At 36.9% G+C, this 62,910-nt stretch overlaps 1 protein-coding gene and 2 pseudogenes across 1 annotated transcript; 1 reads left to right on the top strand and 2 right to left on the bottom strand.

Annotated features, from left to right (window-relative positions):
- Window positions 1–22,418: 22,418 nt before the first annotated feature.
- Window positions 22,419–25,008, top strand: LOC143533579 (uncharacterized). The gene is made up of 5 exons (XM_077028305.1): window positions 22,419–22,464; window positions 22,637–22,711; window positions 23,291–23,454; window positions 23,548–23,775; window positions 24,424–25,008. The coding sequence occupies exons 1-5, from the start codon at window positions 22,419–22,421 to the stop codon at window positions 25,006–25,008; spliced, it is 1,098 nt and encodes a 365-aa protein (XP_076884420.1).
- An 8,670-nt stretch (window positions 25,009–33,678) lies between these two features.
- LOC143533578 (universal stress protein PHOS32 pseudogene) lies at window positions 33,679–34,414 on the bottom strand (annotated as a pseudogene).
- Window positions 34,415–43,018: 8,604 nt separating this feature from the next.
- LOC143533577 (G-type lectin S-receptor-like serine/threonine-protein kinase At2g19130 pseudogene) lies at window positions 43,019–45,468 on the bottom strand (annotated as a pseudogene).
- Between the last annotated feature and the right edge of the window lie 17,442 nt (window positions 45,469–62,910).

Below are 62,910 nucleotides of genomic sequence, written 5' to 3'. Positions count from 1 at the left end.
AAACCTTCATTTACAAATAAAGCAATCTGATAGCTTGAGAGAATGATTGTTTTACATTTTTTATTTTTTAATATTTATTTTTTGGATTTTAATTTTTTTTATTGTAAGAAAGTTAATAATATAATTAGGGTTTTATGATAAAAGGGCTTCATAAATAAATGATATGTTATAACCCGTTTAAAAGCTATCTGGATCCCGCTTATGTTTTTTACTTTTAAAATTGTTTATTAATTATAAATAATATCTTTTTCTTTTTAAATTGAATATTAAATTTTAGTATATTACTATTTTATAAGATTTTCATATCAAATAATTTGTAAGATTAACTTTTAATTTAATGAGATGTTATAACCCGTTTAAGAGCTATTTGATTTTGGTAAGACCATACATATGAATTTGGGTTAAATCAATAAGAGGTCTCCATTTAAAAATCAAGCAATCTGGTTCCTTTCATAAAAGGAGGGAGTGACCACATCGCAACACGTAGGATTTTAGAGGTTTCGTTTATATATATTATCATATATAGTAATTATTGTTTGTTTTCTTAAAATCTTTAGGTTCTTTTAGTGATTGTAGTTTCAACATGACGAAAATTATAATTACAAGTCAACATTTTTTACTATAATATGAAACACAAATTAATAATCTGTAGCATTTTAAAACAGGACGAAATCAATTCTTCATCGGTGAACATAAACCGCCACAAGTCATCTTCAACGGTGTCAAGCTCGGTGAAGAAACTCCGTGACAGGAATAATTCAAGGACAACCGTTGATATTGACTTGAACTTATCGGCTATAGAGTAGCCTGGATGTTTAATTGTATTTTCCGATTCAGTTTTGGAAAATGGATTTGAGTATGTGATATTATTTTTAATTCATTAGATGATATATGTTTTATGTTGTGTATTTAATATTTTAGTTTGCTGATTATATCTAGGGATGACAATGGGTCGGGTTTGGGTCGGGTCTAGCCATTCCCAAACCCATACCCGATTATGAAAGTTTGTCCCAAACCCGTCGGGTTTTAATCGGGTAATTACCCGTCGGGTTTTGGGTTTTTCCATCGCGTTTCGGGTTTACAATCGGGTTTTGTCAAAATACCCACTGGGTATACCCGGCCCAAAACCCATTGGGTTTCTATCGAATTTTGACAAAATATAACTAATCGATTACAAATAATGATTACCATAAAATATGTCTAAAATAATTGCTATAACAAGTTTCAGTAAATAATATATTTAAAATATTTAAAGTATACTATATATAAATATAGAAAAAGTTATGTCGGGTACATCGGGTATATAATCGGGTAAATGGGTTAATGTTACCGACTAATCGGGTCGGGTAATCGGGTAAATTGCAAATCCCAAACCCGTCCCAAATCTACGAAAAATTTTAAAACTAATCCCAAACCCTAATTGGTCAGGTATTACCCGTCCCATTTACATCGGGTTTTCGGGTTTTCCCATCGGGTTCGGGTTTTATTGCCATTCCTAATTATATCTTAAGTTTACTATATATATAGAGTAATTAGCATGCTAGGCCGTGTTTTGTCACGTGAATGGTTATTGTAATGGTCATTTTAAGGCGGGGTGTACGATAGACCAACCGTAGTAGGCGTCTTCTCCACCCATAACCTCCCTCTCAAACCGTCGAGAACCCCCCAGCCTCCTTAGAGGGTTTGGAGGTGGGGGGGGGGGGGTTCCCACAGCGATGGTGTGACTTGATCTTGATTGGTTGGTTAAAATTGCTTCCCCACAATGATGGCGTGACTTGATCTTGATTGCTTGGTCAAAATTGATTGTATGACAACGTTCTTTATAAAAATAACTATTTTTATTTAAAATTTTACTCTATAAAACCCCACCTATCAAACTTTTTAAATCACAACTCCTCCTTCTTTCATAACAAATAATCCAACTCAAAAAAATTTTATAAAAAATGCATCCGTGCAACTGTACGATCCTCGGGTTTGGGCAATACGCATCCACTCAACTCCCAAACACCAACCAACCAATTCAATCGAACACCACCCAACAGACTCATCCAAACTTTTCGGCTGGTAATTTCGACCCCAACAAGTTATCATACATGCAAATTTTAGGGACGCGGAACATCCCGGCCGGTGTTTTTAACCAACATGCTCAAACGAGCTTCCCGGTCGGTTTTGGCTCGTCTATGCCGGCGACACAAAAGGAGACCGTGCGGGAGACGCAAGCCGATCCGTTTACACACGACGAGCTGGTGACAACCCGGTTCGAGCAAGGGTAGACAAACCGGATCGAGCAAGGGCGCTAACACAAAAAATGGGCGCTCACACAAAAAGAAAGACGAGTCCGAACCTCGGTCTCAAAAAATTGTTTAATTTTGGACACCGGAGGAGTATTTGACGCTTTCACGGTCGTGGACCGCGGTCTTGGAACACCCCGAATGTGGCAAGTGGTTAACATATTTTCGATACGATGATACCATACGTTATGACAAATCAATAACTAATGACATAACAATAACATGCGTTAACAATGTAAAGATGAGTAGGGGTGTCCAAAAAAATCCAAATCTGAAACCGTATCCGAATTATCCGAAATTTCGGATATTCAAAAATTCGGATTCGGATAGCAATTTTTAGATTTTTCGGATAGGTCGGATATCCGAACTATTAAATTTTACATATTAATTATATATTATAAATAATAAATATATATTGAAAACCCTATAAACCTTTCTCATATCATGCATTCATTCGTTGTAAATCCATTAGTAGCTTCCATCTTCCTTTTGAGAAACCTTAATAACAGGAGTCAATCTTTGACTACTAGCCAACAAGAGATAAATTAATGGTTCCCTCTTCATATATTGTGAAATCGAGCACATCCAGGGTTGTTGTTTTCGTGTTGATTTATTGTATTTTTATTTTGTTAAAGAAATTCACATCGAGGTTAGTTTTAATTTAGTTATTTTTCAATAAAGAATATTGCATCGAGCTTATGCATCAAATATTTTCCATCCGCAAATTTCTCAATAATAATCCTACTGCCTTGTGATTTTTTGCCCAGATTAAATAAGTGTTTTTGTTTTATTTTATTTTAAGGTTTCGGATATTCGTTTGGATATCCGAATTCGCATTCGAAATTTCAGATATTCGAAGTTTGGATATCCGAAATTCAGATATCCGAATCTTCGGATATCCGACTTTGAATACCCTAACAATGAGACGATAATATACACTGAACACTCAATGATGAAACTATACAATAAAAATTTTAATATGGAAATACCCATGTGAGGCAATAACAGTAGTTCAATCAATATGTACATTAGCTGCAAATTAATGCATCAATGTGTAGAGGGGATGTTGGCAATCACACCTATCCATCTACCAATAACAATGAAATACCAATGATTTCCTATGATCAATCCGTAGCCTTTATAAGAATAATCAATAAGTGCTATAACTCAGCACATGATAACAATAAGTGCAATAACTTAGCACACAATAACAATGTAGAGACACCGTGGATTAATCGCTCCACCACAAATAGGACACACAAACGGTGCCTCAATTGACTCCCTATGTTCCCACAGGTGGATGTGCTTGGGTATTGAGGTTATTGAAACAATATGAACTGTTGGACTATAATTTGTGGGTTATGCTTTGTAACTAGTTTTCGGTGGACTTAGGAAGTTATGGGATTGGCTATTGGGCTAGTATTTACCCTACATAAGTTAATATTTCGCATGACAGGGTTGGTTGTTCAATTGGTTTTTACAATCAGTTTCTCTTATTGAGAGCTTATGTACCAAACGGTTGTGTCTAATAAAATCATGTGCATTGAAGCTTTGTTGGTTGTGTTTCTTCTCATCATTTAAGTGTTCTTGAATCATCATTACCAATTGTTTCCGCTAATTGGTTGTGTTTAAAAAATCACAATGTTTGGATCCTATCTCGGGACTTACACATGGTATCAGAGCCTATAGACCTATTCCAGGCTCGCTTTGTGATATCAACAATTCAAGAAATTAGTAGTTGGTGCTGGATTTGATTGTTTGTTGCTGGAATTTTCAAAGATCTTCAAGAACACTATAAATAACCTTCACAGGTATTCTAGAGATTAGTTGGTTAGAAGATTTGGAGATATCTTTAAAAATTTGAAGGACAATAAATCCCTTAATCTAGTGTTTTTGAGGAAATCTAGGGTTTTTGGTCACTTGTTTACGTTCTCGGTGTAGGGGTTCTCGGTGAACAGTTTCTTGGAGAAAGGGTTCTTGGTAACTGGGGTTCTCGGTTAGAAAGGGTTCTTGGTGTTGCAGGAGGTTCTCAGTATAGTTAAAGGTTCTTGGTTAGAAACTATGATCTCGGTGACTCTTGTGTTCTCGGCAGCTAGTTGGATTTGTAATTTCTGTGTTGCATAGGGTTCTCGGTAAAAATTCTCAATGGATTCCAACAACACCACTTCCATGAGTTACTTATATTAGGAACTAGACTTCGTCATGGGAACCACCACTCGTATTCTCCGTCAATTAATTGCTGACAGGTTTGACGAGTGGAAGTTTAGGTTTGAGAAGAACCTGAAGATGAAGGATACAAAGGCATGGATAAGCATCCTTAGGGGTCTCACTATCATCACCTATGAGTTGGATGTTGAGGACAAAACTGTGGCTCCTAAACCAGTTGAGCTGTATACTGATGCTGACTTAGACCGGGTAAAAGAAGATGAAAAGGCTCTCTCTACACTTACCATGGCTCTGTCACCCGACATTGATCGGGGTTGTAGAGAGGTAAAATCTGCTAAAGCTCTATGGGAGGCACTTATTATGGTCCATGAAGGGAATAAGGACATGAAGCAGAGCAGATAAGACCTGCTTCGTCAAAAGTTTAATATGTTTAATCATATCCTTGGCGAGTCATTGGAAGCTCAACTTCAGAGATTTGTCACGCTTGTCACTCAAATGCGTGTTACAAAAATTGATCTGACTCTCATAGAGGTTAATAAGAAGTTGTTGAACTCATTCCCTTAGGGTTGGGATATGAATGTAGCTGTGATCAAGAAGACAAAGGATCTATCAAGACTATCCTTTCTAAAGTTATGGTTGTTATAAAGTCACGTGACATGGATGACAAGCAGCGATCAATCATGCTAGCTCCTACAATACAACTGATTTTGGTACTTCAAATAACAATGCCTTTGTTGCTTAATATGGTTTCACCATGTTCAGATCCTCTCTTAATCAATCTGCTCCACCACCCTTTCATAGCAATTTAAACCAAAACCATCACATGTTACTCCATCTAAATCATCTTCAAGCCTCCAACTTAGATTCCCTCCATATCCAAAGAAACTAAAGAAAATATTGCTTTGATGGCTGGCTTTATGAGTTGTTGCAATGCCTCCTTGATGGAGACATAGTCCCACCGGTCATGATAGCATAACTTGATTAGATTCATCCTGGGGATGTGGAAGAGATGGATATCTCTTGGCATATTGTGATGGTCGTATTCAGAGCAAATAATTTCACAAGACGACAGGGAAGAACAGTTGGAGTTCTCTGCTGATAAGAAGTGGGATTCAACAATGGTAATCTGAGATGCTACAATTTTCATGAGGCGGGTCACTTCGCTCGTGAATGTACAAACCCAGGTAAGGAAGTTAACAAGGAAAGATAAATTGTACCTGTTGGGAATGTAAGAGCAGTTGGATCTAAAAGTTAAAGGGCGATGGTGGCTCAACCATTTGGTTAGGAAGATGCAGGCTTTGAACTTGGCGAATGAGACTGCCAACTAGGCTCAAGTTAATGACGCGGAACAGGAGAATGAGGCTGAAGACTTGTTGAAGGAACTCTAGATTTCTTTCATGGTCTCTTCCACTCCTAGCTCAAAAGAAGCAAGTTCTAAATTATGTACTCAAGCATGTGTTGAAAAAGTAGGATTTTATAGAATACATAATAGCAACCTAGTTAGGTAGATAGAGGATACTAAATGGGAAAACCTCACCCTTAACAAAGAGAATGTAAATGCTCAGCTAAAAGAAATAGCTAAGCTAAAAATTGACCTAAGTGAAAATTTTTGTGCTTTTCTAGATGCTAAAAACAAAGTTGCTAAATTAACTACCGAACTAGATACGTTAAAAACCAAATTTGAAACTGTTGATTTTAATTTTAAGAAATTTGACGTGTCCAGTGAGGTAGTTGAAACCATGATAGAAAAACAACTCAAATGAAAAGAGAAGAAGGGTGATGGTATTGGGTTTAATAAAGCTCCTCAGTCTTTCAATGATTGACTAAAGAGGAAGAGGAGAGGAAACTACATTTTATAGTATGGTAATAAACCTGTAAATGGAACTATGGGAAAGGGCTCAGTCAAATCCATTGAGCCTACCTTTAAAAGGGTAGGCGATACTAACGCTTCTAATTCATGTGCAGATGAAGTAATAGTTGAGGACTGGACAGAGGATGAAGTTGATATTTCGGTTATAAACAATCATAAATTAAAAACTATTTCTTTTTCTGGTGTTCCTAATGTTTGTGTGGGCTCTGTTCTTAAGAGCAATAACAATTGTGTGGTTGAACCTTTAATTCATGTTGCTAATAATGATGTGTATTCTGTTAAAAATGTTAAACCAGCAAAAACTGGTAAATATGTGCCACCTAAATTTGTTAAAGAAGACAAATAATGTGTTTGCTCTCGTGGTGCTTTTAATGAATAGGTTAATAGGAAACAAGCGAGCTCATGCAAGCTATCAGGACCAGGGGTCGACCATAATGGATTTTATCTAAAGAAACAAATGTGTTTCAATTGTGGCACTCTTGATCATATAGCCGAAAACTGTCCTTACCGTCCATATGCTCCCTATATGGACTGGGTCGGAGAAGTATACCTCGGAATGTGTTCCCCAAACAAAACACAAGAAAACTTTCCAAGGCAAACACCTTTGCGGGTGACTGGAATGCTAATAAAGCTACTAGTCAGATCTTGAAAAAGGAAAAGCCATTTTCAATAGACAAACCTGATAAGAGGTAGACTTCAACCTCCATGCCGAAATCAGGTTTGAAGTCAGCTAAGGAACCGAAATCAAAGCTGATCTCAGTGACTAAGGCCAAAGTCAAAGCACCCATCCGTGTTAGTCATAAAGTTCTTAAACCAGACTATATGTGGTTCCCAGCCCGTAGGCGCTCAGTCATCCACACCTCCTAATAAATCTTAATGACATAGAAACAAGTGTCATTTGTAGATGAATAAGGTTTACCCAGCACGACTATGGACTGTGTACCTTAAATTAATTAATCCCACACATTGTGCAGAAACAACTACAGAGGAATATCATCAGACTTTGGTATGTTGATAGTGGTTGTTTCAAGCACATGATAGGAGACATCTCTCATTTGCGTGACATTCAAAATTTTAATGGAGGGTATGTTTCCTTTGTGGGAGGAGAAAAATGAAAGATCACTCAAAAGGGTACAGTAAGTAATGGTGTTTTAAAATTTGATAAAGTAAACTATGTTCGCGAGTTGAAACACAGTCTGTTGAGTGTCTCTCAGATATGTGACAAAGGTTTTTCAACTCATTTCACTAAAAAAGAATGCCTTATTTTAAAATTTGGTGTTGTCATACCAAACAACTAGATTTTAGTCAAATCACAATGAAAGATAATGCATATGTGATTAACATGAATTAAAATGTTCCTGAACAAATTACATGCTTATTTTCAAATGTTTCGGAGCATAATTCTATGCTTTGGCATCATCGTCTTAGTCATGCAAATGTTGTGAATTTAAACCATATTTCTAAAAATAACATTGTTTGTGGCTTACGAATAAAAGATTTTATGAATATTGATAAGTTTGATGCTTGTGCGCAAGGAAAACATCATCGTAAACCTCACAAGCCTAAGTTAGTTTACACAATAAACTCTTTTTTTCAACTACTTCATATGGACTTTTTTGGTCCTGTTAATGTACTTAACATTTCTCACAACTTTTTTTTTAGTTATTACTAACGATTACTCACGTTATACTTGGGGTTTTCTTTTTGTCTAATAAGAGTGAGACTGCAGAGTCGATCAAAAGGTTTATTTTTTGATGGAGAATCAAACGAATTTGAAGGTGAAGGGTATACGATGTGACAATGGTACAGAGTTCAATAATGCAATATTGAACCACTTTTGTGCTACAAAGGGAGTGCAACGACAGTAAAGTGATGCTAGAACACCACAACAAAACAGGGTGGTTGAAAGAAGAAACATAACACTTATCGAAGCTGCCCAAACCTTGTTGTGTGACTCAAAATTACCTCAGTTCTTCTGTGCTGAGGCAATCAATACAGTGTGCTATGTCCAGAATATGTTAATTATCAACAAACAACACAAGAAGACACCCTATGAGTTGCTCCATGGACGCAAACCGACTATTACTCACTTTCACACTTTCGGTTGTCTGTGAACACTTTTGCATTTGGAATTTACACTAAAATTTGATTCCAATGATGGCGACTGCTACTTCCTTAGATCTAATGGATGTGCAGCTTACAAAGTTTACAACAACGTTACAAACACAAATTATGGAGTAATATGATGTGTGTTGTCTGAAAAAAAAAGACGGATGCATGAGTCAACCCTAATTAGTTATCTGATTATTGTGAATTGTTTAAACCATTTAAAGTGTTTCTAGATGTTGTTGCAGATTCTGTAGTGACATCATGCGATGTTAAGGAAGAAGATGAAGTTACAATTGGTACATACAAACCAATGGTGTTGAGTATCGATCCCCCTAGGATGTGTGATGAGAAACCTATATCTTCAACACCAGTTTAGAAGCCGGTTCCTGAAACAGATACTTTAGCAATTATTTCTGAAAAGTTTGAGACACCTACAGTTGATGCTGAAGCAGCAGCTTATGTAAATGTTATTCGTCAGATTTTTGAAAACTCTCTTTTCCTAGATCCAATTCCAAATAAGTATGTTGTAATTACTTCTTACTTGGAAAACTTGTCAGGACCGAGAATTTGGTGCAAACCTTAATAAGGTTGACAAGAAGACACAGACTCAATAACCCAAAGGCCTATTGAATATCCCGGCGGAATCAGGATATCCAACGGATGTGAGTGAAGGCGTGATTTAATAACAAACGAAACAGTAAATGATAATCAGTAAACAGAAACAAAGACAAAGATTCACTGTATAATACATCATTCAATGAAACAATGAAAGGAATGTCTAGGGTTTCGTAAAGCGGCGGCGGCTGTACGAGGAGACAAAATGAATATTCGTTATAATGTTTCTCGTATTCCATGCCCTAAATGGAAACCTAGGATCCTATTTATAGACCCTGACATTCCTTATAGAATCCCTAATTATTACATAATGAAAGACAAAAAACAAATACAAGTGTAAGAGTCTTCGAGCATGATAAGCATCTTGCTCGAGCAGACTCACTATGCTAGGTATGCTTGATGAGTGTCTTCGAGCATACTTTACTTAGAATATTTTCAGAGGAAATATTCTCCTCTAGCAGACTTCATTCTTCTTGACTAATCATTGCTTTACTCGAACTAGTCCATTGAGCAAGCCCATTCTTCTTGATGCCTTCAATCCTGTCTTAGAGACTTATTGAACAATCTTTAGCATGCTCGGATGTAAATCTTGCTCGGGGGACTGAACCATGCTCGAAGTCCTTGCTTTGAACATATGACATCTTCTTATTGCATTCATGCTTGTCACCATGTGCTCGGACATCCTGTGCTCGGATCACTTGGTTAAAGCTTGAATGATCAAGTTGTTTGCTCGATTAGCAATCCATACTCGATGAAAGAACGCTCTTGCTCGTTGAAGTGTAGCTTTCTCGAAACCATAACACTAAGAAGAATTAACCACAAATTGATCTGAGGACCTTGCTCGAGGTAGTAAACCATGCTCGATCGTCCAAGCTTGCTCGAAGTCCATACTTAGCCAATTTCCAGAGGAGGTTGAGAAGATTCCAATCTTCCTAAGCAAATATCCGACTCAAAAAAACTCTTCATTGGGATTGGTAACATCGACCTTGGGCACGGAAGAAAATTTCACAAATCAACCTGTCAATACTCTTGTACCAGTTCACCAAATTCCTACCAGTATTCAAAAAGATCATTCAATTGACAACATTATCGATCCTCTTGGAGCAGGAGTCACAACTAGAAGTCAAAGTGGAGAAATCAATTCATGTCTCTACTCCTGCGTCATATCACAAATCGAACCGAAAAATGTTAACATGGCTCTACAAGAACTATCACAACTCAACCTACGGCGGAACATGCCGGGGCGTGACAATATTTATATCATAGTTCAAAGACACTAAAACAAAATAAAGCGTCAATATCTAAATTTATTAATTAATAACTAAAGTATACAATGAATTCAAAGAAAATACAACAATTGTTCTATCTTTATTCTTTATCCTAAAGTCCAAACTAAATTCTCCACTTCGACTCACTTGATATAACAACCTGTATTATGCGCAAAAATAATTTGTCAACAACACATGTTGAGCAAATTATAATAATAATGAGAAATAAACAATTCCTTGAGTTAGTGAATAACATCAATTAGCATAAACAAATAGATATGTCTTTTCAACATGCCACTAGATTTCAGACATGTTTACTCAGATAGATGCGCAACCAATAAGTGTGTCTTTTTAAACAGGCCATTAGATTCGGACATGTCTACTCGGACGGCGTATGATCATACTATGAGGATGAGAATGAGATACCAACCAACCAAAAAAGCAGTAAACACATAAATCATATAGTAATCAACAATTAATTAAGCAACATCACTACAACATAATTAATGGAATTGTGTTTGAGTGAAAAAAGATAGTAATAGTAGTTTCTAGTACACATATGCCCCCAAAACAAAATAGAGAACAATGGGTAACGAGAAGACGGTAACGGGAGGCTAAATATCATTTCATTACATAACGGAATTCAATATGCCTGAGTAACGAGAAGACGGTAACGGTTAAGGCAAACAAGTTAGATGCACCAAAACACACATGCATATAGTTACACATGTATCAGCCTTCTAAAGATAATCAGTTTAGGCTAAATATCATTTCATTACATAACGGAATTCTGCCACGTGGGATTACATATCAAATTTTTACATTTCAAAATACAAATAAAATAAAATTACAAAGATAACACAGAATTAAAATGATCATCATTAAGTCTTCATTCTGCTAGCTCCTCTTTCTGCCCTTGTGTCAGATTTTTCTTTTTTGAGTTTAACAAGGGCAGCCTTCTGTTTAATCATATCCAGCTCCACTACATCTTGAGAGTCAAGAGGAAACTCAGCATCTACTATGTCTTAAAGGTCTTGAGGATGTATAAATCGAAGATCTTCATCATACATAATCACTGCAATTGTTCTTCCTGATGCTTCCCTCAATGATATTGAATCATTATGTCTGTTATAAGTGAGAAGGGAAATCCTTCCATTTTTTTGTACAAGAGAGTTTGGCTCAAGCATTTCCCTTATCATGGCTAAGCACTCCCTCAACGTTCTTCTTTTACCAGTGGAGCTGCTTGCCTGTTGAGTCTTCCTCTTCTTAGAATCAAAATGAGAGAGTTCAAGAGTGTGCACTTCATTTATTTTCTTTCGTCTTCTCTCTCTCTCTCTCTGCTTGGCAATGAATTTCTCTTTTCTTCTGTTTGAGAAATGGAAACCCCTTCTCATATTTTTCTTTGATAAACTTTGAGAGGTTATTTCTCTGTTGTCCGGAAAGTTGGCTTCTTATTTGATTGTCATACAAATCCAGTTCAGCCAATTTCGTCAATTGTTCTTCTGAAAAATTTTTCAAATCATCTCTAAATATAATAAGAGTTTCTTCACCGTCTTAAGTGATCACCCTCAAGGTCTTGGATCTTTTATTATAGTAGAGATGTGTGGGAAAATTTAAATCTCTTGAAGGTTCGGGCCTCACAATCTCAGACCTTAGAGGGGTTCTGCTTGTGCTTGCTTGTTTCTTCTTCTTTGCTTCTTCAAGTTCAGACTCTTCAAACCATCTTTTGATTGTATCATCAGTTTGCACCATCAGTCTTCCCATGTTAGCACCCCTTTTATGTAGGGCATTCATCATTTCAGCCCTTACTACCTCCTCCATTCTCCTTTTGTCCTCCATTATCTTTCTTTGAGTCTCCATAAACAATCTCTGCTCTCTGTGATAAATGTCTAGAAGTTGAGTGTGAGGCATATTGTCAAATTCAATTTCAGTCATGCCCTTGTTTATCAGCAGATTTTTTAAAGTTTGGACCCTTTGTGGATCTTCAAACCACTCCTTTGTTTCAGCTTCTTTCTTTTTTGCTTCCTCCTTTTCTCTTTCTATTTGCAACTTTAATTTCTTTTCTCTCTCACTGTCAGCTGTGTTCCTTTGATCTTTATGTGACTCTTTGACCATTTTCACTTTCTTTTTCAGATCATCCAGAGAAAGCTTGATTAAGGAATTGTATTCAAAGCCATGTACTTGCAGAAATTGAATGTCTTTGTGTTTTGCTTTGACTAACTCATACTTTGCATCATCACTTATCCTCTTCTTCTTGTTTACCTTTTCAACAAAGTTTCCAATGTCATCTACAAGAGCATTCTTGTAGATTTTGTCAACTAAGTCAAACGACTGGAGATTCAAGAAGGCAGGCTTGTGTCCAGCCTTTATCAGAAATTGTCTCTTAGATTCCCTCTTTCTCCATTCTTCAGCTTCTTTTGCAATTGCTTCTTTTGACAACCTTTGAAGGTACTTCAAGTCATAGTCAAGGCTTATGAGGTATGCTTTGTCTTCATTTTCTTTATCATCATTTGTCTTTGATCCTTCTTCCTCCTCATCACTTTCCATATTTTCATCCAAGTTGTGAAGAGCTCCTATCATTGGTTCTTCATTCTGAGGTTTAGGAGTCTTAAACACAAACTTGGATTTTAGTCCTCTTCTATAAACAGATATTTGCCTTTTGGCTTTTGGGAGCTCTACCTCAGATGTTTCTTTTCTTTTTAGGGACTCTCTTACTTCAGCTTCTGTTTCTGTTGGTTCAGTGACAGTTGATTTGGCTTTATCTGCTTGTTCTTTGTCATCAACAACTTTCTTTATTACAGGTTCAGTGGCTTGTGTTATAGGTTATTCATTAAAGATTTCTTCGACAATTGGTTCTTTGACAGGAGTGTCTTCATCAACTTCTTGAATGATAGGTTCAGTAGTTTCCACCACCTCTTCAACTCTTGGTTCTGGACCAGTGCTGAGATTGATAAAGTCTATTTGTGCTTTTCTTGCAGCTGACACAATTTCAGGATGATGTCCTTCTGGTCTATTCAAGATGTCTGTAAGATCTTTCATTATAACCAACTTCACCATTGAGCTAGCAGATATTTCAATTGTTTCTCCTTCTTCTTCATCTTGGTTGACTGGACCCAGACCAAGCTCAGTTACAGGCTCAGACATTACTGGCTCAGATTGTAAGGGCTCAGTTTCATTATCATTCTGTGCATTTGGAGTTTGTTCTTCAGTCTGTGTTGCTTTTAGTGACTCCAATGCTGCCCTTATAGCATCATCTGCCTCCTACCTCATTCTTTCTTCCTCTTCTTCCTTTCTCCTCATTTCCATGAGTGCTTCAAGCACTTCTTGGTCAAATTCTTCTTCTTTCTCCTCAACCAACTCCCTTCCTTTTTCTTGATATATCATTTCTATCACTTTTTGAACTGATTTAACTTCTACAATATCAGGATCTTTCACATTATCCTTCTCCAATATCTCATCACCAGATGTTTCTTTATGAGTTACCTTTGGATGAAGTTCTTCATCAGTCAGAGCCACCCTTTGCCTTTTAATTGTCTTTTGGCAATTTGATCCGAGATCTCTACTTCATCTTCAGTCTCTTTCTCTCCTGACTCCTGCTCATCTCCAGCATCTCCCTCGTACTCTTGATTTATCATGTTTAGAGCATTTGAGGGTCCGGCTTCCTCAGTCTCCTCATCTGAACTGTCATATAGATTTTCAATCATTCTCAAGCCTTCTGTAACTACAATATTCTCCCCCTATTTTGGTGCATCTGAGGTCTTCTCAACCTCAGAGTGCTCCAGGGTTCGAATTTTTAGCAAAGCTTGTTGCAGTGTAGTTTCAAGTGCTTTGTATCTGATTTCTAGGACTGCATTTCTCTCCTTTAACATGATGTTCTCAAACTCTAGATTTGCATTTTCAACAACGATGTCATAGATATTTGGGCTGGATGGTGGGGTTTCTTGAGTGGGTTTAAAGTCAGGTTCAGAGAATGGCTCTGGTGAAGAGGTTTCTGGGGAGGGTAGTTTGTAGCTTTCAGGTTCATTAGGGATTGGTTGGGAAGTTTGAATAGGTTCAGTAGGAATAGTTTCTTTGAGAGGTGAGGTTGGGGGTGTTGCAATATGTGTTTCTTGAACAGGAGAGATGGGTGGAGTTGGAATATGGAATTCTTGGGTAGTTTCAACTAGTGGGGTCAAGGGTGGGGATGTAATGATTGGTTCTTGGATAGGAGAAGTAGGTGGTGTAAGAACTGTTGTCTTATGAGCTTGTTCAGGTTCCGAATTAATGGGATCAGTTGTGACAGGAGAGGAAGGGATGTCATCATTGACAGGCTCAGAGTCAATGGAATCAGTATCTTAATTGTTGTCTATTGCAGGATTGGTGAATAAGGTGGGGTGATTTTGTTGATAGTGTCAGTCACATGGGCAACTCATCCGTAATAAAGTCATCATCATCCATAGGCTCTGTTGCTATGTGTCACACCCCGTTAAGCGATTTGCAGGAAGCGTAAAACGGAAATGTAACAGACACCTCTGATATCAACCACATTGTTTATAAAGAACAGTATAAAATACTTTACAATATATTACATTGATCTAACTCCATTTACAACTAGATGTTACAAACTAAATCCAGCCCGTTAAGCGGCTTTACTTTTTATTAGCACAGATGCATCAATTCACCCAACATTGATCGCAAGTCAAACACGTAGCACATTGACTTTCTAGTCCAAGTCTGGTATACCAGAAAAACATGTTAAAACGGGTCAACTATAAATAGTTGGCGAGTTTCAAGAAAATCATTTGTGCGTACAACAATCACAGTTTGCATATACACAAGTACGTATGTATGTATGTACGTTCACCACTATGTTGGTTTGTATGTTTATGATGTAATTATGCTAAGCTACAGTGAAGCCTTGACTGTTTGTTCGTGCTGCGTACATCCATTTCCCACGCTCAATCAATCACTGTGGCCCCCTTTCCGCCCACAACATGACCCGAGTGACTATGTCTAACACTACATAGCGTGTTTGTATAATTATGGTCATTTGCAAACGGTTATATGTCTCGGCAAACCGTGCCGGCTCCGTTTGGGTTTGTCAAACCAATAGTACTATTCACAAGCCACCGGCTCGAAGTTAATCACTGTGATTATGGGGACTTTCGTGTGTTAGCACTTACATAATTCCCATCATCAAACAATTCAGAGTATATAGATACGTATCGATATGTTTTTCACCCCAAAAGTTCATAAAAACAGTTTAAAAGTGGGGTCATGAAACTCACGGTTTAATCGGGATTCAGTATAGCGTCGGCTCGCAGTTCGTTTGACTCGTATCACTAGGCCCTATAATGAATATTATAAAAATATTAATATTTTAATATTATTATAATCATAATACTAGACTGGGCTGTATAGCTAATCTTGGTATAGCTGTTACACCCAGAAAGTGTCAGTAGGCTTAGATTGTGAAGTTGTTCAATGTTTAATATTTAAAACTAAATTTGGCTAAATTTTCCTATTTTCCCTACTGGGCCAAATTGTTCATGTATGCGTTCAAAAAACAATTATAGGAATGTAAGATTGGGTAAACGTGTTGATCGATAAAATGATTAAGTTATAAAGAAAGATCACACATTGGGGGTCTGGATTCGTTACAGGGCTCGCTTCCGTTTATTCAGTTTGATTTGCGAAGAAACAAGCACAATTTATCCAAATTGTTCGGGTTTCTCATCAAAAGTTCGTTTTTACTTAATTAACCTAAAATTATGATTTTTGACCACTCTTGGTGTTCTGATATTCCAACAGGTTCGTTAATCACGAACTTGGTGGTTTTTATCATAATTGAATTTGTTTAATTTTCAAATTAGCATAATTAATAATCCGTTGATCATTAAATTATGAAAATTTAGTCACTTATCAATTAAAATATGTAGTTTTTATAAAAATATTTCTGGATTTATTTACTGATTTAATAATTTATAAAAAATCATTTTATGTGCTATATTTAACCCGAAAATCATCCGTTTATATCAAACGCTTTCCGAAAAATCCGCCAAAATTCCTGAGTAACCAGAATACATTCCAAAACAACCTGGAAAATTTCCAGAATTTAACAACCTTGCCAAATATCCTTTTCGAGCCAAAAACGACTGCGAAAACTCAATTAAACGCGAATACACGAAACACATTTAGACTTTTCAAAATGATCACAAATTTCACAGGTGATTATAATATATCAAATCTGAGTTCCCCATAAATTTTCATAATTTTTCAAGTATTTTAACTATTTTTCCCAAATAAACGCCCCAAATCGGTAATAAATTCGCCAAATATTCTCGGATGGTCGAAAAATAACCAAATTTGGATAGGACTCAATAATATTGTCCCCGATCTCCCTGCAAAATTTTATAACCTAACAATATGCACATCACAACCTTTACCTAAAAAGCCCGTATTCTAGTAAATCGGTATTACCTTTGCGGTTTTGGTTCGTTTTCGCTTTCTTAATCGAGTTTCCGAGTTCTTGTGCTTCTATATAAGCGAATTACAGGTCCTACATCACAAACCAAGCAAGTTTCATCAACATGGCAGCCCCTTAACCTAGGGTTTTGACTAGGGTATAAAACCGAACTTTTGAACCGTAAAAACGCCGTTTAAACCCTTTAATCCGTTTTATGGCCAAAAAGGAGTATGATTCTGATTTTCCAACATGTTTATCATCAAAGTATATTTTTGTATCATTTCGAAGAGTTTTTCATAGTTAACTATGATTTTTCTTAATCAAACATTAATCCTTTATTTAAAAACATGTATAAAACACGTCAAAATCACTTTGTTTACCTCTTGTTTTGGCTGAATTTACTATGAAGACGCTGGTCCAGCTTTGATTTGATGAGAACAAATCTAATGTTGGTTTTTTGGTTGCTTAAAAACAAAGAAATCATGGGTGGGGATTCCACCCCTTTTGTTCCGATCGGAACTAGGGGTGGGTCCCTAACCCCCCCTTTTTTCTTTTCTTTTTTTTTTTGCTATTACGATCAATTACAAGTCCATTTTAAGCGTGGGTTCGGTTTTTGGCTAGAAAAATATATCGGGTACGACAAACAGCGCGAAAACGAGTGTTTTTCGGCCATTTTTGTATAAATTTATAAAAACATACTATACGTTTGTAAAAATCCAAAATATTTTCACGGATCGCTTAAAATATTCGCAAGAAGTGTTTGGTAGATCTTTTTCGGTTTAACGGATGATACAATGCTTGGTTTGTAACTATCTTTCGCGTTTAAATCTATAGCGGGTAGTTACACAAGCATGTTTTTGGTTAACTTGTTTGCTATCGAACCAAGGCCATAAAACTAATATATTCGCTTATATTAAATTTATATCACTTATTGATGGCCCCCCGAGATATCTGGGTCATAACCATACCCGTTCGATTATTCGTTCGTTCGTTGCGTAATAAGCGTTTAATTTCTTAATCGATAAATACGCACTGAGGTGTACCTAGTTTTGTCTCAAATGTCACATTCTCCCCCTGTTAAGAAATTCCGTCCCCGAAATTCAATATGCCAGTTAAAAGTTTCTTGTGAACAAACAAGAAAATTTGATTTCGTTTTCAGATGTATATAATTCCCCGTTATAAGGCATTTTACCGAACGTTGACCATTGAAATTCTATTGAGTTGTAACTGTTTGACTTTCCTGCCTGATATTTATAAGGGTTCTTTACAAAGTTTAGTTATGTGTGAGTTTCCATGTGGTACTATCTTCGCCACGTCAATAAGGCATTTGTTCGTTTCGCTATATACGAAAATTTTCAGTCAGTAGAACTAAAATCGAGAGTGAACTCAATTCTAGAGATAGATTATTCATTATGTTACGTTTAATTTTCGAGACAACCTTGTACAGTTTTATGTATGTTTATGTCAACGTAACACTTTTATCAACTCGAATAACACTTTTCAAAGGTCAACAATTCATTACGTAAATCGGTATAGTTCTCTTGTTAGTCTTATACGGCTTTTAGTTTGTTTTTGAATCTTACGAGCCTAGTCGGTGGTTTTCGGAATCAAATCAAATTTTGCATTTTAAGTGTTGCCAATTTTTAAATTAATAAAGTATCAATTCATGTTCTTGTTCGCATCGTACCGGTTACAGTGCCGCTCGTATAATATTATGATAACTATTAACATTCGAGGATTAGACCAGTGGAAACGTTGGTCTTAAATTTCTCTAAGGTTCGGTAACTCTTTCAGTGTCTGCATAGTTTGTCCAATTAAATCGTTTGTTTGGGAACGACAGGTCATGGTTAAACCGATTTGGTTTCTTAAGTTTGTCAGAACGTAAGAGGCGAAATGACTATCTCAGTCAGAAGTAATCGTTATAGGCATACCATGTCGAGGTATGATTTTGTTGACATAATTGTAGGCGTGACTTTCAGTCGTGTAGTTGTTATGGATCGGAAGAGAATATGCAAATTAAGTTAGTGGGTAAAATTGTACCCGGACTATACTGCGTTCTAGGGATGATTTATGAAAGGGTGTTACGATGCTCATAGTAATCTGTTCCCCCTTCCACCAGGTGTTTCCGGTTGTTGTAACCTTACTGAGGGTTTTTGATACTCTGCTTCAATTCTTGCACTAGTCAGGTATTTACCGATATGTGTAGTTACATCTTTCTTCATACCGGCCACCATTAACATTCTTTTAATTCCTTGTACTTCTTATCAGTTCCTGAATGATTGGAATATCTGGACTTATGTGCTTTGCTCACGATCAAGCCTCATAAGTTACCAAGAGTTGGAATTTAAACTTGGTTTTTTGGAGGTATAGGATTTCATCGGTTTTCCTTTCCTAGGTTATTATCGTTCCCGTACAAGATTTTGTTTTTAAAATGTTATACTCTTAGGGCTTTCTTTTGGGTGATATGAATATGCCCGATAATGTTTGTCTAAACGATCGTTTCAAATACCCATACTTTCCAATGTTTAACTTTATCCTTCATCTTAAGGCATCGTTTCTTTTTCTTTTTATTTATTTATTTATTTATTTATTTTAATTTATTTAATTATTTATTTATTTTTTGTTACAATTTTTCCATATTCCGAGTCAAGGAAAGTGTAATTTTCTCGTGTATTTTTGATTGTTAGGAAGTGTATGTTATAACCTTGTTTCTCTGCATTAGTACACATTCTAATTCTTCTCGGATGTATCTCAATAGATTACAAGATCATCAGTCCCTTCTAGGAGATTTAGCATAGGGGTTTGACAAAGTTTATGTTTTAACAAAAAAGCCATTTCTTGTTCTCTTTCCCAATCATAAATTCAGTTTTCTTGAGTTGAAATGGTTAAAGGTTGGGGCTAAACTGGAAAGTGTACAATGAAGTGCCGATAATACTCGGCTAGTTCCAAAATTTGGCGAATTCCTTTTGTTGACTCTGACATTTATCAGTTTTGCTCGGGTGTATGTAAATTCCGTGTCAACTAATAATGTTTCGAAAAAAATCATATTCCTTGTAGCTAGAATTCATACTTGGACAATTCCTCCTGTTTCGACGCCCCCAAGATTGATCATAATTGTTGTTCATGTTCCTTTTCAGTTTTCGAATACATCAAGAGATAACGTTATAATGATTTTCTCTTGGTACGGTTTACAACTCGGTTCAGGTGATCCATGAAAACTGCGGGTGCATTAGTCAGCCCAAAAGGCATAACTAAGAATTCATAGTGACCATAAAGAGTTCGAAACGCTGTTTTAGACACATCTTCCTCTTGGATTTTGACTTGATGGTAACTGGATCGGAGGTCGATTTTCGAGAAGTAATTCGCTCCTTGGAGTTGATTGAATAATTAGTCTAATTGTGGGAGGAAATATATATATATATATATATATATATATGGCAATTTTGTGTATTTCCTAGTAATCAACACACATCCTAAAGCTTCCATCCTTCTTTACAAACAACACCAGTTCTTCCCAATGAGGATAGCTAGGTCTTATGAAATCTTTATCTAATAATTCTTGTAGCTGGCCAAATAAATTTTACATTTCGGAGAGTGTCAGACCATAAGGTGTCTTGGCAATAGGAGTTACCCCTAAGGTTAAGTCAGTCGGAGTTCAACTTGTCGGATAGTGGTATTCCAGGTAGTTCATCAGGAAGATACTAAAGTATTTGAGTACTACGAGGACATCTCCTATATGCTTCGTTGAGGTTTTCATGGTTACATTTTCCAAGAATGGCATATACCCTTGGCGAAAGCGTTTTAATACTTTAAGATAAGACACGAGAGGTGATATTGCACCAGACTTCTCCCCCTGTACCATAATCGTTTCACCATCCGATAGGGGAATTTTTTTAACTATCTTGACATTACACACAATCTCCGCTTTATACTTGGTTAACCAGTTCATGCCGACAATTACATCGAAACTTCCTAACTCTACTGGGAGTAGATCAATAAGGAATGGGTGGTTATTTAGAATAACGGAACAGTTTTGAACCATTTGGTTGACAGTTATAAAGTTACTATTAATGAGTTCTATAGTACAGGGATTTGTTAGCTCACTAGCTGGCATATTTCCCAAGGATACAAAGCTAGTGGAAACGAAACTTCTATTGGCACCTATGTCAAATAATACAAAGGCATATTGATCAAAAACTACGAATGTATTTGTCACCACGTTCGGGTTTTGTCGTGCTTCTCCTGACCCGATAACAAACGCGTGTCCTTTAGGCGCACCAAACATCGATGCTTATTTTTGGTTTAACAAGGGTCAAATCTTTTTGGAGCGTTTCGTACTTCCATACTCATGGTAAACATGAGGGTTTATCATAGCTTGTGATCGAATTGGTTACGATTGGAATAACTGTAAGTGATGAGGTTAGAATGGTTGGTTTACAGTGTTCATAATGATATCACACTACAGGCTTAGTATCTAATTTTTACGCTTTTATGACATGCCTTTATTCGGTATACCCTTTAGTAAAGGTTCATTGTATACGTTTAATTCTGAACTAGAGTTGTTTGTCGTATTATTTTGAGTTGTAGGGTCCGTACGTTTAAATTGTGGTTGCTCTTGTACTCCTTTCTTGATTAGCTTGTTTTGTACTAGGTGTTTTCCCTGTACTCTTAACACACCTTTACTGACCGAATTCAAAGTTACCACCCCGGCTTGTGTCCCAGCGTTCTCAAAAGTTAAATGACTAACTGGATTAACTGAGGTCTCTCCTTCCGGATTACTAACCATAGTATTAATTGAATCAGATCATCAGAACGGTTTGTGCATTTCTGTTGACCCGCCCTTTCATTTTAGGTTTCATTCCTTGGACAAATATTTCAATATAAGGGTTTTAAGTCTTGCCCAGGTCATGCGGATAATTGCTTTCTACCACACAAGGGTGTGGCTAAGTATGTAATAGCAACATAATTAACGATACAATTTAATGGGAGCTACTGGTACAGATAACAGACTTTATCGTTTCGATCTATTTACTAAATCATTTGATTCTTTAGTACCACTAAACTTTACATGTTTGCACGACTAAAATCGTTTAAACGAGTATTCCCATCGTGAAGGATCACGGTTGTTACGACTAGCATTCATATTCAGTAAAAAAAATTTTATTGCCAACGACATTTAGTGGGGGGAATTATTGTTATTGGCAGTATCGCCGGTGTCCCTTGGGAGAGTATTATTCATGACAATGTTCGTATTTATCGAGAAAATAACATTTATAACTATATAAGTATTGAGCGGCGAAATAATATTAGCGGTCGTATTAATGTTTGGCATTTGATTTGTATTCATTATCGTATTATTGCCGGCAGCGAATCCGCGCTGCGATTGTCAGAGTTACCATTTCTAACTTGTCTTTGGAACAGGAATCTGCTTTGCTGAATGTGCTGGTTGCGAATAAGGAGGCGATTGGGTGGACCATCGCGAATCTGAAAGGGATTAGTCCCTCGATAGTTATGTACAAAATTTTGACAGATCTGGATGTGAAACCAGCGCATGATGCACAAAGACGGTTGAACCCGAACATGCGATAGGTTGTGAAGAAAGAGGTGCTGAAGTGGCTCGATGCTGGAATTATTTTTGCCATTTCAGACAGCACATGGGTGAGCCCGACTCAGACAGTCCCAAAGAAGGCGGGCATCCAAGTCGTTAAGGACGACTCAGGTAACGAGGTTGCCACCCGACCGGTAACCGGGTGGCGTATTTGCATTGATTATCGAAAACTGAATGCGGAAACATCGAAAGATCACTTTCCGCTTCCATTTATCGATCAGATTGTGGAAAAGCTATCAGGTCAAAAATTCTATTGTTTTTTAGACGGTTATTCGGGTTATAACCCGATAGCTATTCATCCTGAAGATCAGGAAAAGACTACGTTTACATGCCCGTATGGTACTTTCGTATTTAGGCGAATGCCATTCGGACTGTGTAACGCCCCCGCCACCTTTCAAAGGTGCATGATGAGTATTTTTCCGATATGGTGGGGGAGTCCTTGGAAATCTTCATGGATGATTTCTCAATTTTTGGCACATCTTTTGAATCTTGTTTACATCAGCTCGAAAGAGTTTTAGAAAAATGTGTTGAAACAAATTTGGTTCTTAGCTGGGAAAAGAGCCATTTTATGGTCCAGGAAAGGATTGTATTGGGCCATGTTGTGTCGAGTCGTGGGATCGAGGTGGACAGAGATAAGGTTCAAGTTATTTCCACCCTACCTCATCCCACAAATGTCAAAGGTATTAATTAGGTCATTCCTGGGGCACGCCGGGTTTTATAAGAGGTTTGTTAAAGGTTTTAGTGACATCGCCAAACCCTTATGTAACCTATTGTTAAAGGATGCCCCATTTGATTTTAATGAGGAATGTGCTAAGGCCTTCAACATTCGGAAACAGAAGTTAGTGGAAGCCCCAATTTTGCAATCACCCGACTGGAAATTGCCTTTTGAAATTATGTGTGACGCGAGTGATTATGCAGTCGGGGCTGTTTTGGGTCAATGGGTTGAGAAGAAACCCGTTGCTATATACTATGCGAGCAAGACCCTCTCAGACGCTCAGTTGAATTATACCACAACTGAAAAGAAGTTGCTCGCGGTAGTGTATGCTTTGAACAAATTCCGTTCTTACATATGGGGTAGCAAAGTAATTGTTTATTTTTATTATGCTGCAGTTAGGTATCTCATGGACAAGAAAGACGCAAAACCCCGGTTAATCAGATGGGTTTTATTGTTGCAGGAATTTGATTTGGAAATCCGGGACAAAAAGGGAACAGAAAATGTCGTAGCAGATCATTTGTCCCGGATTATGTTAGAGGGTGGAGACCGGGACGGGCCCGTTAATGAGTCCTTTCCCGACGAACAGATTTTGGCGGTTTCCCAAAACCCTTGGTTTGCTCATATTGTCAATTTTAAAGTTGCAGGTGATTTACCCGAACACTGTCTAAGGAGGAAGAAGAAACATTTGGTGTCACAGGCGAAGTAGTATATTTGGGACGACCCAGATCTGTTCAAGATTGGAGCTAATCAGATGATTAGGCGATGCATACCTGAGGAGGATGTTAGATCAGTGTCGGAGCACGCGCATTCGTCTGCGTGTGGTGGTCACTTTAGCGGACAGAAAACTGCGAGAAAAGTGTTAACTAGTGAATTTTATTGGCCAACGCTATTTTGGGATGCTCACGAGTTCGCGACACGTTGTTTGAAGTGTCAACAACTCGGGAGTATCTCCAAGAAGGATGAGATGTCCTTGAAACCGATCCTAGTAATTGATATCTTTGATGTGTGGGTGATTGATTTCATGGGACCATTCCCGAACTCGTACGGTAATTTATACATCCTAGCGGCCGTTGACTATGTTTCTAAATGGGTCGAAATAATAGCCACTAGGACAAATGATCACTCTGTAGTTTGTAATTTCGTGCAAAGCAACATTTTTTCACGGTTTGGAATCCCCCGAACTATTATTAATGACGGGGATTCTCATTTTAAAAATTTTAAATTTGGAAAGTTGCTTAAAATATATGGGGTGGATCATAAAATATCAACCCCTTACCATCCACAAACGAGTGGACAAGTTTAGGTTTCAAACCGGCAGATTAAACAGATTTTACAGAAAACCGTTCGGACGGACCAAGAGGATTGGTCAACTAACTTGACCGACGCTTTTTGGGCTTACCGAACCGCTTTTATAACGCCGATTGGAACCACACCATATAGACTTGTGTATGGAAAGGATTGCCATTTACCGGTTGAGATTGCACAACGTGCTTATTGGGCTACTAAGGAGGTTAATACTAGCTATGATGATGCAGGTAAAGCTAGGAAATTAGCATTGTGCGAGATCGAGGAGTTGCGGGATGAAGCGTATGAATGTGCATCGGCTTACAAGGAGAAAATGAAGAAGGTTCATGACGCTAAGATTCGGTTGAAAAGATATGAATTTGGCCAAAAGGTGTGGTTATACAACACGAGGATGAAGCTTTTCCTGGGTAAGTTGAAAAGTAAGTGGCCGGGCCCGTTTGTGATTGTTGGAGTTGGTAATCACGGGCAATTCAAGATTGAGGATTTTGATTACCACATTCGACAAGTGGTAAATGGCTATAGGTTGAAACCATATTTGGAGATGGAGGATATTCACAAGATGGACAAGGCATCAGTGAGTTTCATTGTGACCTCATCGGTTTATGAAGACAATTGACACATTCGAGGCATTGTCGAGCTGTAGACATGCAATTTAACGCTGACCGGGAGGCAACCCGGGATTTGTAAGTATGTTCCATTTTATTTTCTTTTTGTTGAGTCGTTGTTTAACCTTTGTCTCAAGTTTTGTGTAGCAAATCCCAAGTGTGTGGAGGTTTTGGTGAAGTGCAAGTCATGGAAGTTCGGTAAGTATTTGGTTAATTTCACGTCAATCCAGGTACGCATTGCAAATTCCGACTTCGGAAACGTGTTCAGAGTGATGTCGGGATGTCGAAACTGACCGGGTCGAAAAATGCCCAACCCAAAAAAAAATTGAAAAAACTTTCTGTTCACTGGGGACCATCGCGCTACGCGATGGTTCTGGAAGGCTAACCATCGCGCTATGCGATGGTTCTGGAAGGCTAACCATCACGCTACGCGATGGTCACCTTGGCATCCCAGACGTCTGACGTCATCGCATAGCGCGATGACGCTAGACCAGCCACCATCGCGCTACGCGATGGTGGCGAACCCCTAATTTGGCCACAATTGGGTCGCGTATCGCGATCATCGCTTATCCGACCCATCGCGCTACGCGATGGGTCCTGGATTATCCGGAAAAAAAGTTTATTTAAAATTAAATAAACAATAATAAATAATTATAATAATATATATTTATATATTTATATATATATATATATAACCACCGCCCTTCCACCTCCCACTTCACTTCATCTTTCCCTCTCTCTCTCTCTCCACTCTCGCCGCCGGCCACCTACCACCACCACCGTTCATCATCATCACAGCCTCCGTTCCATCCATCATCCATCCTACCACAGTCACCATCATCACCGTCCATCACCTCACCACCACCATCAATCACCGCCACTACGCCGTCAACCACCGCCATAGCAGCCGGCCATCATCATCATCCATCACAGTCATTCCATCTTCACTACAATCACCGTCACCATACCACCGCCGTTCACCGCTGTTCACCGCCTGTCCTTATTCATCACTGATCACCGCCATCACTGCCTCACGTATCACCGCCGCTCATCGTCTCGTGTTTTATTCCTCTGTTCCTGACATCCAGGTTAGTTAGATAATGTGTTATTATTATAGGTTTTCGGATGTCCAATTGTATTGGCGTGTCGTTTCGGTTGCCGTGATATTTGATTCGTGCATATGTCTAATTTTATCATTAGTGTGATTGTAATCCGAGTTTGGGATGTGATTTGTCGATTGGTTGTAGTTTGTGAAACGTAGGTTCGAGAGATTGTTTTGTGTTATTTAGGTTGCCGGGTTTTGATTCTTGGCAGGAATTATTTTTTCGGGTAGAGGTTTTAAATACGGTGTCGGGTCGGGATTCGTAGTTCGAAAATAATAATAATAATACAATTAAAATAATTAATGAATAATAAAATTTTTAAAACGTTCAAATTATTTTAATACATTTTAATATTATAATGTTATCTTAATATAAGAATTATAAAAACTTAATTTTAATATTTTAATTATAGTAATAATAATATTTTCTAATATATTAATATAAATTAATTTTGTAATAATACTAATATTTTCTAATATATTAATATAATCTAATATAACACCATTTTAAAATTTTAACTACTACTACTACTAATAATAATAATATCTATTAAATTAACTTAATATTTTAATAACAATATATTAATATGAACTAATCCATATTTTTAATAACATTTTAATATAACATTTAATTTAATTTAATAATAATATAATAAAATAAATGAATTTTAAGGCCCGAACCGCCCGATTTTTGAGTTCCGATGAGTGTTCGTTGTGTTGCACGTTTTTCGAGACAGTAGTCAGTCGTGTCTTGTCGTGTCGTGTTTCGGGATTTTTGAGCGTTAATTGTATTTAGGTTATCCGCGCATACTCAATCTCCATTCGGGCGGAGATACCTGTGTTTAGTTTAGATGTATATAGGATATCCCGATTTTTTCGCGTTTTTCGTGTCTTAAATTGATATTCTATCTCTGTCATGCAGTATGTCAGACGTCCCAAGTTCTTCATCAGGCGCCGCCAGGCGCAAGAGACAGAGGCTAGCAGGCACGGGACGACGTGGTCCCGTTGCGCGTCCGAGGGGAGCTCCGGATCCACGAGTTATCAGGTATGACGGGGATAAGATCCCGAGCACTCCCAATACGGTTCGGGAGTCGATCATGGGGGACGGCCACCAGATCCCGCATATCATTCTTCGATTTGCTCCCTTGTCGGTTGGGCAGGCCTCGTATCGCCGTTTCGCGTCGATGCAGCTCATCCGACATAGGACGATTGACTGGACCCTGCTCCGTGCAGTGAGCCAGGAGGTGGACGTCTGGGCTATGCTGAGAGCTCGGTGGGTTCAGGTCCTCACGGTTGACTCGGCACAGTACGTCGAGCTCACCTGTGAGTTCTTTTCCACATTCAGACATATGCCCACCGAGTTCTTCGAGCCCCATGCGGTATCATACTCCCTTGGGCGGCGAACATACAAGATGTTCGTGACTCAGTTCGCCGTGGCCACCGGCTACTACACCGCCGAGGAGGTGCTGACCCCGGCATTCCTTACGAGCGTCCGGGGTTATACTCTCCGATCGCAGACCGATCGAGAGTTTTGGCTGACGGAAGCCCGGTTGGGCCAGTTTTGGGCCACGATAGCGGACGGGGTCCACTCGAGCTCTGTTCTCGAGTCATCCATTCGGGACCCCGTCCACCGTTACCTTCATCGCATTGTTGTCTGCTCTATCGTGGGCCGTCATTCGGGCCACGAGAAGTGCAGCAACATCGATTTTTTTGTTTGCTATCGATGATCACCGGCCGGGAGGCCAACATAGCGACGCTGCTTCTTGCGTCGTTCTCCCGGAGCCGTGGGTGGCAGGGCCTGTCAGCCCAGTTATCTATGAGGTCGTATATTACTCATATTGCAGAGAGCCTGGGGTATTTGACCGCTATCCCCGTGACTATTTTACCCTAGGTCCTGCTTCGACCCCATATGATTTGGAGGACGCCGAGAAGGCCGGTTTCTGTGAGCTTCACGATCCACCTACGCTCGTCTCGGTCCGACGAGGTCCTCAGCACCACCACCTCCAGGGACAGACGCGGTTGTCGCTCTCCAGATGGGCATTCCTACGCGCCGACAGCCCGTCTATGTCCCCCATATTATGAGACCCCAGCAGTAGCATCCGCTCCGCCAGCCACAGCAGCCGCAGCAGCCAGTCACATTAGAGATTCTTCATCAGCAGCAGCTGGCTTTGTAGACAGAGATGCGGGCCCACATGGCCCGTCAGGACGACTGTTTCCGCATTTTATTCTCTCATCTGCAGGTACCAATCCCACCATCTTTACAGATACATCAGCAGGCTGGAGATCAGGCGGAGGCATCAGGGTTGGGTCAGGCAGCTGATCAGCCTGACCCAGCAGGAGGTGATTAACCAGGAGTTCAGTAGACGCCGGTTACCGTTTTTGGTTGTTTTTCCATTTATTTTGTTTTTATTCACTTGGTCTATATAATATTATATTTTATTTGGGAAAATATGTATGAGTAACCAGTTGGGTAATAGTTGTATATACATCTTGTGATGTTTGTCTGCTGTGTGTGATTTGTATATTTGTATATATGAATGTGTTGCTTTTGGAACTTTGTGGCTGTGTTCACTATAAACCCTCACGAGACCTCACTCGTCTACCCGGGCTACCGGGGGGTTTAAAGGGCTTGTTACATACGCTAAATGCAACCGTGATTCCTACGAAAGTAAGTTAGGTCTTTTATTATTTTTAATTGGTTAACAAAATTTTTTATGAAATTGACTAACTCGACTCGGTAATGATTTTTATAATATAATAATATTAACTCTCGAAAGACCTAAGTCTTATACTTCCGAGTGGTTGCTTATACATGTCTCGAGATTTGTGCAGATGTGGTGAGTCGGTATTGGTCAGTAGTGGAGACGTGTGTCACGAGTATGTTGAGAGTCGTGGGCCAAGTTTGCATTGCATTATCATTATTATTAGGTGATTTCGGTTTCATAAACTATTTTGTTATTTGTATGTTAGTTTTTAGAAATGTAATTGTATAATTCGCTTAAGTTTATCACATTTATTCCCCGAGTTTTAAGTAGTCAAACTGTCAGTTCAACCATGTCCCCCAAATGATTATTGATTGTTTTATTATTTTAACATTGAGGACAATGTCAACCTCAAGTGTGGGGATGGGGGGAAAATTGAAAATTTTAGTCCGATAGTACCTCGAACAGTTTTCAAAAACTTAAGTTATTAATTGTCATTTGTTGCTATTAATGCCATTTTAGAGGTTTTTGGTCATGCTTGGTTTTTCAGCTTCTCGATAGTTTTCCCGACAAATGTTTTTAACGAGTCAAAGGGACGGGTATACATGTTTCATATCGGCAGCCTTTATTTCCAGACATATTGTGATATTAGCCTCTATACTTAATATACATATTATATAATAGATATAAAACATGTCTTGTCATTGATTGAGGGAAACCGGTATGTTTTACAGAATTAGAACTTGCTTGTCAAATGCTTTCGAGATCTTAATACCACCACCTGTATGGAGATTAGGACTTTAGAAAACCCGTTCCGTACATATTTCCACACTAAATAAACTCCTTACCCGACATTATCCCCTGGAAGCCCGTTTGGACCATATTCCTTTTTCATTTACTAAACTGAACATTACACACCATTTCAGCCTTGGCCTTTATTTTATTTTAAACCCGTGTGATGAAATCCAGTTCGTTATCGAGTCGTATATATTTCGAGTTGTATTTAGTTAGACGAGTTGTAAAGTTCTGAGTTGTAATTGTTAGTTATGATGTTTAGTAAAAAAATAATAATAAAATAAAATAAAGTAAAATAAAATAAAATAAAATTGAAAAATCAGCAAAAAGACAAAAAGAATTTATCTGTTTAGTTTGTTCAGTTGTAAATAGCAGTGATTTTGTAATTAGTTCGTTTGTATTCGTGAGTCTGTATATTAGTTTGTTTAACTGGGTTTCATCCACCTGAGTCACTAAATAAGCCTGATCCGCACCCAAACCTAAACCTCAGCAAAACCTTAGTCCGAGTCTTTATGCAACTGGTGTGGTAATGGGTGGAGATAAGACTGACCTGCAAGCGTATTAAGTTGTAACTCATATTAGGTATTTTGAGGGCAGAGACATATACTAGCACATCTTTTGCTAGTCCAGATATTAAACCGAGAGGAGTGTTAATAGTGTAAGAGGTGTGAACATGTATGCTCTAACCGGAAACAAAGTACACTTGTCTGGGCGATTCTAGGGTTTTGTTGTAGCATTAACTTTATTTGTGGGTTGTCAATCTAGAAAGTGTCAGTTTGGAAAATTGGGTATGGCCTTAAACCTTACTATTATTAATGGTGATAATTGGTTGACCTATAATGGTGGTTAATGCTTACTTTAGAGTTTTACTCGAGGGCAAGCAAAAGATAAGTGTGGGGATGTGATGTTCGGTTTATTTGTACATATTTTAGTATGTTAACTTAGTCATTTTATTTGTTTAGTTTAGGAACTTTGGTACTTCATACGTGTTTATTGTGTTTCCGGTCACAGGTACTTAACGCGCTTAATTTGGACATGTACGAGCACGTAATGAAGACCCAAGATGTCCAGCACACGAAACGAGGCAATTATTTGGACCGGCTGAGTGAAGAGGCCCATCGCGTAACGCGATGGGTATTGAAGGTGGGCCTGTATTTGATTAGGCGTTGACTTTGGTCCATTGCGTAGCGCGATGGACCAGGACAGGAGACCATCGTGCTACGCGATGGTTCCCAGAATCGTGAAAGTTAGGGTTTTATTTTATATGATATGGGGACGACCCTAGATGCCAGCATTCACTTTGCAAGCGATTTTCAGAGCAGAAAAGAGGAGAACCATCACTTCCAATCATCTCAAGGTCTCATATATGTTCTATAACATCATAATCGAAGCCCGAGAGATGCCGAGACGCGGTTAGATCCTTCGAGTCATGCCCGGGATGTGGAGTATTATATTTAATAGTTTTTCTCATGTATTAAGAACGAATTATTTGTAACCATCTTTGATTAATCTATGAGTATTAATGTCTAGTATTATTGTGCACTCAGTTAGTTTAGGTTTATTTCGATCAGAACGATTATTGTGCCAGTTGCTATGATAATTGCTTATAGGATTGTTTTGACTAGTTGAATATGATGAAGCATACGTTTTCCTTTAGTTGAGTCACACTGGCAGGGACCGTTTGATAACCATTGCCGTGTGTTAGTGAGTGTGGATGCCTAAGGTTTATCTAGTTAGTCAATCTATGTTGATCATTGATCGTTAATCTGTTAAGTTGCATGAGATAGCTGTGTGTTTACTTGCTTGAATCCCCAGGTGTGACTTGCCTTTGTTAATTGCTTGAAAGTTGTTTACTTGTTTGATCAATATTAAAACTAAATCGTTTGCTAGTGTGATCAGTACTTTAGTTGAACTACTTCATAAAGTTAGGAATTGATTTCACTTCACACTGACCACATACTCCTCGTGTTCGACACCCTACTTACCCTAGCTTGCTTAGGTGATTAGGAACACTGATTTAATAGTTTTTGACTAGATAGCGACAGTCTAGCATCATACGGCAGATTGCAGCAGTAGCACCACCACCACCAGCAACGATCAAAATGTGATAGTTTAGATAATTTAAAACCAATATACCTAAAATAACCCATAGGTTTAAAGTGGACATTCATGGCCAAGGAAAGTTGGGGGAAACTTTCAAGTACAAGACACAACTTGTTGTAAGGGGTTTCGTGAAAAATTTGGGATTGAATTGAAGATGTTTTTATATTGGTAGAAAGACTTGATATAAGTTGATCTATTAATCCACTCGCAGATCAAAGAAACTAGGATATGCATCATTTAAACACGCAAAGTTCTTGTTTCAAAATGGTGAGCTAAGTGAATAGGTATATGTATCATAACCCGAGGGCTTTGCTGTTAAAGGAGAGGAACACAATATCTACAAACTGTCTTAAGCACAAATGGCATGGAATATCTGTTTGGATATAAGTTGAACTTTGGATTGAAAAATGTTCGCATGATTAAGTTGTATGCATTCGAAATGATGGATGTTTACTGACTATTGGAGGTCATGTATACGGGCCTCTTTATTACATCGTTCTTTTGAATGGAGAATCAAAGAGTTCAAGGAACATATACGGAAGGAATTTGATCTTGTATTACTATTTGAAAAACAAAGGGTCACAAGAAAGGAAGGTGTCACTTAACAAACAAGTTATGCAAAAATAAATTTGAAGGAATACGGTAGGGTTGACTGCCACTAGACAACTTCTCCTATGGGGCTGAATCTTCAACTCAAGAAAGATGAACAGGAAAACGAATCGCTCAAATAATTTTTAGACGGATAATGGAACTTACTGTACATAACTCTCAACCGACCTGATTTGCCATTTTGTTCATTAGTCATCATATGCAAAAATCAACAAAGCATTGAACAAGTTCTTCGGTACATAAATGCTACAATTGATTATGGAATTATTTGTCGACAGGATAAGGAACCAAAGACTTATCGAATTCTCCGATAGTGATCTAGATGGTGACTATGGATTATAGAAGCGCTAGTGGTATAATCTTCTATCTTTGGAAGAAGGTTATCACTTGGCAGTACCAAAAGCAGCATACCATAGGATTATTGTCATTCAACATTCTCCTATTGAACGTACATTCTCTCTCGAATGTGTCGGTTCCATTCTACCAACACTCATATAAGTAACACTTTAAACTAGAAAAATTCATCCAAATTGGGACTTTTAAGAAGAAAGATGATGTGAGGACTTCTGTAATTGTTACTCATCTAATGACCCTTTAAATAGATAACAGGGATTCTCATCTTCCACTTTCTATAGAAGCAACACTCCTACTCTGACTATGAATTCCATAATAAATATGGTGGTTCATAGCATGGCCGGCTCAACAAATATGGAGGTCTAAATCGAAACAAGATTCTGGGGCCTTTTCATGACAATTGTTAAGAAAAAAATTTTGAACTCATAACTTATACTTTGGTAGCAGCCAAGCCTATCACAACACCAATACATTACTTTGAGTTTGCTTTACCCAATATAATATATCTATATATAATGTTATTTTGGACTTGAGAGCCTTAATTAAGTGTGGACCTAAAGCCCTACATTGTTTTCGCCGTGTCACGAGCCACCCCTGATTCATAGCACGTATATAATATACAATTAAATTACTTCAAGAAGTTCTGTGACCCGATAAGCACATCTTCACATTCCACATGGAATGGATGAACATGTCTGCATATAGTGACATGTTCAAACATGTGTCATGATAATTTATCAAATCATACAAATCAGATATATTTTTATTTGTGATTCAAATGTAGTACATCGAAACCAATACGTAGGTAGCATCACCACATTAAACTTCTATAAAATCACAAATATAACACCATGGAGAATTGCAACTTATCTAAACAATTTAGAGAAACATATATGAAAAGATTACTCAAACGCGCCCTTTCTTGGCCCTTGCATGAGAATTTGTGGCTACTTGTTGGTTACAGATGCATGTCAACTCCTTGATTTGCCCATATGATCAAAGCATGGGGAAACATTCTACTTGTTAGAGAGTTCTGCAAACAATAACACCATATATGCATTAATCAGCTATTAATATATTTCTCTATCTAACAAGCATCAATTTACCTTTCGGATCACGATCATCCGCATCGTGAAACTCTTCCTCTGACGCCTTCTTTGTGCTATCTTCCCCATCAACGTCTTCATCAGAATATCGAACAACAACAACTGGACAAACACAATGACGAACACAGTAATCGCTTACACTCCCAAGCCTACCATTACCCTTTCTTTTAGAGGCTCCAAACCCTCGGCTACCCATGATCATAACACACAACCCAAGCCTCTCGACCTCCAAACAAAGGCGTTCTTTCAAATCATGATCCTTCACAATATGAATCTTAAACGGAATGTTAGCTTCCACCAATGGTTGTGACAATGTGTTGGCCTTCGTGGTGGTGAAATTATCGAAATCATCCTCGAGTTTTTGTCGTGTTTCTTTTGACGGGTTCTCTACGTCCATTGCATGGCCCCAATCAGCCCCGTAGAGGACGGAGGTGAGCTGGATATGGAGGAGGATGACCGCGTCCCCAGGACGAAGGTAGTTTTGAACAGCCCATTGTACGGCAAAGGCGCTCTCGTCGCTGAGGTCAACCGCGATGGCGATACGGCGTTGGGCACCGGTGGTGGGAGTGGTGACGGGGGGAGGGTACCGTGGGGAGGATGGTGGATCTGCGCGAACCGTGGACAATGGAGGAACCGGACGTTTCATTGAAAGAATGAATGAATTCTTTTGGTGCTTGTTTTGGAGATTGATTAAGATGGAGAGGGATGAACAAACTTTAATTTAGAGGAATATTTGGACGAATTCGTTGGTTTAAGGGAGTAAATAACACCGATTTTTGAGGGGTGTATATGTGTGTGAGAGAGAGTGGGGTGCACGACTCACGCTCGGTTGTGGTGGAGGTGCTATTTCACAAATAAAAATTCTTACCGTTATTTCATCAATGTTATTATGATAGGTACTGTGTTGTAGAAGGCCATGACATCTTCCAGGGTGTTAAAGACGTTGAACACCAGTGCGTAGGGGCACTGGCGGACCTTTTAATGGGTCAAAGCAGGTTGCGGCCCCATCACGTTTTTCGTTTGATAATGTATTTTTCTCAAAAAAATCAAAAATATATATACATGTATTGAGTTTGGCCCATCCAAGTTATTTGAGTTTGGCCCATCCATATTATTTGAGTCCAGGCCAACCTTGAATCTTTTTAAAAAAATAAAGTTTGTCTAAAGTCGATAAACACAAAGAAAAAAAAGATTAAGAAATAAAGCTCCATAAAATCAAGACCAAGCCCAAATAAATTTTAAACCAAAAAACCGAACATTAAGCCTAAAACTAACCCTACCACCTGGTTGATGTTCAAGCACAACAACAAACGAAGTATCCATTGTGCACTGGCCACTGTGTGACCTACTGACTTGTGAGGTTTGGCACATAAGTCGGAACAGAAGCTAAGAAACAAGCAGGTGAATTGGTGAAATAGTTTGGGTGTGAAATCGGTTAATTGATTGATTGGGCGCTGCCACTGTTTGTTGATGCCTGAGGTTCGGAACTGACTCGTGTGGATGTGAAATCGATTACTTAAAACAGTCAACAGAAGCATGTAGAGTCCAGGTTCGGCAATTCACATTTCACCATTTTGTATTAGTTTTTCAATTTAGTAGGTTAGGGTTTGGAAATATTGTTTGACCTGACCGAACTGGACCGCCAACCCGAAACTTAGAAGCAAGAAAAGAAATTTTGAGTCTCTTGACTTTCGGCCCATTTATACTGGATGTTCAAGATCCATCACTGCGTAGAGGCGCCAAGGGTGCCAATGGGGTAGGCGCTAGTAGGTTGTCGGGCGCTATAGAAGTGGAGAAGCTAAGACCAATAAAAAGAAGCCATATAACCATGGGTGGCGCCCCAATGGCCACCCACAATACTTAGTCTAAGTAAAGAATGTTATGATAGGCATTAGAGCGATATACCTTGATAACTGTTTTAAGTTTATTATTTTAAGAACAATAGACTAAGCGGAAAGCCATTCTTCAGGGTGCGGAACACCACGCCAGTTTGGCTTGGATTACGTGATTGGATGAATAGCACCGAGGTCTCCACCACGCAATCTTGGGTGTAAAAAGGATTTTTCTTTTTTGTATATTTGATTTTAATAATCCTAACTTTGACTCATTGGTCGATATTAATCACAGAAATTCCGTATGAATGTCTCAACTTGCAAATTATTTTTCTCCCCTGAGCCTTTTCTAAATATGGTCTAACCCAATTAGTTTTTTATTGACATAGACGCTGACATGGTACAAACATTTATTATGTAAAGAAGTGGTTGCTTATGTGGCACTCACATCACAACCTCACATTATAAAAACCTTAAGGGGGTGTTTGGTAGAGAGATTTGAGGGTGGAGAATTAGGTTTCTCTTGTTTGGGAGAATTAGGCGGAGAATTGGGTGTAGGCAAAAAGTAGAGAAATCCAATTCTCTCCATTTGGAAGAGAAATGGAATTCTCTCTGCTTCTAAATCGCGTCTCTGCTCTACTTCGTTCGCGTATGATGATGATGATGCTCCGACCGGCGATGGTGATGATGATGCCGACGTCCGGCACGGCGGCCGACGCCGCAGCCACGTCCGTTCGCGTCTCTGAGCCAAAACGAAACCCCAAATCGCGAGGCGGTGTTGCGAGGCGGAACCCTAAATCGCAATGATGATGACGCTCTACTCCGTTCGCGGTGTTGCGACGCGTCTCTGAGCCACCATTTCTCCACCATGATGATGCCGAGGCGGAACCCTAATCACGTCTCTGCTCTCGTTTCTCCACCCATTTCTCTATTGTACCAAACAAAGGAAATGAGTGTCAATTCTCCACCCATTTCTATTTCTCTCCAATTCCATTTCTCTCCCATTTCTATTTCCATTTCTTCCCATTCTTTTTCTCTGTACCAAACACCCCCTAAAGTTTTCCCAAATTCCCTCACCATATATTGACCATTAACATGACCATATATCTTTCTTTTTTTATTTTCTTGATTATTTGGAGTGATTTATGTAACATAGTGGCTATTAAAAGGCATGTACATTATTTGTATTTCATGTATCATCGATAATATAAATCTCTTATTACCAAAGTTTTATGGTATCACAGCAGGCAAGAAACAAAACCTAAACCCAAAAAAATTCTCTTCACCCTATCTGCCATGACTAAAAAACCAAGAAAGACGCCACCCTTGTTACCCTAGATCTTAACTCGCCTTATTATATTCATCCCTCCGATTACACCTGACAAATGCACGTGAGTGAAACCCTAACCGACAGCAACTATATTGACAGGCCTTAAGAGATGATCAATTTTCTATTTGCTAAGAACAAAACCGGTTTCATTGACGGGAGCATTAAAAAGACAGAAGCCACCGCTGCGGAATACATGGGATGGATAAGGTGCGATGCAATGATTAAAGGTTGGTTGAACACGGCCATGGAGAAGGAGATAAAAAATAGCGTTAAATACGCTAGCACGGCGTAGGAGATTTGGAAGGACATGAAAGAGAGATTTGGAAAACAAAGTGCCCTGAGGGCGTATGAAATAAAGCAGATGCTTACCACAACATGGCAAGACGGAGCCTCGATCTCGACATATTTACGAAGCGGTGTGTCCTATCGGAAGAATTGCAATCTTTATTACCTACACAACGATGCTCCTGCAACGGCTGCTCTTGTGGCCTTGGTAAGGAGATGGTGGATTTAGAGAATAAAGAAAACTTTATGATATTTTTATTGGATTGGATGTTTATTTCTCTATAATCATAACACAAATCCTAGCAATGAACCCCACACCAACTCTCAGTAAGGCTTTTTAACTAGTATCAACAGATGAACAACAAAGAAATGTAGCAGTTGGGAAGAGACCTGTAACACCCCGGCTTAAGCGGAAACGCCTAAGTGTGACGTACAGATTGCTCAAAACACATGTGACACTATTAAGTGATAATATTATAATTAATTAATTTAAACATCAAGTACACAAGTTGGTAACAAAAAATACAAGAAAATTGTAAAAACCATTAAACAACTTGTCCATTTATTGATATAACAAAGTTCTATGTCTTCTTCAAGCATCATCCTCTAATAACTATCAATGTAGCATACATATAAAATTCAACTAAATGAATAGTTTGTGAGCTCACACAAGTTTTGATATATATAATATAAAAACCATACAATTCCATGAGACATGTATAAGTCATGCAAATCAGGTCATTTCCGGTTGTTAACAACCAACGTACTCGGATAATCGAGCAAGTGAGGTCCTTTCCAGTTGGTAACAACCAACGTACTCGGATAATTGCGCAAGTAAGGTCATTTTCAGTTGATAACAACCAAGATACTCGGATCGAGGGTCCTTTTTCCACTCATAACAAAATGGTCCTTAGTGCAAAGGGAGGCGTATGATCATACTTATTGAGGATACCAAATGCAAATAAATTTTTAGAAAGTAATCAAGTAAATACACAAGTCCATGATATGAATTGTAGTTTTGTAAATGAATAAATAAGCAATCGTTTTGGATAGGATATATATGCTACTCCCAAAATATAAAGAAAAAAAACATTAAAAAGGGGGTGTGAGAAATTCACCTTGAAATTGATGATAAACTTGAAAATACAACCGAAAGCGCGTTAAGGAAATTGAAACGATCGAACCTCATGAACTATAATTAAATATATAAAATTAAAGACTAACTAACGGGATTAAAAAGGTTAAGTAATTTAATTTTAGAGATTATGCATTAATTTATTATAGACAAAATGGCAAAAGACGTCCTTTACGTTTGATCGTTTTTTCAGTAGACGTCCTTTAGCAAAAAAAAAAAAGCAGAAAACATACTTATGTATCAAATCCTATTCACGTTAAGTCCTTTGGCTCTAACCCAGTTAATTTTTCTCGTTAAATATGATCATGTGCAAGGCACATAAGGGTATTTTTGTAATTTTATATAATTATTTAATAATTAAAACTTAAAAAGAAAAAGATAGACTCTCTCTCTCTTTCTCTCTCTCTCTCTCTCTTCACCATCTTCTTTCTTCTCTCTATAACATCCACCACCACAATAAAAAACCAAACAACCATAACCATTTGCCGACCACCACCACCAACCACTTGCCGTCGTTACCACCGACTTAGCCGCTGCCACCACCTATTTCCATCATTGCTGGAGCAATCAACCCCCAATCTCCGGTTCACTCCACCACCGTCAGCCTCCAAAACACCCCGTCGCCACCACCACCTGTAACCAGCCACCCGTCGCCACCACTTGCCGCCAACACCCCATCACCACCACTCGCTGCCAACACCCCGTTGCCCAATTTCAGTCGTCGTCGAAGGGGTTGTCGAAGAAGATGATATCGAACCCCCCAATTTCAGGTTCGATTTTGGATCTTTTATACCTGGTTCATCAAATAAACTTTGATTTGTTTTGATTTAGGTATAATTTGTCTTCGATTTAGGCCAGATATGGTCCTATTCATTCCTTTAGATCTAGGGTTTTTATGGTCCGATTCAACCGCCGGTGTTTGGGTTTGGTGTGGTGGCCAACGGTGGTGGCAGTGAGAGTTGATAGGAGATAGTGTGAGAGAGAGAAAGGGGGGGATGAATCAGTGGTGGTTGAGTCGTGGTGGATGGTGGTGATGAATCAGTGTGAGAGAGAGAGGGAGGAGAAAGTGTGAGAGAGAGGGAGGATAGAGAATATGAGAAAGAAATATATATTTAAAATCTTTATTAATTTTTATTTTTTTCCCAAACTATAAGCAATCTACACAAATAATCTCTTAAGGAGTAGAAAGACAAATTTACCCTTGTGTGCCTTGCACATGACTATATTTAACGAAAAAAATTAACTTGGTTAGTACCAAAGAACGCAACATGAAAGGAATTTGAAACATGATGTATGTCTTTTGCTATTTCTTTCATCAAAGGACGTCTAACAAAAATCAGGTCAAACATAAAGGACGTCCTTGGCCATTTTGTCTTTATTATATCTTCTATTATTTTATGGCATTTTATATTATAATATTATTTTAAGCTTTAACGGAATTTTAACGATTTTATATTATTTTAATCTTATTTAATTAAGGGCTTATTACTAAAATGAGAATTATATATTTACCGGAACGTTGATTTTAACGGTATAATTTCTATCTTGTTACGTTTACAATTGTCTTAGCGTTTTATAAAGTTAACGAAATGGAAGAAAAAATAAAATAATAATATTCGGGTTTCACGAACTTAACGGAAAAAGTGGGTTTTTAGGTGAAAAATGATAAAAATTAATTTGTAATTAATTTTATTTAACTTAAAATAATTTTATTTTTAATACAATTTTTAATAAGATATCATAGAAATGATCAAATCAACTAACATGACAAAACCCACTGATGAAATAAGTACCAGTTTCGTTGTTCGGTCAATATCGGTTTGATACGTAACTAATAGTTGGTAAAAACTTTTCATCGTCATGGAAATACTAACCCCTCATTGCCTTTCACTCAACATTCTTTTATATTTTTAAACACAAATAATATTAAAATTTATAAAGCAATCACTTATCGTCGTCGAATAATTGAAATGAATAATTATATTCAACCGAAGTCGAAGTTACCAATCCAAACACATGTGGAAACCATTTACGGTGTGCGAAAGTTTTATGATACTAAAAAAATATTTTGAGATAGGAATATTAATATTCATTTCATTTTTATAGGTTGATCAAATAAGACAAATGAATAGTAATGATTCATTTCTACTTCTTTTTCTATTCCATTAGCTCCAACCAAACATATCCTAAGAGCATTTTCAATCCGTTCATCAAATTATGTGAGTGAATTTTTTATATTATAGGGGGTGATTTAGGATATTGTGAGTGAAGTAGAGAGAAAATGTTATGATTTTTCTATATATTTAAAAAGTTTCTATAGTACCCTAATTTTTTTTACTATTTTTGAAAGTGTTTGTAAGTATAAGAGAGATAAAAAGTAATGATAAATATATTTAAAAGTATTATTTAATTAAATAAGAGGAAAAAAATAGTAATTTTTAGTATACATTTGAATTTGAAGATAGACATGAGAAATAATAACAAGATGCGCCCGTAGCTGTATTGTTGTAAGGCTGAGGGGTGCGGAGCGCTAGTCAGGGCGCGAGAGGACGTTCGCTCGCGCCCCGGGGCGCGAGAGCCACACCACCGGGGCGCGAGAGGGGCGCGAGAGGGGCGCGAGAGCGGAAAACGAGGCAGGCGCCAGGAGGCTCGCGCGCGTGAATGGACTGTGGGAAATGGGAAAGAGCCGTTGGAGGCTTTAATAATGAATAAAAAAATTTCTGATGGATTAATAAACAACTTTCGAAAGGATTAAAACCCTAACCAACTTTCTGATGGATTAATAAACAACTTGGTAAAGGGAGAAAAGAAAACCTGAATTATTGGTCGCCATGGCAGTTAAGGGAGAGATGATTCCGGTGAAGAAACAAACCCCACCACCAGATTATTATTAAGATATAAAAGGTTAGGTTCGGAGGCTGCTTTGAAAATATTATTATTAAAATCCTGGTTATCATGTAACAATTATTGATGTTCAAAGTTCGTTTGAAATCTTGAAAACGTTTAAACCAATCGCCACTTTTGATTAGCTGGTTTATGAATGTTCAAACCATAGAAAACAGTTCGGTTTATGGTTTATATCAAAAATAGGCCATATAAAACCGGACCGGACTGTAAACTTATTATTGAAACTCAATGCGTGAAACCAAACCATTAATTTTTTTTTATATATTAATGTGTTTTTTTAATTAATGTGTGTTTGTTTAAATAATTACTTGTTTTTTTAATAATACGTTTTTTAATACATTTATAAAAAAATAAAAAAATAAACCGCTCGCGCCCCCTCTCGCGCCCCTCCACACCATGCCCCGGGGCGCTATCACCACTACCAATACCCATCTTATCAAGTTTCTCTCTCTGCCACACGTCACAATATTATTGGATGGCGCCCCCACTCACGCCCCCTCTCGCGCCCCCCACACCCCTCAGCCTAATATGAGGATTGAGTGGGCTGGAAACGTGTGAGTTTGTGCCCTGATGATGGTCTGCTTGTGACGTGAGCCTATAGTGAATAATTCAATCGAAAGGAAAAAAAAAGTGAAATGAAGAGAAAAATGTGTGTGGGCTTGAGTTAGAGGTGGATAAAACCGGTTTCAGGCCTAAACCGGATAGGTTTGGAAACTAGAGCCACCAGTATACAATCGATCTTTGTGGTCTAAATCTATTTATATTATTAAAGCAACACAATGTTTTATCTGTCATTCAATTAGATCTTTCACATACACTACCAAATGTACAAGTTTCTATTTTTACAATTTCCCCTAAATGAATGATAAAATGAAAAATATGTTGTTGGTTGGAATCAAACACACTAACTTACTTTTAAAATGCTTATGGCTTACCAACTCAATTAGAATGAATTGATGTTAGCATTTTCTTTTACTTAATTGTTATAGATTCACAACATTTCATTTCATTTTATTTTTTTAACTACCCGTGTTTACACGAGCTTTATCCTAGTTATATATTGAAGCGGTTTTAAGAAAAACCATCACAAAAAACCTATTTGAAAACAAGAGATAAAAACATAAACCGCTTTAAAAAAAGTAGGATTTTACAGCGGTTTTGAGATATCGCCTCAAAAAATACAACTTTTAAAGAGATTTTCAAAATTCACCTAAAAAATAAATCTTTTGAATCGGTCTTTTAACAACCGCTCTAGAAAAATACATCTTTTAAAGGAGTTTTTTAAATGGGTTTCCCCAAACTAGTTCGGTTGAGAAACAACTTTCCAAGTAGAATAAGATCATATCAGTTTTGTTTGAAACCAGTTTGAAACTGGATATATAGGATCGGATTGGTTTAAACGGTTTCAACGAATTATTTCTCAAACCGATTACAAACCACCTACTCAGGGGTGCACCTCTAGTTATTATATAACATGTCCTCTTGTTTAACATACGTGAACTTATAACCACAGTCCACAGAGCAAAGACTATAAACATTATTCATACGATTACCATTTCTCAACTAGTAAGCGTTATTGTATCATGTTTCGACACTTACAAAATGAGACTCATCACTCAACCTACATAACAATGTAACACCAAGGCTAGCAACCAACTATAACAAGTGCGTATGTGTACCTTAACTACCTCATGAAAGATATATAATGACAATTACACATATACATATATCCTTATTTCTGCAATTAACGTACAACTCTCCTCAATGGGATGCGGCACTCTTCGCTTGAGAAACATGGCTCGAAGGGTTGCTATGAGCTTGCGAACTTTGGCTTGTCGATGACTCGGTGAAGAAAACAACATCATCACCGTTATCAACAAACAACTGAAGGGAACGCGGCTTTGGAGGCATGTTAACCTCTAAAACCCCATCGAGAATTTGTTCTACTTGACTCATCGCAGGTCGGTTTTCCTCATCGTCTTGTATACACCAACACGCAACCTTACATAGCTTTGTCAGTTCCTCTATACTTGCTTTGCCGTTTAATCTCGGGTCTAACAAGGTGATAATATCCTCACCACCGATAAGAGCGTTCGCGACTCGCATTGGGAAAAACTTATTTTTCCCATCTTCCGAATGCTCTGAATTACGTGCACCACTTATGAACTCAAAAACCATCATCCCGTAGCTGTAAACATCGGCTTTAGTCATGATTGCGACTCCAGATAACCATTCGGGTGCTAGATACCCTCTCGTCCCCCTCATCGTGGTCAAAACTCTACTAAAATCGCGCCCAACAAGCTTCGCAAGACCAAAATCCGCTACTTTAGGACATAAGTCACCGTCCAAAAGTACGTTTTCGGGCTTTATATCGCAATGAATAATACGATCACGACATTTCTCGTGAAGATAAACCAACCCCCGAGCAGTTCCCAATGCAATATTATACCGCGTTTTCCAGTCTAGAAGCTTGTCCCTACTGAAAAGATGCGCGTCTAGAGACCCGTTCGGCATGTAATCATACACTAAAAGCTTACTGTTACCTTCTGAACAAAACCCGCGAAGGCGTACAAGATTTACATGTTGAATAGTCCCAATTGTGCTTACTTCTGTTCTAAACTGCTTTTCACCTTGACTAACACTTTCAAGTTTTTTAACCGCTACGACACTCGAATCAGGCAATGTACCTTTGAACACAGACCCGAACCCCCCACCCCCTAATTTCTCTGAGAAATTCTTGGTTGCGCTTTGCAGATCTCTATAAACAAACGAAACCAACGAGCCTTCGACTGATGTTTTCCTAGTAAATTTCCGGTTTCGATATATCAAAAACCATATCAACCCCACAAGTACCACCATACCAACGACTGAACCAACAACCGTGCCAATTATAACCCCGTTGTTCTTGGTTTCACTTGGTAGATCTCTTGAAGCAACTTTGACATTAATTGTTATCTCATTGCTATTATCTTCTGAAAGATTCAAGAGGTCCCCATCCCAAATAGAACAACCACTGTTATCATAAGAGTAAGCACTACAATTACAATTATTCGAACAAGAACTTTCACATTCGCCCGAGCTTCCAACATCCAAAGAAGTCGAATTCTGAGTCTTGTTCCTTGTAGATGAAATCTTGAGAAACCCATATCTTTCAGAAGTCCTCCTGCATTGCAAACCGGTTATTCTCACACACCCGCCCGAGAAATCATTCACATCCCAATCGCGTTGCGATCTAGGTCGAAAACCAATTAAGCAATTGCAAAATGGTAACCTACTTTCTCTACATGACCCAAAAGCCCCACAATAATCATAAACCTCACATTGTTTTCTAGGTTGGGACCAAAACAAGTTCCATTGTCGTGTGGCGTCTAACCACGACAACTGCTTAACTTGACCCGAAACATCCATTATAAATCTAGATATGATGGACGGATTATACAACGAATAAGTAAAATAACTTTCGTTTTCGTTCGATACATAGCTAAAGTTATAAATATAATTCAACCGCATTTCCGGAACCAAACTAAACAGTTTATTCTTCTCATCCCAAGATCCACTAGTCCAATAATCAGTAGTTCTATTCCATTTAATTTTATATTGTTTCCCTAATGGATCAAGCTCTAAAGAAAACAACCCTTCTGCAGGATCATCCAAGCTTTTCCAAGAAGTAAGAAGCTTCTTACTCTTGGTAATATTATCATAAGCAAGCCTAGCACCAGGCAACCAAGTATGCGCAGGATAATCAAAACTTTGCCAAATATTTTCGCTCGAATTCAACCCGGTTTTCAACACTAAGTTACCATCATCAAGAAGAACAGCAATCACAGAAGTTAAAGCAGATGAATTCACTCTAGTTGACCAGATTTCAGATTTTGATTCATTTAACAGCACTAAGTTGCTACCATTGATTTTCAATTCTGATTTGGATGGATGTAAAACAGGAATTTGTCTATTTGCCACCCAAGCAACTGTTGGTGGGTTGGTGGAGACTTTGTTATACCATATACCTATGTAATAGTTTGATGAGTTACCTGCTTTGAAGAATCCCAGTTTGAAGTTGCTATCTTTGGATATGATTGTTTGATCTCCAGATATGGATCGGTTGGCGGTGATGGTGTCAGCTCCGGATGAGAGAGAAATGATGAGAGAGAAGGAGATCAGTAACCGCAGGAAGGCCATTAAAGTGTCGGTGAGGCACATGAATTGAGAGAATTTGGCATATAAAAGAAAGATGTGGGGATTGCAAAAAGATATTTAAGGTTGTGATGTGTTTCAGAGATAAGTTTTTGTCTGGTTTTTGAGTTGTGTCTGTGTGTGGTGGGTTGGTTTGAAAAGTCTGAAAAGAAAATTGGGTTGACTTGTGGAAAGAATTGATCGACCCATCCAGATGATGCATGATTGGAGTGATTCACGGTTCAAAAACATATATACTATTTTATATATGGAAAATTGCATAAACTATTATTTGTAGAAATTTCAATAATCGTAAAAACGTGTATTTTTTCTTATGAGCGTTTGAAACCAGTTTAATATCTGATCGAATCTATCTGATCGATGGGAAGTCAAGCATTGACATTTTAGGTCTGACCCACACAGGAACACGTACCATCAAAGAAACCTACAATTTTAAAAAAATCCTTTTGAATCATGTTTTGAAATGGACAATAAGATCTTAATTTTTGTCACACCCCAACCGACGGCGGAATACGTCGAGGTGAGACGGTGATTGTTCATAGCACATGATACTACGTCTTACAATAGTCGTTAAATTTAATTTAATATCAAGCAATACAGAGATACAATGAATTGTTTTATAGTCATCTAGGTCCAATCATGCAATCTTATATCTTGCATCAAGTAATCTTCAACAAACAAATTTCCCATACCTGAAAAACATGCGAGAGTGTCAACTAAAAATAGTTTGTGAGAACATAGGTTTTAATAAAATAAGTTTTAAGTTGAAAGCAATCCATATGTGTTACGTTACTTTGTATACTTTGTGATTACAACCAAACCTCTGACACGTTTAGCGAGTCGTCTAATCAACGATTAGACTATTATGTTTAATATTTAACGATCGTCGGATTCTGAACACACAAGCCTCTACCTAAGGCCTGCATGGGCGGGTCGGGCCAATAGATCTATCATCATACTACCAAGGGCTTTAACAAGTTAATGGTTGTACATGCGATTAAGTATACACTTGTAATAATCACACAATGAATATCATGAATATAGCTTGAATCAAATAACATGTAAAACAAATTGATTATGCATGTTTCCACCCCGAAGTATAAAACGTTTAAAGCATGTAAAAGGGGCTATGAACTCACCTTCGTTGATGAATTGAGACTTGTAACGCTTTTGTTTAGAGCCCTAATGATCAAGAAAGTTGTTAGAATGTGACCCTATTTCGGTGGAATAGAATCTCCGACCTCAGGTTCCCAGGAAAAGGTAAGTGGGTCCATTCACGCCCAGACACGCCACTTGGTTTTTCCTTAGGCCGGTGTTTGTTTGGAAGTACAATTGGATTTTAGGGTTTCAAGTGATACTTTATGGTTTAGGGTTTTAGATTATCTTTTCCAGAAAAGAATAGGTTGTTTACTATTCAAGACACGAATTTTTAAAAATAGTAAACCTTTGAGTTAGATTACGAAAATTTTATATCTTGTAACCGTATGAGTTTTTTAACATATATATTTTTTATAAGATTTAAGTGTTTATAAAAAAATATATAAAATTAATAGACTACCAAGGGGTCTGATTCTGAGTCAGTTTAGTAGAAAAATCACTAAAAATCGATACTTTAACAAATTGAGGAGATTCCAGTTGGATAATTTTTATAATTAGAAGGTCTACAATATATCCAAAAATTGGGTCATAATTCGTAAACATGAGTGAGTTATGACATTCGTTTTGAGGCTAAAGTTATCTGTTAGGATTTTCAGCAAGACCCTTTGTTAAAGAAAAATAATAAAAACGTTTTTAAAATTTATAAAATTTTACACCAAAAATTACAGAGATACTAGACACATAAAGAACCAATTTAGGCTTTTGAAATTCGTGATTTGGATATATTATGATCGAGATCTAAGCGTTGAAATAAAAGGTTTTTCTGCAGAATGAAAGAACAAAACATTATACGGAAATTAGAACTTACTAGGAAGGAAACGAGTTGTGAATCTTTGAGAGGATGATGATCACGAATTTTTAACCTTGGGGCTTTGGAATATGCAGGTTTGGAATGAATTTTAGGGGTGCTAGAGAGTTCTATTTATAAGGGTGTTTAGAGAAGAGATTATGATGAATTAGAGATATAATTTGACTAGGACTTGAATTCAAATTTGGATAAGGCTAATCTTGGAGATCAAGAATAGAATATTCTAGAAGGTTATTCTTAATTTGAATTTAAGGATATAAATAAAATTACTTTAGGATAAAATTGACAATGACAAATATTAAATCTAGGCATTCCTGATTAAACGTGTCACGTTAACGATTAACCATGTATAACTAAATGTACATAGAAACATGTAATTGTGCATATGAAAATAATATTAATAACTAGAAATAAATAATATATGATTCCATAATAATATAGATGGTGAATTAATACATGGACCTTATTAAATACGAGTATAAAAGACTAGTGATTTCATGCATGAAAATGCATAGGTGTTACAATTTTTAACCATCACCCCCATATCATTGAGTCCGAATGCCAATTACGTAAAACCATGATTTGCATCTACTTTAATATATACTTTGTTAGTTTGTGAAAAGTTACTCGTAAAATTTCTTGATAAAATACTTACTTTCCTAATTTTATATAGATGTATTGCATAGTGAAACTGCAAATATAGAAAATGGATCGATTAATTATTTTATTACTTAAGAAAAAAATAATAGTATATGTGTGTTGCAGGTAATTTGGGTTGTATTACCTAAAACCATATCCATTACATATTGAAAATTTTAATGCTAATTTCATTCTCAAATATTTGTCCCATTTTCTGTTGAGAGAATATTTAAGGTTTCGTGCTCGGGTTCATATGCCATCTCTAGTTATGTGCTGGTTCAAACTCAAAAACTTAGCACTTAATACGAATTAACATAAGTGAAAGCTAATTATTAAAAATGCATAGAAAACGGGCTCGGATTGAAGTTTATGAACAAGTGAAACCTTAAGTGTATAGTTCCGCTATGATGAATACTATCCGATACAAAAATTTCACGTAATGACAATATCATAAATAGGTGACACAACTAGGAAGGAGAGTGTTGGGTCGTTTTCAATAGCATGTTCTCACATTAAATGTATTTGTTTAATTGCATATTAAGTATAATTAATGACAACTAATATTTTTTTTTTATTTTTTTACACCCAACAAAAACAAAATTGGCTAGGTACTTCGTACAGGGTAAAGTTAAAATGCAAATTGAAACCAAAATGAGAAGTGTGAGAAGGATTTGTGACTGTACAAAAAACTCTTTAAAAATAATTTAAAAAAAATCATAACTCAAAATATAAATAAAAAACAAAAAAATTTAAAAAATTAAAATATTTCCCCCACCATTCTCGTTCAAAAAAAATTGATGAAAAAACACAATGCCGAGATCAAAGACACAATAACGAAAATAAACAAAATACACAATAGGTCGCAAAATATAACACAATGCCGAATAAAATATAACACAATGTTGAAGTAACATAACATAATATTAAGAAAAAAGACACAATATCAAGAAAAAAAGATACAATCAATGAAGAAAATAAACACATAATACAATAATAAACAAAAAGACACGCTGATCTTTTTCAATCAACATAGTTTTTTTTTGTTTTTAGAACGAGAAAGATGGTGTAAATATATTTGTATTTTTACTCTTTTTTCCTTTTTTTTATTAAATTTTGAGATATGATTTTTTTATTAATTTTTGGTTTTAGATATATTACACTTAATATCTTGAAGCATTAATGTTATTTTAAGTTTTTAACGGATTGTAAATGGTTTATATTATTTTAATGTGAAAGTTACAATGATTTACAAGGTAGGGGTTTTATCTCAAAAGAAATTATGTTTTTAAATTCAAGTTAGCTAATTAAACTATAATGAGCTTAAAGTTAACGGATTGAGATTAACGAATTATGAGCTGACAACGGATTACGTTTAACGAATGATAAGTTAATAAATTTGAACAAAACAATTAAATTTAACTAAGTATAAGCTAACGAATTAAGGTTTACGAATTATAAGCTAACGGTTTGAAGTTTAACTCATTCAAGTTCAACGACTTAAAATTATCTAATTAGCGTTTAACGGATTAAAAGTTAATAAATTAGAGTAACGAGAATTTAACTGATTTTAATGAAATTGGAAGTTAGGTTTTAGTTGAAAATGATTAATTATAATTTACAAAATTTTATTTAGTTTTAAAAATAAATTTATTTGGTTTATTATGATTTTTAAATAATTTAATTGATTTTTAATATATTTATCTTGAATTATAATATAAAAGGAGGGGTTTAAAAATAAAGTATCAAAAGAAATAAAGGCTGACCGGGGTTCGAACTCGGGTATATACCCTCAGAATCAAGTGACCTAACCAACTGCTCCAGTTTACACGCTAGTTTTCATAACAAACAGATTAAATAAATGTAATGGTTCAATTCCTCATCTTCCTCTTTAACAATAAACCCTAGAGATCTAATATGGTCAATTGATTTCATGTTTACTTAATTAAGGTTAGGGGTTTCAGTTGTCGGTCAAAAATAAATGAAAACCATATAAAGTTTGCCCGGAAAGATGACGATTGGATGATGAACACGAGCTCGCCGGAAACAAACTATAACGGAGAATTTAAGTATCTTAGAGAGTATTTTAGTGGATTTGGAGGGTGTGAACAAGTTTATATGAACGAGAGGATCCTATTTATACTAATAACTAAAACGTGTTTCGTTAAATCATTGATAATTGCTTTGACTGTTTTCCCGGTCAATTCGCGAGTTGATTACGGCTTAATTGGGACGTTTTAACACAATTATACTAAGGTTATTGTTTATTATCGAAGCCAAAAAGTCGTTACAACAAATTAATGGGTCAAAAAAGGATTTTAGGGGTGTTTTGGAGCTTACCGGCGGTGTTTTCCAGTCGCTGGATTTGTTGCCGGTAAAACATGGAACGAAGATGGTAGGCTGAAGGGTTTTATATTTTAATAATAGAATTTGAATATATTTACATATTGCATCCCTCATGTTTTAAGATGATTTAAAAATAAAATTAGAACATAACTTAAATATTTACAATATAAACCTAGAACTTTGAAATGCTTTAATAATTAAAAGAAAGTTTAATTACTTGAATATTTTTCATATTATACCCGAACAGTTTGCGGATTGATTAAACTTTAAAACCCAGAGTTTTGATTTTTTTAGCAAAATCAAAGAAAGAAACGAACGAACATAATTCCTTGTGAATATTATATTAATAATAAATGATGAACAAAATGCATTGCAACGAAACTTGAGAATATATATATATATATATATATATATATAAATTTAAAAACTCCTAAAAACTCCTAAAGAATTATTTTTAATTAAAAATAAAAAAAATATTTTCAAAATTCTGTTTTAGCCATTATTCTTATATTTCATTCAAAAAAAATAAAAAAAACAAAAAAAACCGTTGTAATGCACATACGTATTACTGTGCGATACCGTTGTATTGCACATGTGTATTACTATGTATTTTTGAGTTTAACAGTGTTTTATTGCATATATTCAATATTTGTGTATTTTATATGTGTAGCAGTGTTGTATTATATGAAAAAAAATAATAATAAAATAAAAGTCGATGTGGTGCACGTGTGCATTAATGTTGTATTACACATACGTACTAATATGTATTCGATGTGTGTATTAGTCTTATATTGCATATATACAATAGTGTGTATCAAATATGTGCAATGGTGTTGTATTCTATGCAATACAAACACTTTTGCATATATGCAATGCACACTATTACACATGCGCACTATACCGACGAGGTTATCGACAAGTTTTTTTTTTGAACTAATAACAACATATAAGAATAATGGGAAAAATAAAAGAAACTTCAAAAAAAAAAAATTTTTAAGTTAAAAAATAGTTTTTTAGAAGTTTTTAAGAGTTTTTAAGTTTTCTTTTTAAGAGGAGCTTTCACTAGAACCAACCCCTATATATATATATTTATATATGTATGTATATTCTCTATAAACAAAAACCAAAATTTTGAAATGGATCGTGTTTTCAGGTTTGAAAAGTAACGAATGTTACAAAAATATATCATAGTTCAAGGGCCAAGTCATAACTTATATTTTATTTTGTTTTTAATATAACTTTAAAAGATGAGTTAAGTGCCATTTTAGTACCTGTGGTTTGTCCAATTACGCAACTTTAGTACCGGTTTTGAATTTATTGTAAATGGCTACCTCACTTTTCTAAAACTTGCAATTTTAGTACTTTTTTCTAACCCCGCCTATTTTCTCCGTTAAGTCAGGGACAAATTAGTAATTTCGATTATTTTATTTATTTTCTCTCTAGAGCTAAGTGCTATTTTCATACCTGTAGTTTATTCAATTATGCAACTTTAGGACTTTTTTCTTAAATTTATTACAACTAGATACTTTTATTAGTTTTGAATAGATAGACAAATCAAAAGAGACATTACATATTACAATTAAAAAGGTAACTAAAGGACATGATAAAATATAATGTATAACATATTTTTTAGCCTTTTTTTATTGATTGCCAATTTACTTCTAGTAGCTCAAGATCCGAGTTCATGTTAGCCATTTTTCTTGCATTTTCTTTATATGCATGATTTTTTTTTCAAAAGTTCGGGTATGATAGCAGTAGCTCTTTAACACATCGGAGGATCAAGCAAATAGCAATCACACAACTTCGCACCTCTTAGTATAATATCAATTGAACTTGTAGATGAACGACGGTGACGAATCACATGGGCAAAATACCATATCTTAATTCATTGAACTTGAATATGAACAATTGTCAGGGTTTGAAGGATCAATGAGCACGGGGAGAAGGTTGATCTGTTCATTTAGAGTTAGAGGTGATCTTTTAATTGTAATATGTAATGTCTCTTTTGATTTGTCTTTCTATCCAAAACTAATAAAAGTATCTAGTTGTAATAAATTTAAAATAAGGTACTAAAGTTGCATAATTGAACAAACCACAGGTATGAAAATAACACTTAGCTCTAGAGAGAAAATAAATAAAATAATTGAAATTACTAATTTGCCCCTGACTTAACGGACATAATAGACATGGTTAGAAAAAAGTACTAAAACTGCAAGTTTTAGAAAGTTGAGGTAGCCATTTGCAATAAATTCAAAACCGGTATTAAAGTTGCGTAATTGGACAAACCACGGGTACTAAAATGGAACTTAACTCTTAAAAGATTTATGAAATATGAGGAACAAAAGTGTAATTATAATTTAATTTATGTTTTAATGTATCTCAAAAGTTCAGGGACCAAAACTGTAAATTTCTTTTAAATCACTTCAATCCAGCCATGTCCATCGTTTTTCCAGCATGGAGGTCGGCCGGCAATGAAAGTTTCTTTTCTGACGACGCAAGTTTATTTTCCGGCCATATCATAACCCAATCATGATGTGATTAAACACAAGTAATGATCTGGTACACCATACTCTAATAAGAGTATAACCCAGCCACCCTCGTCAGCCCCTTCCTTTCATCATTTTTCTAGCGATGGAGGAATCCGGCACCGGTGTTCATATAAAGCCCGTTAAACATTATTTTTTAACTCAATTAATTCTTCGTAACGGCCATAGCCCCTAATCATCGACCATAATCATCGTCTTTAACTCATTATAACTCATTAAATAAAACTAATTATAAATTAATTTTAGCATTTTCATCCAAAACCAAACCTTTTTTTCATATTCGTTAAACTCTGTTAAACCGTTAATATAAATTAATTCCGTCTTTAACTATAATTCAATAACTTTATAATACAGTAAAACTATTGTAAACGAGATAAAATCATATCGTTAAAATCCCGGATTCGTAAATAACATATTGCTTAATTGTGTTAAATTATTCTTCAAATGCTAGTTAAAATAATATTTAATTATTATAAAACGTTAATATTATTCCTTTTCGTTAATTTTACAATTCTTTTCGTAAAATTTATAACACGATAAATTGATGATTCCCAAGATAAAATTTCCGATAAAATTCGTGCTTTGTATTCTCCCATATTATATAGTTGAAATAATATTTAAATAATATATTTCGTTAAACCGTTAAATATAGTTTAATTTACTTTAAATTAATACATTAAGCTTTTAATACGTTGAATATTTAAACTTTAATTCGTTAACTTTAATTGTTTTTCAAGGCATAACCCGCAAATGCTATAACTTTCATATTAGCATTTAGTTGTAATGTCAAGTGATACAAATCATTAAATTCCCCTAGAACTTAAATATAATATTATGATATAAGAAACCATAAAATGCTAATAAAATATATTAAAGTGATGCTTAACACCTAAACCAAATAATTTAACGTCTTCAATCCCGTTAGATAGATTTTGTTTTTGTTTTAATTATAGTTCAAGGAGTTCAAACGTTTTGGGTTCTTTAACGCACTTTTGGTTGCTTTGGTTTTGTTATCGTGCTTTCGGTTTTCATTGAGATGTTTATCTTCAATTTCAAGGTAATTTTCCCACACCCCCTTTTTAACGCTTTTACATTTTTGGCGGTAACATGTATATCGTATTCAAATACTTACTTAATTTTTCATTTACAAAACTACAATTCGTATTATAGACTTGTGTGTTTATTTGCTTACTTGCGTTGTGCTATTATCCTAGTACGTTAGTCGTTACCAACTGGAAAGGACCTTGCGTGTGCTGTGCTATTATCCGAGTATGTTGATTTTCCATAACTAGAAAGGACCATGCTCGCGTTGTGCGATTAGCCAATTACATTGGCTGTTACCAACTGGAAATGACTTTACTTGCGTTGTTACACATGTTCATAGAAATGTATGGTTTTTATGTATGTGTATCAAAACTATGTGATTCTCACCAACTACTTATTAGTTGACATTTTATTTTATATACAGGCTACAGGTACAAGTTATTAGATGATGAAGCTCGATAAAGATACTAGACTTAGGTTATTTAAACAAAAGGACAAAATATTTAGTTGTATTTACATTTTCTTTGTAGTTCTTGTTGCAAACTTGTGTACTTGACTTGTAAATTAATTAATGATAATATTATCACTTAATAGTGTCGCATGTGTTTTGAACAATCTGTACGTCACACTCTGGGGAAAACCTACCTACCCAAAGGCCCACTGGTGGTAAAATCCGGACGCCCTCAGGACCGAACCGAAAATCACAAAGATCCTGGTCTTCCTTCACTTAGCCACACATGCCCTCCCCAAAGAACTGTAGGTGGGGATAGAACATTGGTCTTCATTGAGAATACTTAGCATAACACAAAACAGTAATTCCATATGTTAATTTAATTGAATACAAATGATTTTTCAACTATTGTTAATTGTAGACCAATTCTAAGCTATATATTAGCTAGGGCCATCAAAACAAGTTTTACCGTGTTTAACAGGCCATTTACATGTGATTAGCGAAAGTATCAATCATGAATATAACTCGTTTAACTCCAGACGTTAAAAAAGCAAACAGTCTTCTTCTTACACACTGCAGAGGTTTGGTCCACCTCTTCTGCTACAGATGTTTGCAGATGTATTTCGCAGACTACAAACGACTGTAGACATTTTAACTCTGAAAAAACAAACATCATCTTAGAGTCCTAACGAGGAGTAAGAGCATTCCCAACAGGTCCTCTATATTATTGTCACGGTGCTCTCTATATTATATATAGTATTTGTAAGTGGTTGTGAGTGTAGAAGATAGAGAAACTTTTATTGACGAATAAATTTAGAGAAACACTATTCACCCTCTGTAATTTTTAAATGTTTTATTAAAGTGGTTATTAGTGGAGGAGAGAGAAGTTAATGATAAAAGTATAAAAAAATATTATATAATTGAAAAAGAGAAAGAAATGTATTGTTTTTTTAATGTAATTATAGAGATGAAGATAGAGGTAGAGATGTTGCTGGGAATGCTCAAACAGGTTTTATTTAACAATTAACATTCATGGAAATATGGTTTTGTCAATCTTGTCAGCTTAACGGGTTGATAGGTTTTTGGTTAGCGGATTGGCGTGTCGAGATTCTTCAACCCTAACCTAGCCCATTAAATTCGTGTTGAGTTCAGGTCAACCCATTTTACGTTCATTTACGAATATACATAATATCTAATGATTTAGTAACATAAACATATAATTACTCTTATTCATATAAAACATATTAGTAATCTTTAATAGATCTAATTATTTTTAAGTATTTATTTCTTATTCTCAATTACGAAACTTGGTTTTGCATATTTAACTTAAGATAAGGACAGACGAATGGAATTCATCAGAGAATAGACAGTTCAAACTAATAAAAGAAAATGGTAAAAGTGGAAGAATGGATAAAAGTAGTTTCGAAAAAAAATTAATTTTACTTTTAAAAGTTAATATATATATATATATATATATATATATATATATATGAAAACTTAAAAAAAACTAAGAATTTAAATTTAAAACTTAACAATTCTTATCTAATGAAATTATTAAATTCTCTAAAATTCTTAAATGGGTTAACAGGTCAACCACTTTTTAACAGTTCGTGTTTGGATTGACTTATTTAAGAAAGCGGACATGTTAGCCGGCCCAAAACCTATATTATTTTTCGTGTCGGGTGTGCGTCATGTCAAGAATTGCCGCCCCTATATGGTACCATATAGCATTAGTTGTTTTATTCTATTAAAAAGGGGAGAAGAGTGACAAATCTAGACATAAATCTCAGGAGTAACATTCAAAATTTTTTACGTATTTCATACAATGTAAACAAAATAAAAATAGAAACACGATAATAATTATAATTAAACACATGGGTGTAAATTTCTCCTTTTCTGTTTTTGAAAGCTTGAAATCGAGCCATTACAACTTTTTCATTTTACTTTATCAAACGTTCTCTTTCGACCGCACAAGTTAAAACATTGTTCTACTACTCATCACCCATTCGCTTGCGCAAACGGTGTATTTATAAGCTTCATTTTAGAAAAACATATTTCAATGGTGGCGGTTGCAGTCGGTAAAACCAACGTCAGCTTCGATATTCGATAAACCAAAAAAAAAGTATTTTTCTTTCCGGTTTTCAATATTACACGAGCAAGGCCACATATTCCACCCAATCTTGCAAATTTATCATCTTCCTTTAAAATGTGATAAAAGGTCGTATGTTACCTGAAATACACCCTCTTTCTTCATTACTAAAATAATTCGAATATATCTCCAAAAATGGCAATATCTTAGATATGTCTAACTTGAAAAAAGAACTTATAGGTTTAAACCAGACATATTTCTTAACAAACTAGTTGAAACCTCACCACTGAATCTATTTCCAATTTCTTGAATTTGCATATTCAAAACCCTATTAAAAACATCAACCTCAAAATGATGATTATGTTGAGCCTGTTTCTGTTTGATGTTTCTCGTTCAAACAAAAGAAAAAAAAATGTTAATGATTTTTATTTGTCTTGTGCTATAAACTTTGTTTAGGCTTTATTTGATTTGAACTTGAAAAAATTGATGATTCTGTTGAGACTGTTTCTGTTTGATGTTTCTCGTTCAAACAAAAGAAAAAAGGTTAATGGTTTTTATTTTCTTTGGCCTACAAACTTTGTTTGGTTTTATTTGATTTGAACTTTTAAATTAATTGGTTGGGCTTTTAAACAAATAGGGGTAACGCAATATTTTTTTCAAGAGTAACGAAATACGAAAAACCGACCTAAAATAAAAAGAAAATACACTACCGACGAAAAGTTGAGGGGTAACGAAGCTCTACCCTGGTTGTACACTGGATTGTCTATGGAAGAGATAAATTAAGTAAAAGGGGAAGAGTATTAATAGATTAAGGTATACACAGTTGAAGTGTACGTAAGTGTGAGCGTGTGTGTGAAAGGGAGAAACAATAGGAAACAACAGAACAAAAGAGCTACAAAGTCAACAACCTTGTGGTGAGAAATTAAATACGTAAGGAGTGTTCATTCTTGTAGGTTCCCAGCCGGATCTACACGGAATATCTCGTTCTACGTCGGTGCGGAATCCCTACGTAAGACGTTACGAGCGTAGAAGACGATACGATTAAACACACGTTACAATAAACAAAGACACGTTGTATTGCAACTGTAAACACGTGATACTCTGATCACACAAACTCGTAAACTCTCTGACTCGTTACAACTCGAATGACAACTTCTATTTTATTCTGCCGTGACCTAGCTGCTTATAAAGACGACAACTTCGCCTGGCATGTTCAGGTGAAGTTGTTCCTAACTTCGCTTGTTCCACAAGTTCGCCTATAACAAGCGAACTTGTGAGAACTTCGCTTACATACATAACACAAATCTAACTAACACGATTACAGACACTAGGCACTGAACTACTGACATCATGCACCAACAGACTCCCCCTTGGCAGTAGCTTCATATCTTTATCTTCAAGCACGTGTCTTGTAATCTTCAACAATCTTGTATCTTTCATCTTCAAGCATGAACTCCTTCTCGTACACAAACCGATACTATTCTTTGATATTTCTTCGCTTCGTCTTTCCAAGCAGGAATATAAAATATCTTCTTCTCATTCAGCACCTGCAGATCAGCTTGAGACAAGTTCACTAGATGCATCGGATCATACACTCTTAGCAGCTCTTGTTCATCTTCGTCCTCCATTACTGCTTCAGCTGTTTCACAATCTACATACCACCACTTCAGATCTTTGAGCACATCCTTGGGCATTAGTTTCATCGGCACTTCTTTCAAACACCGTATCGGCTTATACTTCATAATCATCCAAGGCTTGCCATCTGCTCTCATCCCTCTATCTTTGTCTTCAATAAGTTTTCCCTTTGGTGGTTTCAACAGCTCGAACTTCTTCTCTTTTATACTTTCCTTCCAAACAATCTTCCCAATGACTCTAGCCATGTTATCATCACTTCGGTTTATCAACCCCAATCTGGCTAAGTCTTTCACTTCACATTCTGGCAATGTATTCAACGATCTCAACATCCTTTTGAAGTACTGAACACCATCATATCTTTTAATCACGAAGAGTCTCAACTGCTCATCATATATCCAGCATATAATCCCCTTTCTCGATTCAGCATAACCTCTAATATTGTAACTCTTTTTAAACATAGTAGGGACCGCCGGTTTCTTCGTTTTTACGAACCACTGAGCATAGCCTTCTTTCCATCTTGGCTGCTCTTCCCATTCCGTTTCATCGCTTCCCATATCTTTACTCATATCTGCTTTATCAACATCCGGAATCTCATGCTCAACATTCTCTTCTACTATCTCTCCCTCTTCAATATCATTATCAATAACTATCTCTGCACCAATCTTCTCTATCTCTTCAACTGGTAATACATCATCATCACCTATAAACTCATCATCCACCTCTTCAGCAACATCCACCACCACATCATCACCTGTACCGCCAGCTGCACTTGTTGACTCCCCCTGAGATGTGGAAGTCCCAAGAGCTTGTTCAGTTCTTGGCAACTCTCCACCTGCACCTTTCGATGCATTGGGATCATCGTCTCGATCATTTCGCTTCTTAGTCCTCAGCTCATCGCCTTTACAGCTCGTCTCCCCCTGAGATGCCAAGAACTCCTTCAAAGCATCAATGATTTTGCCATGTTCTACCAGCAGGGACGACTGTATCTGATTATCTGCAACGAGGCGCTGAATAGTATGGGTCTGGATAAGATTCACCCTTGATTGTTCTGCCACGACCCGTTCAAGTGCTGCTATTCGTTCTGGATCTGATAAGGTTGCATCGAAATCAAACCTCAGATGTGATATATCTTGAGTGTACTGAGGAGGGATTTCCAATATAACCGGGACCTCAGAAGTAGGCGTAAACGTAACCGCAGGTGGTATCGTAACTGACAACCCTGCAGTCGCTACAACCGTCGACTCAATAAATCTTGCCACGACCTCCGTTGGAGTAAGAGTTGGAGGTGTCAAAGATACAATCTCCGGAGTCGATAGTTGGAATGAAATGGGTGGGAGGCCGAATGCAGATGAGGTAGCCACCACGGGAACATCCGTGGCACTTGGCCTTGTAACTTGCAACGATGAAGGAACCATGGTCATACCGGACAGTGCGGGTGGGGTGAAACGTACCACCCTTGAGCTCTCACCAGCTCCCGAAGCTGCACCTGCCCGTTCCCTTCTTGATCTACGAATCAGCTGATGTACTTCTTCCTCATAGTCCGACTCACTATCATCATCGACTCTCTTTCTCTTCCCTTGAACCCGTTCTTGAGTTACTAAAATCCGTCTCGCTTCAGCCACATCATCATCAGAATCAGAGTCAGCCACCGTCGTAGCTGCCCTAGTCACATTCACACTCGAAACCTGTGCAACTGAGACTTGCACATTCTCTACAGGATTCACCCGCTCCACATCAAAGAAGCCTTGACCACCAAACTCTGCATCAAGGTCTACATGTTCTTCCGGTGACACAACAGGAGCAGCAGGTATAGCTTGAGATGCTCCTGCCTGTTGTGGTTGAGGATCCCGAAACTCGTCCCCACGAGCAGGAACATACTCTGGGTTGATCAAGTACCCAAAAAGTGGAGTATGTCGAGGACGGAGCTCAGGTTTGCTCCTCGCACTGGAAGATCTGCACTGGGCGAAGATCCTTTTACTCACACTTTCTACATATCTGTTTGGGCGGCGCTGAGGTAACGTTGGAGCAACGTGATTCAAGATCATCTGAATGAATCTTGGATACATAAGAAATCTCTCACGTGCCACCGCTCTTCTCTGTCGATCTATCTCGTAGAAAACCATCTGACTAAAGCTGTAACGCTTATTGTAAGTCAGAGCAGTCATCGCCGACTGCATGGTCGCGCCCATCCCATCAGTACCAGTCTTTCTCCCGGACATGCACACTATCATCACATGCATGAGAAAGCGCCACTGGTCAAGCAAGAACCCTTTGCGTCTCTGAGTATCTCCCAGGGGACCAGAGTATCCCATCCTTAGAAACGCACCATCTCGGAATGGAGCTACAAAGTCCGTCGGATCATCTCTCGTTTCATCTCCGAACTGCAAAGCCACCCGGATCTGTTCAGATGAGAACTGAACAATCTGATTATTGACTGTTGCACGCATGACCGGGGGCTCGACAAGACAGTCATATTCCACGGTCTGCCAGAAATCTTCAATGTTCGGCAAAGATATCGGCAGAGTTGTGGTAATCGCGTGGAATATACGCGATCGAAGTAGAAATGTGATGATCTCGCGGAAATCATCAACACTGCTCGCTTCCGGGTCCAGTGTGATGTACATGTTGTGCCCCGGGAAAAACTGTCGCTGGTTATCTCCTCCGTCATCACCACCTGCACCGCCTGCTCCAGCTACAGCAGCCATTTCTGCAACAAACAGGCTAAGTTAGAGAATCGTCGAGGCAAATCACAAGTTCGCCTGTTACCATTAGCAAAGTTGTGATTTATTCTGTATAGGCGAAGTTAGAGGTGGGGCGAAGTTGGGAACAACTTCGCCTCAACTTGAACTTCATCTGTTAACTGTTAAGTAAAAAGGGCCAGGCGAAGTTAATGATAACTTCGCCTAACCACAACATCGCCTCATATACTGTTGCATAATTAATTATCAGGCGAAGTTAAACCTCAGGCGAAGTTAAGAACAACTTCGCCTAAACTGTAACTTCGCCGAATATGAATCGGCGACAGATAGGTTTTCGAATCGACGTGAATTGGGTCAATTTGGAGAATACGGACTTCGTAAAACATGTTTTTTAAGAAGTTCTAGACGATCAATATGATTACGACCACGTAATAACAAGGTTGAAAATCGGGTGTTAAGGTTTCGAAAGTCCGAGGTCACGAAACGGGTCGAAAAACACTTTGATTAACATCAATTGACAGTGAATATACGATATATCGAACCTACACACCTTGAATTGGATTAGAATCGAAGAAGAAAAAAAAATTAACACAGATGATGAAGATCGATAAGTTCGCTTAGGGTTAACAGGGGACAAGTTCGCTGAGTTTTGTAAATAATGAACAGTTTGACCTTAAAAATCCTTTATATAGGGTCAGAGTTATACAGACGAAGTTATGGGTAACTTCGCCTATTGCAGGCGAAATTATGTATAAGTTCGCCGGTATTAAACTTTACAAAACAAACCCCATAATTTGAACAATTTGCAATTAAGTTTTAAAACCATCCTTTAAAGAATTAAATGATACGATCAAGACCAAGTAACCAGGTATAAAATCATACAACTACATAAGTAGAAAAATTTTTAAAAGTAAAGTACACGGGATCAAATTTCAGTCTCGATAGGGACTACCATGTTTTAGAAAAGATCCGAACATGAATCATACTAATTACGTGACTGTCACACAGATCCGTGTTTAGCTGTATTATGACATAAAGAAACAGGTTGTAAGCAGGTAAATAACTTAAAATGGTTTTCATCGTTTCTGTGATACGGGTTAGGTTCAATCAAGCTCAAAACTTAAGTGGGCAACAACTCAGAGATTATGATGCCTCCTATCTATTCTCAAAGCGTATTTGGCTTTCCCCAAGTCACCCCGAGTTGACCTCGACCCGTAGTGTCTGATTAACTAGTAAGTACTCTTCGATCTTTAGACTCTTCTTCCCGTTCTCTATTTTGCATCTTGATTGAGAAGTCTTAACATTATGAACTCTAGAATGTCTCAATAACACACACATTTTTTTTTAACAAAGTATTTACATAACTTCAGAGTAGTAGACAACTGCAAGTCCCGAATCTGAATCACTGCAGTTTCTTGACACGCTATCTTCACGGGAATCAGAACACTCACGGGCTCGTGTATGACTGGGTAATCGCTTTTCTGCCTATCATTCGGAAAGATATATATGGAGACATGCACAACTCTTAAGGAGTGTCCACGTAAAATCGAGTAGATTTAGTTAGTATCACTTCTACTTTTACGCACCATAAAAAGCTACCATGACATACAATGACTGTTCTAAAGTCATTTAGGCCTAATAACTTCACTAGTTAAGCACACAGAATCAGTATATCTATCACTTTCCAAGGTTGGATCAATTTTCTGTTAAACATAGTAAAGGAACTTCTTACGAAGTAGTAGACTTGAAAAATAATTTCATCTCCCGAAAGAAAAATTTTAACTTCAATCGCCCCGATCAAATCGAAGTTTTCCGGTAAACGGCTATCCCGAAGATCCAATGGATCAGCTGGACCGACCACATACAAGGATGTGTCCTTCTAACTAAGTATGATCGACTATTTTTCAGCGAAAGAATGAAAACACATCATAAACCGCCCCGGTCACTTTCAGTCATCTGGTTAATGGCTATCCTCATATTCTACAAGTAGAAATGAGGACCAAACATATCCGAAGATATGTCCTTCAAACTGAGGCAACCGACATAA

Source organism: Bidens hawaiensis, unplaced genomic scaffold, assembly GCF_021521415.1.
Source record: "Bidens hawaiensis isolate Kalapana, Puna unplaced genomic scaffold, B.hawaiensis_p1.1 tig00009799_1, whole genome shotgun sequence".
Taxonomy (NCBI): domain Eukaryota; kingdom Viridiplantae; phylum Streptophyta; class Magnoliopsida; order Asterales; family Asteraceae; genus Bidens; species Bidens hawaiensis.
The sequence above is the reverse complement of the archived record's forward strand: the minus strand, read 5'-3'. Positions and strand labels throughout refer to the sequence as shown.

Bases quoted from the DNA above. Each gene is read 5' to 3' on its own strand.
- LOC143533579 (XM_077028305.1), top strand. From the start codon at position 22,419: ATGGGTGAGCCCGACTCAGACAGTCCCAAAGAAGGCGGGCATCCAA. The intron at 22,712-23,290 runs GTACTTTCGTAT...GTGATTATGCAG, and splicing joins TACGTTTACATGCCCGTATG to TCGGGGCTGTTTTGGGTCAA. The intron at 23,776-24,423 runs GTGTCACAGGCG...CAGATTTTACAG, and splicing joins GGAGGAAGAAGAAACATTTG to AAAACCGTTCGGACGGACCA.